At 44.7% G+C, this 72089-nt stretch overlaps 3 protein-coding genes across 4 annotated transcripts; 2 read left to right on the top strand and 1 right to left on the bottom strand.

Annotated features, from left to right (window-relative positions):
• The first annotated feature begins 29117 nt into the window (after positions 1-29117).
• LOC109746781 (4-hydroxy-3-methylbut-2-en-1-yl diphosphate synthase (ferredoxin), chloroplastic) lies at positions 29118-35120 on the top strand. The gene is made up of 20 exons (XM_045229924.2): positions 29118-29407; positions 29720-29993; positions 30116-30273; positions 30376-30482; positions 30569-30669; positions 30752-30828; positions 30922-31041; positions 31118-31348; positions 31802-31918; positions 32056-32130; positions 32207-32284; positions 32532-32591; positions 32682-32744; positions 32866-33010; positions 33102-33243; positions 33594-33671; positions 33747-33906; positions 34148-34246; positions 34328-34432; positions 34624-35120. Exons 2-20 carry the CDS (start codon positions 29777-29779, stop codon positions 34723-34725), a joined length of 2235 nt encoding a protein of 744 aa, XP_045085859.1. The 5' UTR covers positions 29118-29407; positions 29720-29776; the 3' UTR covers positions 34726-35120.
• Positions 35121-39001: 3881 nt separating this feature from the next.
• On the top strand, positions 39002-42260 carry LOC109746779 (lactoylglutathione lyase). Of its 2 annotated transcripts, none has more exons than XM_020305885.4 (9): positions 39002-39249; positions 39960-40099; positions 40189-40313; positions 40529-40593; positions 40674-40889; positions 41004-41051; positions 41133-41240; positions 41326-41478; positions 41982-42260. In XM_020305885.4, the coding sequence occupies exons 2-9, from the start codon at positions 39981-39983 to the stop codon at positions 42021-42023; spliced, it is 876 nt and encodes a 291-aa protein (XP_020161474.1). In that variant the 5' UTR covers positions 39002-39249; positions 39960-39980; the 3' UTR covers positions 42024-42260. The 2 variants fall into 2 exon arrangements, with proteins under 2 accessions (XP_020161474.1, XP_020161475.1); XM_020305886.4 differs by having other exon boundaries at positions 39037-39249; positions 39979-40099.
• A 297-nt stretch (positions 42261-42557) lies between these two features.
• Positions 42558-43278, bottom strand: LOC109746780 (18 kDa seed maturation protein). Its single transcript, XM_020305887.4, has one exon. It carries the CDS (start codon positions 43120-43122, stop codon positions 42835-42837), a length of 288 nt encoding a protein of 95 aa, XP_020161476.1. The 5' UTR covers positions 43123-43278; the 3' UTR covers positions 42558-42834.
• Between the last annotated feature and the right edge of the window lie 28811 nt (positions 43279-72089).

Raw genomic sequence — 72089 nt, 5'->3', positions numbered from 1 at the left:
TTCGTACAAATCTGGAACCAACTCTCAACATATAAGTGAATGTCTTCGCGCTATGAGGTCAATGTCTTCTAAACTAATTTATCTTCAAAATCTTCTGAGAATGCATATGACCTCTTCCCCTTCCCTCGCATCTCTAATGTTGTCACAGGTACATGTCCGTGGGGGAATCCCTTGGTTCTCATAGTCTGCATTCATTTGCAGAATTCTTAGAGCATCATATCAACTCTCCTGAAGCCAGTTCCTGTCTGACCAGCAGACGGAAGCCTTTGATAGTGTTGAAGCCATTCAGTCTGAACGTCATGGCAACAGATAAGTCTGCAAGGAAGGGTGGCAGACAGCGCCGTGGGAACACATCAAAGGATTTGCCACCAGACCTCTATGAGTTGTACAAGACAGATCCAGAGTAGGACTACAATCAGCGAAAAACCCGAATCCAATGGATTCGAAGATATTGGGCAGAACAATGGTACAAGTACAGGTTCGTGACCTAGGAATATGCTGAGAAGAACGCCATTAAGCGACCCTGGGGAGACATCTTGTACAAGAATCTTCCACCCAGGTCCAGAGCTGAAGCCATTGAACAAGGCTTCTACCCTTGCATGGTCCGTGGACCACAGCCTGCAGATACTGACCCATCTTCATTACTATGGTGTCATGACGACAATCTGTTCAAGCGCAACTTCCAGTTTGCCAAGAACTCGGCCAAAGAAAACAAGAAGTCGCGGGGATTAAACTTCAACCCCGGTCCCTCTGCTCCTCGTGCCGATGGCACACGCGAAGCTGAACCCAATCTTGTTGGGCCCTTCTACAACCTAGAAGGTCTCATCACTCATATTATGGTTCAAGGGACAGACGTGGATCAACCTGCAGATGACGCTGATTCTGACGAAGCGCCTGCACCATCGAAGCCTAAGAAGCTGAAGAAACCTAAAGGTTCGAAGCCTTCCCTTGCACCAAATGCTTCGCGAGCGAAGCCTCTGGCCACTGCTCCTCCTGCACCAAGTGTGCAGTCTGAAGATCTCTCACGCATCTCCAAGTCTAAGAAAAAGAAGAAGAAGCCCATGCACACTCCTGGTCCAGCTCTGACCCCTGCTGCCGTTCTGAGGAATGAGAATGACGCCATTGATCTGTCAAGTGACGACGATCTTGCTGATGACGCTCTTGAGCAGCTGATAAAGAGCAAGCAAGAGGCGGAAATCTTCAATGATTTGCCTCTCTTTGACGTGGAAGTATTGAACAACTTCATTGATGAGTGGTTTGACACCCCCAATCTCAGCTTTGACGATCTGCAACTTCCCATTGGCCTAAGCATCTCTTTCCATGGCGCCATTGCTCCTGAGCTGGCTCTTGCTCAGAAAATTGTTGAGCTGAAGCACAAGATCGATTATGAAAAGGCTCAGTTCAAGAAGCACATGGCCAAGGTCAGCGTGGCAGACGTCCAAAACTTCAAGGTCATGCTGCATGAGCTCAAGGAAGCGTTTCACAAGAAACGTGATGAAGCCAAAGGTTCTCGTGAGCGAATGAAGATTCTCGCTGCCAAGTGTGTTCAAGCTTACAATGAAGCTGAGAAGCGCAAGGCACTTGGGCGTCCTGGCATCGACCCCAAGTTGGCTGCCAAGAAAAAGAAGCCAACTGTGGACCAAGCTGAACCATCCAGGCGGGAAGAACCTCGCATTGTCTTCCCCGCAAGTATGACAGGCGTGAAGCCTAAGGTCCCCACAGTGGCTTCAGAGCTTCAGAAGACAAGGGCAGCTGAAGCCAAAGCTAGAAAGCGCAAGACCAAGAACACCACTGATGATGCTCCACCCACCAAGAAGCACAAGACCAAGAAGAGAGATCGGGCTGCTCCCACAGAGCCCCTTGTCGTCGAGCCAATTTATGTTGCTCGTCCTGAATTTGCACAACAAGAACGTCGAATGATAGTTCATGAGCCTGCTTCCACAGAGGCTCCTGAAGCTGAAGACATTCTAGCTGTTGACCCCACCGCAGCTGAAGACATTGGTCATCAAGACAATGTTGAACATGATGAAGTCCTTCCTCAGATCGAGCACAATGTGGTATCATCGCCTGTTCTTACGAAGAGCGAACTCATCAGCATTGGTCGTCCTTTGACGCCAATTGCTCAGGATGACTCATGGGCTGGTCACCCTCAAGACTCCCCCCGTCAAGCAGAAACACCAGTTACTCCCCCAACTCAAGTCACCACTCCGGTGCTTGAAGATGAAGACTTTGTGGCCCAACCAACTCCATCTCCACAAGCGTCGCCAGCGTTCCGCAGGCTTCGCAAAGGACCAAGGCCACAGGTCACTCTGTCAAGTGTTCCAGAAGGAGAAGAGCGCCAATCGGTTTCACGCCAAGTATTTCCTGAAGCCTCTCCAACTGTGAACAACCCTGAGTCTGAAGCCAACGCGGCTGAAGACATTCCGGCTGCATCAGCCGATGACCAAGAAGAACGTGTTGCTACACCCCCAACCAATCCTGAAGGTGTTCTCGAGGAGAAGGTGCCCGACCCTCCAGCTACTCGAGTGGAGGTTGATAACACTAAGGCGACCACCAACATCAACACTGAAGCCAATGACGTTGTCATGGATGACGCTAATGTGGCGCCTGAAGTCAATGTGGTACCCGAAGTGATAGCATCTGAAGCCAATGCTGCACCTGATGCAAATCTGCAGCCTGAAGTCACTGCCACTGCTCCTGTACCGCCTCCCAGGCCACATACTATTGAGCAAGCATACAACTATGGTCAGCTGGTCACTGTCAGATGGCCTATTCTGGTTCTCCACCTGCTGCTGGTCCGCAATTTGATTACCATGTCGAGCACAGGCCTCAGGTCCAGAAGCCAAAGCCAAGACTGCCCAGGTTTCCAGGTACTGCCACTTCACCAGGGTCCTTCAATGCAAATGGCTTCAAAGCGCACAACACTTTCTTTGATAGCGCCAAGAACCCCTATTCCAAGGAAGGATTTCATCTGATCGGTTCTGGAGCTATCAGCAGCGCAGCTACTACTCATGTGTTCTCTATGATCAAGGGCGCATCTTCCCTCATATGCGTCTTGACTGTGAAGCCATTGCTGGATTGCCATGCCTTGAAGAAGCCCTTGACTGCTTCTGTGATGCTGGATTGCTAAATTTTGTGACTAATAAGGAGCGTTGGAATGAAGAGCTTCTGTTGCAATTCTATGCCACCCTCCACATTCGCGGCTACAACAGGGATCCGAAGACATGGGTCCTTGAGTGGATGACAGGCAACGTACACCATGAAGCTAAAGCTTTTGATATTATTGAGCTCACTGGTCTGCCCACTCCAGGTGAACTGTATGAACCTGGTTGTCAGCTTCACCGCAATGCCTTGGAGAGCATCTTTCAGAAGCCAGAGCCCAACATGAGCCAAATGCTGAGCATGATGAAGCCTCTGCCACATGACGCTGATTACCCAAAGGAGTTCTTTGTCGAAGACCTCGAGTATCTGCCCCGCACTATTTATCATATTATCAGGCGAACTCTATGGCCAGTCAAAGGACATTCTTCAGCAGCGAAACTTGAAGGAGCAATGAAGACTTTGGTCTTTTATATCTTCAATGGCATCAGCTTCAATGCTCAAGACTTCTTTATCAGGCAGTTGACTGCATCAGTCTCTGATCTCTTTGGACTGAAATTCTACGCTCCATGGGTTATGTGTCTTATCAAGCTTCACTCTGCCGTCAACTATCAACCTTCTGCTCAAAACCATCTGATATTTTTGCCAGAGGTTGATATGTCAGTTGAAGCCATATACCCAGAGCCTGCCAAGGAGCCCACTTATCTTCACAACGCTGATCACCAAAGTTTCACTCAGCCCATTGAAGGAGTCCAGGCAGTCACCCATGTTTATCCGTTGACTGGAAATATACGCTTACCTCACCGTGCTCAAACTGAAGCCACTGAAAGCACTATTGCTCAAAGGCCTCGGAAGCGATCTTGTGTTCTCAATGACCGAGAGCTTCTCGTTGCTCTGCATCAGAAACGGGATAAGCATCACTACTGGCTGAAGCGGCAGATGCAAAGCCTCTTGGTGGACGTCAATCGCATTCGCAATCTTGCCACCAAGAATGCTTTTGTCACACATGAAACCTGTCGAAGGTCATTGGAAGAGTTTGACATTGCTGAGTGCTGAAGCAGATCTTCAAGACGATGGCTTCACTGAAAGATTCAAGTTTGACTCCACTCCTCCAAGGAATGTTGTCTTGCGTAGAACTCCCTCTCTTGAAGACTCTGACTATTCCTCCTCAGCTGCAATAGTGAATGCCAGAGTGATAGATGATCAAGATGATGCTACTTCACCACCTCCAACTTCAGCGCGTATTGACACTGCACCAAGTTCTTCTGCACCGCCAAACCCCGATGCTGACCCTGCATCTTCTCCTACTCCTTCTGGGAACGTGTAGAGGCCCTATGTCTTCAAACCTTTTTGGTCCTTACTGACAAAAGGGGGAGAAGCATATGAGTTGATAGTCTTCAAGCGGGTCCATATGGGCAGTTGCTTTATATTTTGCCTAGTGTTTACAACTCTTGCTTTTGATACATTTCGTTCTTTGAGTTGTAACACTTAAACTTGATGGTTGTCCGCTACTTGTTTGCTATTCTGTGATGCGATGATAAATTCCGCATGTGCGATGATAAATCCCGCACGAAGTCATATTGTAGACGTCCATTTTTCATTATGCATGTCATTATCTTCGTTATATCAAATCATGCATGATGAATTGTCTTCATAAGTTGAAGGGGATCTCCACAAGTACAACCTGCCATGTGCATTTGCATTCCAAAAGCAAATTACTTATATGCACATCTTCAGGGGGAGCCTTTTGCTACTTATGAAGATAATACCTAAATCCTTTACAATTTCACATACTTTTATCCCCGTTGAAAACTTCAACCAGTTTGTCATCAATCACCAAAAAGGGGGAGATTGTAAGTCATCTAGTGCCACCCCTAGTTGGTTTTGGAGTATTGACGACAAACCTGGTTGAGGGACTAATGTGTTTGTGAGAATTGCAGGATAACACAGGTAGTAGTCCCTCATTGATTCGGTTTACCTACCGGATATGACCCCTAAAAGTGTATGAAGACATTGATGACAAAGGTGGTATGTGAAGATATTCACATTGAAGACTATGACAAAAGAAGACATTGTGTGAAGACTATGGAGCGCGAAGGCTTAGTTGTTTCGTTGTTTCCTTTTCTTCTTTGTTTAGTCATAGGAACCACCATACTGTTAAGTGGGGTCCCAGTGAACAAAGTCAGAGTGACTGAAGTGATGCTCAACCAAATCCTATGTCTTCGAGCGAAGACAATGAGAGCAAATCTTATCCAGAGCTGGGTGAGTAAGCTTTACTTGTAGCCCAAGTCAAGCTGTCGCGTGTGTTTGAAATCTGACCGTTGGAACACGTGTCAGTTCCTTAGTGACTCGGGGTCATTTCGGACAAATCAGGTCGGGTTGCCTAGTGGCTATAAATAGCCCACCCCCTACACCTATAAATTGGTGGCTGCTCAGAGTTAGTGCACGGCTTTTGTCGTTTGAGAGCAACCCACCTCCGAAGCTTTTGAGAGAGAGAAATCCTTGCGAGGACAAAGCCCAAACACCCAGAGCCAAAGAGTGTTAGGCATCACTGAAGTCTTTCTATCCGCGTGACCTGAATACTTGTTACACTTGAGGACTGTGGATCCTCCAGCCGGTTAGGTGTCGTGTTCTGAGCATCCAAGAGTCGTTGTGGATCGCCGGTGAACGAAGTCTGTGAAGGTTTGGAAGTCTACCTTGAAGACTTGCCAGAGTGATTGGGCGAGGACTGGGTGTCCTTAGCTCAAGGGGAATAAGGTGAAGACGTGGTCTTCTGAGTTGAATCTCAGCCTCCCTAACCAGACGTACAGTTGTCACAGCAACTGGAACTGGTCCAACAAATCATGTGTCCTCACCAAGTGACTGGTTCTATCCTCTCCCCCTCTTTACTTACAGTTTGTCTTCGTGAAGTCATTGCCTGCTTGCACTACCTGTTTGACTTCACTGTGTGACTACTATCATTGTTTGGCTTCATACTATCTTCCATCCTGATCTTTACTACCTAGCTGCTATTACTCTTCATGCTTTCACTTCATTGCATACTTGACTATGGCTTGCGTAGTGTAGTCTACCTTCCGCTGCATATCAATAGGTTCATTTCTATTGTTTGTCTTCGAAACTCTCATGTTTTGAAGACTTTCATAAAAATCGCCTATTCACCCCCCCCTCTAGTCGATAACTAGCACTTTCAAGAGCGTTTCATGGCGACTTTCAAGTTCCTCGTACTTAACATGAAGATTTTTGATGTCTTTAATTAAGGACTGAGATCGGGTCATTTCCGCGTCCAACAGGTCATCGCTTTTGTCTAGCAATTTTTGAATATGTTCCATAGCTTTCTGTTGTTCAGTTGCAATTTTAGCAAGTGTTTTGTAGCTAGGTTTGGATTCACAATCAGAGTCATCTTCACTTGATGTTTGAAAGTAAGCATCGCGTGAGTTTACCTTGGCACCACGTGCCATGAAGCAGTAGGTGGGGGCAGAGTCGTCCTTGTCATTAGCATCAACGTTGGTGACGGAGCCATTGTCTTCAGTGTTGAAAATGGACTTGGCAACATAGGTTGTAGCTAGAGCCATACTTGCAACGCCAGAGTCGGACTCCTCCTCAGACTCCACCTCAGCCTCCGCACAAGCTGACTCCTCCTCTGAATCCATCTCCTTGCCAACAAAAGCATGAGCCTTGCCAGATGAACTTTTCTTGTGTGATGAACACTTGGATGAAGACTTGGAAGAAGACTTTGAGGATTTCTTCTTCTTGTCATCAGAATCATATTCCTTGCTCCTCTTCTTCTTCTTGTTCTCATTGTCCCACTGTGGACACTCAGAGATGTAATGACCAGGTTTCTTGCACTTGTGGCATGTTCTCTTCTTGTGGTCATGAGTAGAAGCTGTTGGGGAACGTAGTAATTTCAAAAAAATTCCTACGCACACATAAGATCATGGTGATGCATAGAAATGAGAGGGGAGAGTGTCGTCCATGTACCCTCGTAGACCGTAAGCGGAAGCGTTATGAGAACACGGTTGATGTAGTCGTACGTCTTCACGATCCGACCGATCCAAGTACCGAACGTACGGCACCTCCGAGTTCAGCACACGTTCAACTCGGTGACGTCCCACGACCTCCGATCCAGCAGAGCTTCGCGAGAGAGTTCCGTCAACATGACGGCATGATGACGGTGATGATGTTGCTACCGACGCAGGGCTTCGCCTAAGCACCGCTACGATATGACCGAGGTGGATTATGGTGGAGGGGGGCACCGCACACGGCTAAAAGATCAATGATCAACTTGTGTGTCTATGGGCTGCCCCCTGGCCACGTATATAAAGGAGTGGAGGAGGGGGGAGAAGGCCGGCCCCTATGGCGCACCCTGGAGGAGTCCTACTCCCACCGGGAGTAGGATTCCCCCCCCCCCCTTCCCTAGTTGGACTAGGAGAGAAGGAAGGGGGAGAGAGGGAGGAAGGAAAAGTGGGCGCCACCCCATCCTAGTCCAATTCGGAACAGAGGGGGGGCGCGCGGCCTGCCCTGGCCTCCTCTCTCTCTCCACTATGGCCCATTAAGGCCCATACAATTACTAGGGGGTTCCGGTAACCTCCCGGTACTCCGGTAAAATCCCGATTTCATCCGGAACCATTCCGATGTCCAAATATAGGCTTCCAATATATCGATCTTTACGTCTCGACCATTTCGAGACTCCTCGTCATGTCCGTGATCATATCCGGGACTCCAAACTACCTTTGGTACATCAAAACACAAAAACTCATAATACCGATCGTCACAGAACTTTAAGCGTGCGGACCCTACGGGTTTGAGAACTATGTAGACATGACCAAGACACGTCTCCGGTCAATAACCAATAGCGAACCTGGTTGCTCGTATTTGGCTCCTACATATTCTACGAAGATATTTATCGGTCAAACCGCATAACAACATACGTTGTTCCCTTTGTCATTGGTATGTTACTTGCCCGAGATTCGATCGTCGGTATCTCAATACCTAGTTCAATCTCGTTACCGGTAAGTCTCTTTACTCGTTCCGTAATACATCATCCCGCAACTAACTCATTAGTTGCATTGCTTCTTATAGTGATGTGCATTACCGAGAGGGTCCAGAGATACCTCTCCGACAATCGGAGTGACAAATCCTACTCTCGATCTATGCCAACCCAACAAGTACCTTCGGAGACACTTGTAGAGCACCTTTATAATCACCCAGTTACGTTGTGACGTTTGGTAGCACACAAAGTGTTCCTCCGGTATTCGGGAGTTGCATAATCTCATAGTCATAGGAACATGTATAAGTCATGAAGAAAGCAATAACAATATACTAAACGATCAAATGCTAAGCTAACGGAATGGGTCAAGTCAATAACATCATTCTCTAATGATGTGATCCCGTTAATCAAATGACAACTCATGTCTATGGCTAGGAAACTTAACCATCTTTGATTCAACGAGCTAGTCAAGTAGAGGCATACTAGTGACACTCTGTTTGTCTATGTATTCACACATGTACTAAGTTTCCGGTTAATACAATTCTAGCATGAATAATAAACATTTATCATGATATAAGGAAATATAAATAACAACTTTATTATTGCCTCTAGGGCATATTTCCTTCAGTCTCCCACTTGCACTAGAGTCAATAATCTAGTTCACATCGTTATGTGATTTAACACCAATAGTTCACATCTTTATGTGATTAGTTCACATCTCCATGTGACTAACACCCAAAGGGTTTAGTAGAGTCAATAATCTAGTTCACATCGCTATGTGATTAACACCCAAAGAGTGATCATGTTTTGCTTGTGAGAGAAATTTAGTCAACGGGTCTGCCACATTCAGAGCCGTATGTATTTTGCAAATTTTCTATGTCTACAATGCTTTGCATGGAGCTACTCTAGCTAATTGCTCCCACTTTCAATATGTATCTAGATCAAGACTTAGAGTCATCCAGATCGGTGTCAAAGCTTGCATCGACGTAACTCTTTACGATAAACTCTTTGTCACCTCCATAACCCAGAAACATTTTCTTATTCTACTAAGGATATTTTTTACCATTGTCCAGTGATCCACTCCTGGATCACTATTGTACCCTCTTGCCGAACTTATGGTGAGGTACACAATAGGTCTGGTACACAGCATGGCATACCTTATAGAACCTATGACTGAGGCATAGGGAATGACTTTTCATTCTCTTTCTATTTTCTGTCGTGGTCGGGTTTTGAGTCTTTACTCAACTTCACACCTTGTAACACAGGCAAGAACTTCTTTGACTTTTCCATTTTGAACTACTTCAAAATCTTATCAAGGTATGTACTCATTGAAAATATATCAAGCGTCTTGATCTATCTCTATAGATCTTGATGCTCAATATGTAAGTAGCTTCACCGAGGTCTTTCTTTGAAAAACTCCTTTCAAACACTCCTTTATGCTTTCCAGAAAATTCTACATTATTTCCGATTCAACAATATGTCATTCACATATACTTATCAGAAATGTTGTAGTGCTCCCACTCACTTTCTTGTAAATACAGGCTTCACCGCAAGTCTGTATAAAACCATATGCTTTGATCACTTTATCAAAGCATATATTCCAACTCCGAGATGCTTGCACCAGTCCATAGATGGATCGCTGGAGCTTGCTCACTTTGTTAGCACCTTTAGGATTGACAAAACCTTCTTGTTGTATCATATACAATTCTTCTTTAAGAAATCCATTAAGGAATGCAGTTTTGACATTCATTTGCCAGATTTCATCAAATGTCGCAATTGCTGACATGATTCAGACAGACTTAAGCATCACTATGAGTGAGAAAATCTCATCGTACTCAACACCTTGAACTTGTCGAAAACCTTTTTGCGACAATTCGAGCTTTGTAGATAGTTACACTACTATCAGCGTTTGTCTTCCTCTTGAAGATCCATTTATTTTCTAAGGCTGGCCGATCATCGGGCAAGTCAACCAAAGTCCACACTTTGTTCTCATACATGGATCCCATCTCAGATTTCATGGCCTCAAGCCATTTCGCGGAATCTGGGCTCATCATCGCTTCCTCATAGTTCGTAGGTTCGTCATGGTCAAGTAACATGACCTCCAGAACAGGATTACCGTACCACTCTGGTGCGGATCTCACTCTGGTTAACCTACGAGGTTCGGTAGTAACTTGATCGGAAGTTACATGATCATCATCATTAGCTTCCTCACTAATTGGTGTAGGAGTCACAGGAACAGATTTCTGTGATGGACTACTTTCCAATAAGGGAGCAGGTACAGTTACCTCATCAAGTTCTACTTTCCTCCACTCACTTCTTTCGAGAGAAACTCCTTCTCTAGAAAGGATCCATTCTTAGCAACGAATGTCTTGCCTTCGGATCTGTGATAGAAGGTGTACCCAACTGTGTCCTTTGGGTATCCTATGAAGACACATTTCTCCGATTTGGGTTTGAGCTTATCAGGATGAAACTTTTTCACATAAGCATCGCAACCCCAAACTTCAAGAAACTACAACTTTGGTTTCTTGCCAAACCACAGTTCATATGGTGTCGTCTCAACGGATTTAGATGGTGCCCTATTTAACGTGAATGCAGCTGTCTCTAATGCATAACCCCAAAACAATAGTGGTAAATCGGTAAGAGACATCATAGATTGCACCATGTCTAATAAAGTATGGTTACGATGTTCGGACACACCATTACGCTATGGTGTTCCAGGTGGTGTGAGTTGCGAAACTATTCCACATTGTTTCAAATGAAGACCAAACTCGTAACTCAAATATTCTCCTCCACGATCAGATCATAGAAACTTTCTTTTCTTGTTACGATGATTTTCCACTTCACTCTGAAATTCTTTGAACTTTTCAAATGTTTCAGACTTATGTTTCATCAAGTAGATATACCCATATCTGCTCAAATCATCTGTGAAGGTCAGAAAATAACGATACCCGCCGCGAGCCTCAACACTCATCGGACCGCATACATCAGTATGTATTATTTCCAATAAGTCAGTTGCTTGCTCCATTGTTTCGGAGAACGGAGTCTTAGTCATCTTGCCCATGAGGCATGGTTCGCAAGCATCAAGTGATTCATAATCAAGTGATTCCAAAAGCCCATCAGCATGGAGTTTCTTCATGCGCTTTACACCAATATGACTTAAACGACAGTGCCACAAATAAGTTGCACTATCATTATTAACTTTGCATCTTTTGGCTTCAATATTATGAATTTGTATATCACTATGATCGAGATCCAACAAACCATTTTCATTGGGTGTATGACCATAGAAGGTTTTATTCATGTAAACAGAACAACAATTATTCTCTAACTTAAATGAATAACCGTATTGCAATAAACATGATCAAATCATATTCATGCTCAACGCAAACACCAAATAACACTTATTTAGGTTCAACACTAATCCCGAAAGTATAGGGAGTGTGCGATGATGATCATATCAATCTTGGAACTACTTCCAACACACATCATCACCTCGCCCTTAACTAGTTTCTGTTCATTCTGCAACTCCCGTTTTGAGTTACTACTCTTAGCAACTGAACCAGTATCAAATGTCGAGGGGTTGCTATAAACACTAGTAAAGTACACATCAATAACATGTATATCCAATATACCTTTGTTCACTTTGCCATCCTTCTTATCCGCCAAGTATCTAGGGCAGTTCCACTTCTAGTGACCATTTCCTTTGCAGTAGAAGCACTCAGTTACAGGCTTGGGTCTAGCTTTGGGCTTCTTCATGGGAGTAGCAACTTGCTTGTCGTTCTTTTTGAAGTTCCCCTTCTTCCCTTTGCCCCTTTCTTGAAACTAGTGGTCTTGTCAACCATCAACACTTGATGCTTTTCTTGATTTCTACCTTCGTCGATTTCAGCATCACGAAGAGCTTGGGAATCGTTTCCGTTATCCCTTGCATATTATAGTTCATCACGAAGTTCTAGTAACTTGGTGACAGTGACTAGAGAACTCTGTCAATCACTATCTTATCTGGAAGATTAACTCCCACTTGATTCAAGTGATTGTAGTACTCAGACATTCTGAGCACATGCTCCCTAGCTGAGCTATTCTCCTCCATCTTGTAGGCAAAGTACTTGTCAAAGGTCTCATACCTTTTGACATGGGCATGAGTCTGAAATACTAATTTCAACTCTTGGAACATCTCATATGCTCCGTGGCATTTCAAAAAAACGTGTTTGAAGCCCCGATTCTAAGCCGTAAAGCATGGTGCACTAAACTATCAAGTAGTCATCATATCGAGCTTGCCAAACGTTCATAACGTCCGCATTTGCTCCTGCAATCGGTCTGTCACCTAGCGGTGCATCAAGGACATAATTCTTCTGTGCAGCAATGAGGATAATCCTCAGATCACGGATCCAATCCGCATCATTGCTACTAACATCTTTCAACTTAGTTTTCTCTAGGAACATATCAAAAATAAAACAGGGGAGCTAAACGCGAGCTATTGATCTACAACATAGATATGCTAATACTACCAGGACTAAGTTCATGATAAATTAAAGTTTAATTAATCATATTACTTAAGAACTCCCACTTAGATAGACATCCCTCTAATCATCTAAGTGATCACGTGATCCATATCAACTAAACCATGTCCGATCATCACGTGAGATGGAGTAGTTTTCAATGGTGAACATCACTATGTTGATCATATCTTCTATATGATTGACGCTCGACCTTTCGGTCTCCAGTGTTCCGAGGCCATATCTGCATATGCTAGGCTCGTCAAGTTTAACCCGAGTATTTTGCGTGTGCAAAACTGGCTTGCACCCGTTGTATGTGAACGTAGAGCTTATCACACCCGATCATCACGTGGTGTCTCGGCACGACGAACTTTCGCAATGGTGCATACTCAGGGAGAACACTTGTACCTTGAAATTTAGTGAGATCATCTTATAATGCTACCGTCGTTCTAAGCAAAATAAGATGCATAAAAGATAAACATCACACGCAATCAATATAAGTGATATGATATGGCCATCATCATCTTGTGCCTTTGATCTCCATCTCCAAAGCACCGTCATGATCACCATCGTCACCGGCGCGACACCTTGATCTCCATCGTAGCATCGTTGTCGTCTCACCAACTATTGCTTCTACGACTATCGCTACCACTCAGTGATAAAGTAAAGCAATTACATGACGATTGCATTTCATACAATAAAGTGACAACCATATGGCTCCTGCCAGTTGCCGATAACTCTGTTACAAAACATGATCATCTCATACAATAAAATTTAGCATCATATCTTGACCATATCACATCACAACATGCCCTACAAAAACAAGTTAGACGTCCTCTACTTTGTTGTTGCAAGTTTTACGTGGCTGCTACGGGCTGAGCAAGAACCGTTCTTACCTACACATCAAAACCACAACGATATTTCGTCAAGTATGTGCTGTTTTAACCTTCAACAAGGACCGGGCTTAGTCACACTCGATTCAGCTAAAGTTGGAGAAACTGACACCCGCCAGCCACCTGTGTGCGAAGCACGTCGGTAGAACCAGTCTCGCGTAAGCGTACGCGTAATGTCGGTCCGGGCCGCTTCATCCAACAATACCGCCGAATCAAAGTATGACATGCTGGTAAGCAGTATGACTTGCATCGCCCACAACTCACTTGTGTTCTACTCGTGCATATAACATCTACGCATAAACCTGGCTCGGATGCCACTGTTGGGGAACGTAGTAATTTCAAAAAAATTCCTACGCACACGCAAGATCATGGTGATGCATAGAAACGAGAGGGGAGAGTGTCGTCCACGTACCCTCGTAGACCGTAAGCGGAAGCGTTATGAGAACGCGGTTGATGTAGTCGTACGTCTTCACGATCCGACCGATCCAAGTACCGGACGTACGGCACCTCCGAGTTCAGCACACGTTCAGCTCAGTGACGTCCCACGACCTCCGATCCAGTAGAGCTTCGCGGGAGAGTTCCGTCAACATGACGGCGTGATAACGGTGATGATGTTGCTACCGACGCAGGGCTTCGCCTAAGCACCGCTACGATATGACCAAGGTGGATTATGGTGGGGGGCACCACACACGGCTAAAAGATCAATGATCAACTTGTGTGTCTATGGGGTGCCCCCTGGCCACGTATATAAAGGAGTGGAGGAGGGGGGAGAGGGTCGGCCCCTATGGCGCACCCTGGAGGAGTCCTACTCCCACCGGGAGTAGGACTCCCCCCTTCCCTAGTTGGACTAGGAGAGAAGGAAGGGGAGAGAGGGAGGAAGGAAAGGGGGGCCACCCCCCTCCTAGTCCAATTCAAACCAGAGGGGGAAGGGGCGCGCAGCCTGCCCTGACCTCCTCTCTCTCTCCACTATGGCCCATTAAGGCCCATACAATTACCGGGGGGTTCCGGTAACCTCCCGATACTCCGGTAAAATCCCGATTTCACCCGGAACCATTCCGATGTCCAAATATAGGCTTCCAATATATAGATCTTTACGTCTTGACCATTTCGAGACTCCTCGTCATGTCCGTGATCATATCTGGGACTCCGAACTACCTTCGGTACATCAAAACACAAAAACTCATAATACCGATCGTCACAGAACTTTAAGCGTGCGGACCCTATGGGTTCGAGAACTATGTAGACATGACCGAGACACGTCTCTGGTCAATAACCAATAGCGGAACCTGGATGCTCATATTGGCCCCTACATATTCTACGAAGATCTTTATCGGTCAAACCGCATAACAACATAAGTTGTTCCCTTTGTCATTGGTATGTTACTTGCCCGGGATTCGATCGTCGGTATCTCAATACCTAGTTCAATCTCGTTACCGGCAAGTATCTTTACTCGTTCCGTAATACATCATCCCACAACTAACTCATTAGTTGCATTGCTTGCAACCGGCAAGTATCTTTACTCGTTCCGTAATACATCATCCCGCAACTAAATCATTAGTTGCATTGCTTGCAAGGCTTATAGTGATGTGCATTACCGAGAGGGTCCAGAGATACCTCTTCGACAATCAGAGTGACAAATCCTAATCTCGATCTATGCCAACCCAAGAAGTACCTTCGGAGACACCTGTAGAGCACCTTTATAATCACCCAGTTACGTTGTGACGTTTGGTAGCACACAAAGTGTTCCTCCGGTATTCGGGAGTTGCATAATCTCATAGTCATAGGAACATGTATAAGTCATGAAGAAAGCAATAGCAATATACTAAACGATCAAATCTAAGCTAACGGAATGGGTCAAGTCAATCACATCATTCTCTAATGATGTGATCCCGTTAATTAAATGACAACTCATGCCTATGGCTAGGAAACCTAACCATCTTTGATTCAACGAGCTAGTCAAGTAGAGGCATACTAGTGACACTCTGTTTGTCTATGTATTCACACATGTACTAAGTTTCCGGTTAATACAATTCTAGCATGAATAATAAACATTTATCATGATATAAGGAAATATAAATAACAACTTTATTATTGCCTCTAGGGCATATTTCCTTCAGAAGCTTCATCATTTCTTGAGCTGGATCTTGAAGCCTTTCTTCTTAGTGAATTTCTGGAACTTCTTCACAAGCATAGCAAGCTCCTTTCCAATGTCTTCAGGATCCCCAGAACTGTAGTCAGATTCTTCTTCAGATGAGGAAACAGCCTTTGCCTTCAAAGCGCAAGTACGACCATAGCTGGGACCATAAATATCTCTTTTCTCAGATAACTGGAACTCATGTGTCTTGAGCCTCTCAAGTATGTCAGACGGATCGAGAGTCTTGTAGTCAGGGCGTTCTTGAATCATCGGGGTTAGGGTGTCAAACGAGCTGTCAAGTGATCTCAGGAGTGTCTTGACGATTTCATGCTTGGTGATCTCAGTAGCGCCAAGTGCATGAAGCTCATTTGTGATATCAGTGAGGCGATCAAACGTGAGCTGGACATTCTCATTGTCATTTCTCTTGAAGCGGTTGAAGAGTTTGCGAAGAACACTGATCCTTGAGTCTCTCTGGGTTGAGACGCCTTCGTTGACCTTGGAGAGCCAGTCCCAGACTAGCTTCGAAGTTTCCAGAGCACTCACACGGCCGTACTGTCCTTTGGTCAGATGACCACGGATGATGTTCTTGGCAGTAGAATCCAGTTGAATGAACTTCTTGACATCAGCAGGGGTGACACCTTCACCGGCCTTGGGAACGTCGTTCTTGACGACATACCAGAGGTCGACATCAATGGCTTCAAGATGCAAGCGCATCTTATTCTTCCAGTAGGGGTAATCAGTGCCATCGAAGACAGGGCACGCAGCGGAGACTTTGATTATCCCTGCAATCGACATAGCTAAAACTCCAGGTGGTTAAACCGAATCACACAGAACAAGGGAGCACCTTGCTCTGATACCAATTGAAAGTGCTAGTTATCGACTAGAGGGGTGGTGAATAGGCGATTTTTATGAGAGTCTTCAAAACATGAGAGTTTCGAAGACAAACAATAGAAATGAACCTATTGACATGCAGCGGAAGGTAGACTACACTAGACAAGCCATAGTCAAGTAAGCAATGAAGTGAAAGCACGAAGACTATTAGCAGCTTGGTAGTATGGATCAGGGTGGAAGATGGTATGAAGCCAGACAACAATAGTCGTCACACAGTGAAGTCAAACAGATCAGGCAAGCAGGCAAAGACTTCACGAAGACAAACTGTAAGTAAAGAGAGGGAGGAGATAGAACCAGTTGCTTGGTGAGGACAGAGATTTGTTGGACCAGTTCCAGTTGCTGTGACAACTGTACGTCTGGTTAGGGAGGCTGAGATTCAACTCAGAAGACCGCGTCTTCACCTTGTTCCCCTTGAGATAAGGACACCTAGTCCTCGCCCAATCACTCTGGTAAGTCTTCAAGGTAGACTTCCAAACCTTCACAGACTTCGTTCACTGGCAATCCACAATGACTCTTGGATGCTCAGAACGCGATGCCTAACCGGCTGGAGGATTCACAGTCCTCAAGTGTAATAAGTCTTCAGATCATGCGGACAGAAAGACTTCAGTGATGCCTAACACTCTTTGGCTCTGGGTGTTTTGGGCTTTGTCCTCGCAAGGATCTCTCTCTCAAATGCTTCGGAGGTGGGTTGCTCTCAAACGACAAAAGCCGTGTACTAACTCTGAGCAGCCACCAATTTATGGTGTAGGGGGTGGGCTATTTATAGCCAGGAGGCAACCCGACCTGATTGGTCCGAAATGACCCTGGGTCACTAAGGAACTGACACGTGTCTAACGGTCAGATTTCAAACACACGCGGCAACTTGACTTGGGCTACAAGTAAAGCTGACTCATCCAGCTCTGGATAAGATTTGCTCCCATTGTCTTCGCTCGAAGACATAGGATTTGGTTGAGCTTCACTTCAGTCACTCTGACTTTGTTCACTTGGACCCCACTTAACAGGGCGGTGATTCCTATGACTCAACAAAGAAGAAAAGGAAACTACGAAGCAACTATGTCTTCGCACTCCATAGTCTTCATGCGATGTCTTCTCATGTCATAGTCTTCATTGTGAATATCTTCACAGACCACCATTGTCTTCAATGTCTTCACACATTTTTAGGGGTCATCTTCGATAGGTAAACCGTATCAATGAGGGACTACTACCTGTGTTATCCTGCAATTCTCACAAACACATTAGTTCCTCAACCAAGTTTGTCGTCAATACTCCAAAACCAACTAGGGGTGGCACTAGATGCACTTACAGGTAGCCTGCATGAGGCCCGGCCTGACTCGCGCGGGACGAAAACGGGCCGATTGGTTGCCTGCTTTCACTGTTCGGCCCGCATGGCACGAACCTTAAAGCACTCTTGGGCCTGGCTCCCTGGGAACGCACGAATCGGCAGTTTCTCCAGGGCCAGGCCCGAGCGGTGCACGTGGGCGGCGGCGGCTGCACGCGCGCGGCCACACTCGAGAAGCCGCGTTGCTTCCCAAAGCGCCGGTAGTTATTAGCCTCACCGCCCCACACCGCTCCCTCTCCCCCACTCTCCCAACTCTCACCGGCGACGGCGGCGGATCCGAGCAGAGCAAGAAGACCACCAGACTCCATCACCGGCTAGCAGATCATCACTTGGCCCGCGGCAATGGCGGTAAGCACTTCTCTCTGTTCGACATGCAGAACTTTTTCCCGTTTGATCCGGCGATAGATTCGATCCACGGCGGAGGGGAATGGGGAATAGAGGTAGATAAGCATGTAGAGGTAGTTCATACTAGATCATACGAATTCATAGTACTTCAAATTAGTTCGTGCAAGATTGGAATAGAGGTAGATGCGGATGCAGAAGGGGGATTGGGGGATAGGGGGTACACAACAGACACCGGTTCACCGCGGCGGCCATCACCGGCGTGCGGAGCGGCTGGTCGAGCCACTGGCCTTCATCTTCTTCTCATCGCTATGCGGGCCGCGGGTCTCATTGTCGTCCTCGGTGGAGTCGAGGTCGATCTGCTAGGTACGACGGCTTGGCTCCGGAGCCCTCGCTGGCATCTGCACCGCTTCTTCCTCCTCCTTAGGCTCCCCACCGATGACCGCCGGCGGAGCAACAGACGTCTCCCAGTACACTGCGGCACGACGGTCATTAGGAGCCCAGTAGTTCTTGTACTTGCACCACTTCTTCCTCTGTTTAGCGTCGTCAGAGACGGCCTGATTCATGGCCCAGCGAATGATGTCAACTGCCATCGCGCCCTTCGCTGGGTCAGGAATCAGCGTCTTCAGCTCTTCTGTAGTGGCCTTCATGAGCACTGCATTAGATTCGTTCTGCATTTCAGGCATGGAGCCGAAGTTCGAGCACACCTCCATGGTGTTCTCGAACTTGGTGCGGTGCTACCTCTTGAGCACTGCGTTGGTTTTCCCTTGAAGAGGAAAGGGTAATGCAGCAAAGTAGCGTAAGTATTTCCCTCAGTTTTTGAGAACCAAGGTATCAATCCAGTAGGAGGCCAAGCACGAGTCCCTTGCACCTACACAAACAAATAAATCCTTGCAACCAACGCAATAAAGGGGTTGTCAATCCCTTCACGGTCACTTACAAGAGTGAGATCTGATAGATATGATAGGATAATATTTTTGGTATTTTTATGATAAAGATGCAAAGTAAAATAAAAGGTAATAAAAATAGCTAAGTGTTGGAAGATTAATATGATAGAAAATAGACCCGGGGGCCATAGGTTTCACTAGAGGCTTCTCTCGAGAGCATAATTATTACGGTGGGTGAACAAATTACTGTTGAGCAATTGACAGAATTGAGCATAGTTATGAGAATATCTAGGTATGATCATCTATATAGGCATCACGTCTGAGACAAGTAGACCGACTCCTGCCTGCATCTACTACTATTACTCCACACATCGACCGCTATCCAGCATGCATCTAGAGTATTAAGTTCATAAGGACATAGTAACGCTTTAAGCAAGATGACATGATGTAGAGGGATAAACTCATGCAATATGATATAAACCCCATCTTGTTATCCTCGATGGCAACAATACAATACGTGCCTTGCTGCCCCTACTGTCACTGGGAAAGGACACCGCAAGATTGAACCCAAAGCTAAGCACTTCTCCCATTGCAAGAACGATCAATCTAGTAGGCCAAACCAAACTGATAATTCGAAGAGACTTGCAAAGATAACCAATCATACATAAAAGAATTCAGAGAAGATTCAAATATTGTTCATAGATAAACTTGATCATAAACCCACAATTCATCGGTCTCAACAAACACACCACAAAAGAAGATTACATCGAATAGATCTCCACAAGAGAGGGGGAGAACATTGTATTGAGATCCAAAAAGAGAGAAGAAGCCATCTAGCTAATAACTATGGACCCGAAGGTCTGAGGTAAACTACTCACACATCATCGGAGAGGCTATGGTGTTGATGTAGAAGCCCTCCGTGATCGATGCCCCCTCCGGCGGAGCTCCGAAAAAGGCCCCAAGACGAGATCTCATGGGTACAGAAGGTTGCGATGGTGGAATTAGGTTTTTGGCTCCGTATCTGGTAGTTTGGGGGTACGTAGGTATATATAGGAGGAAGAAGTACGTCGGTGGAGCAACGTGGGGCCAACGTGGGTGGAGGGCGCGCCCAGGGGGGTAGGCGCGCCCCCTACCTCATGCCCTCCTGGTTGATGTCTTGACGTAGGGTCCAAGTCCTCTGGATCACGTTCATTCCGAAAATCACGTTCCCAAAGGTTTCATTCCGTTTGGACTCCGTTTGATATTCTTTTTCTGCGAAACTCTGAAATAGGCAAAAAACAACAATTCTGGGCTGGGCCTCCGGTTAATAGGTTAGTCCCAAAAATAATATAAAAGTGTATAATAAAGCCCATTAATGTCCAAAACAGAATATAATATAGCATGGAACAATCAAAAATTATAGATACGTTGGAGACGTATCAAGCATCCCCTAGCTTAATTCCTGCTCGTCCTCGAGTAGGTAAATGATAAAAACAGAATTTTTTATGTGGAATGCTACTTGGCATAATTTCAATGTAATTCTCTTAATTGTGGTATGAATATTCAGATCCGAAAGATTCAAGACAAAAGTTTAATATTGACATAAAAATAATAATGCTTCAAGCATACTAACTAAGCAATTATGTCTTCTCAACATAACATGGCCAAAGAAAGTTATCCCTACAAAATCATATAGTCTGGCTATGCTCTATCTTCACCACACAAAATTTTTAAATCATGCACAACCCCGATGACAAGCCAAGCAATTGTTTCATACTTTTGACGTTCTCAAACTTTTTCAACTTTCACGCAATACATGAGCGTGAGCCATGGACATAGCACTATATGTGGAATAGAATGGTGGTTGTGGAGAAGACAAAAAAGGGAGAAGATAGTCTCACATCAACTAGGCGTATCAACGAGCTATGGAGATGCCCATTAATAGATATCAATGTGAGTGAGTAGGGATTGCCATGCAACGAATGCACTAGAGCTATAAGTCTATGAAAGCTCAACAAAAGAAACTAAGTGGGTGTGCATCCAACTCGCTTGCTCACGAAGACCTAGGGCATTTTAAGGAAGCCCATCATTGGAATATACAAGCCAAGTTCTATAATGAAAAATTTCCCACTAGTATATGAAAGTGATATCATAAGAGACTCTCTATCATGAAGATCATGGTGCTACTTTGAAGCACAAGTGTGGTAAAAGGATAGTAACATTGTCCCTTCTCTCTTTTTCTCTCATTTTTTTATTTGGGCCTTTTTTATGGCCTCTTTTTTTTCGTCCGGAGTCTCATCCCGACTTGTGGGGGAATCATAGTCTCCATCATCCTTTCCTCACTTGGGACAATGCTCTAAAAATGATGATCATCACACTTTTATTTACTTACAACTCAACAATTACAACTCAATACTTAGAACAAAATATGACTCTATGTGAATGCCTCCGGCGGTATACCGGGATATGCAATGAATCAAGAGTGACATGTATGAAAGAATTATGAACGGTGGCTTTGCCACAAATACAATGTCAACTACATGATCATGCAAGGCAATATGACAATGATGGAGCGTGTCATAGTAAACGAAATGGTGGTAAGTTGCATGGCAATATATCTCGGAATGGCTATGGAAATGCCATGATAGGTAGGTATGGTGGCTGTTTTGAGGAAGGTATATGGTGGGTGTATGATACCGGCGAAAAGTGCGCGGTATTAGAGAGGCTAGCAATGGTGGGAGAAAGAAAAGTGCGTATAATCCATGGACTCAACATTAGTCATAAAGAACTCATATACTTATTGCAAAAATCTACAAGTTATCAAAGCAAATTATTACGCACATGCTCCTAGGGGGATAGATTGGTAGGAAAAGACCATCGCTCGTCCCCGACCGCCACTCATAAGGAAGACAATCAATAAATAAATCATGCTCCGACTTCATCACATAACGGTTCACCATACGTGCATGCTACGAGAATCACAAACTTTAACACAAGTATTTCTCAAATTCAAAACTGCTCAACTAGCATGACTCTAATATCACCATCTTCATATCTCAAAACAATTATCAAGCATCAAACTTCTCATAGTATTCAACACACCCATAAGAATTTTTTTTACTAATCTTGAATGCCTATCATTGTTAAAGCAAACTACCATGCTGTTTTGTAGGACTCTCAAAGTAATCTAAGTGAAGCATGAGAGAACAATATTTTCTATAAAACAAATCCACCACCGTGCTCTAAAAAATATAAGTGAAGCACTAGAGCAAAAACTATATAACTCAAAAGATATAAGTGAAGCACATAGAGTATTCTAACAATTTCCGAACCAAGTGTGTCGCTCTCAAAAGGTGTGTACAGCAAGGATGATTGTGGTAAACTAAAAAGCAAAGACTCAAATAATACAAGACGCTCCAAGCAAAACACATATCATGTGGTGAATAAAAATATAGCTCCAAGTAAAGTTACCGATGGAAGTAGACGAAAGAGGGGATGCCTTCCGGGGCATCCCCAAGCTTTGGCTTCTAGGTGTCCTCAGATTATCTTGGGGTGCCATGGGCATCCCCAAGCTTAGGCTCTTGCCGCACCTTGTTCCATAATCCATCAAATCTTTCACCCAAAACTTGAAAACTTCACAACACAAAACTTAACAGAAAATCTCGTGAGCTCCGTTAGCGAAAGAAAACAAAACACCACTTCAAGGTACTGTAATGAACTCATTCTTTATTTATATTAGTGTTAAACCTACTGTATTCCAACTTCTCTATGGTTTATAAACTATTTTATTAGCCATAGATTCATCAAAATAAGCAAACAACACACGAAAAACAGAATCTGTCAAAAACAGAACAGTCTGTAGTAATCTGTAACTAACGCAAACTTCTGGAACTCCAAAAATTCAGCCAAAATAGGAAGACCTATACAATTTTTTTATTGATCATCAGCAATTGGAATCAATATTTATCACGTTCTGGTGATTTTTAACAATTATTTTCGTGAACAAAAAAGTTTCTGCAATTTTCAGCAAGATCAAATAACTATCATCCAAGAAGATCCTATAGGTTTAACTTGGCACAAACACTAATTAAAACATAAAAACACATCTAACCAGAGGCTAGATCAAATATTTATTCCTAAGCAGAAGCAAAAATCAAAAAAACAAATAAAATTGGGTTGCCTCCCAACAAGCGCTATCGTTTAATGCCCCTAGCTAGGCATAAAAGCAAGGATAGATCTAGGTATTGCCATCTTTGGTAGGCAATCCATAAGTGGCTCTCATAATAGATTCATAGGGTAATTTTATTTTCTTTCTAGGGAAGTGTTCCATGCCTTTCCTTAACGGAAATTGGAATCTAATATTCCCTTCCTTCATATCAATAATTGCACCGATCGTTTTAAGGAAAGGTCTACCAAGAATAATAGGACATGAAGGATTGCAATCTATATCAAGAACAATAAAATCTACGGGCACATAATTCCTATTTGCAATAATAATAACATCATTAATTCTTCCCATAGGTTTCTTAATGGTGGAATCCGCAAGGTGCAAGTTTAAAGAGCAATCATCAAAATCACAGAAACCTAGCAAATCGCACAAAGTCTTTGGAATCGTGGAAACACTAGCACCCAAATCACACAAAGCATAGCATTCATGATCTTTAATTTTAATTTTAATAGTAGGTTCCCACTCATCATAAAGTTTTCTAGGGATAGAAACTTCCAACTCAAGTTTTTCTTCATAAGATTGTATCAAAGCATCAACGATATGTTTAGTAAAAGCTTTATTTTGGCTATAAGCATGAGGAGAATTTAGCACGGATTGCAACAAGGAAATACAATCTATCAAAGAGCAATTATCATAATTAAATTCCTTGAAATCCAAAATAGTGGGTTCATTAATATCTAAAGTTTTGATCTCTTCAATCCCACTTTTACCAATTTTTGCATCAAGATCTAAAAACTCCGAATTTTTGGAACGCCTTCTAGGTAAAGGTGGATCATATTCAGTCCCATAATTATCAAGATTCATATTGCAAAACAAAGATTTAATAGGGGACACATCAATAACTTTTAGATCTTCATCTTTATTTTCATATAAACTAGAAGAACACGCTTTCACAAAGCAATCTTTCTTAGCACGCATCCTAGCGGTTCTTTCTTTGCACTCATCAATGGAAATTATCATGGATTTGAGAGACTCATTGATATCATGCTTAGGTGGAATAGATCTAAGTCTTAAAGAATCAACATCAAGAGAAATTCTATCAACGTTCCTAGCCAATTCATCAACTTTAAGCAATTTTTCTTCAAGCAAAGCATTGAAATTCTTTTGCGAATTCATAAATTCCTTAACACTAGTCTCAAATTCAGAAGGCATCTTATTAAAGTTCCCATAAGAATTGTTGTAGGAATTACCATAATTATTAGAGGAATTACTAGGATAAGGCCTAGGATTAAAGTTTCCTCTATACGCGTTGTTACCAAAATTATTCCTACCAACAAAATTCACATCCATAGATTCATTACTATTCTCAATCAAAGTAGACAAAGGCATATCATTAGGATCAGAAGAAACACTCTTAGTAGCAAATAATTTCATAAGTTCATCCATCTTTCCACTCAAAACATTAATTTCTTCTATCGCATGCACTTTTTTACTAGTAGATCTTTCAGTGTGCCATTGAGAATAATTAACCATAATATTATCTAGGAGTTTAGTAGCTTCTCCTAAAGCGATTTCCATAAAAGTGCCTCCTGCGGCCGAATCTAAAAGATTTCTAGAAGCAAAATTCAATCCGGCATAAATTTTTTATATGATCATCCATAAATTCAAACCATGTCTAGGACAATTACGTGTCATTAATTTCATCCTCTCCCAAGCTTGTGCAACATGTTCATGATCAAGTCGCTTAAAATTCATAATATTGTTTCTAAGAGAGATGATCTTAGCGGGAGGAAAATATTTAGAGATAAAAGCATCTTTGCACTTATTCCAAGAATCAATACTATTTTTAGGCAAAGATGAAAACCAAGCTTTAGCACGATCTCTAAGCGAAAAAGGAAATAGCTTCAATTTAACAATATCATTATCCACATCTTTCTTCTTTTGCATATCACACAAACCAACGAAGCTATTTAGATGGGTAGCGGCATCTTCACTAGGTAGGCCGGCGAATTGATTTTTCATGACAAGATTCAACAAAGCAGCATTGATTTCACAAGATTCAGTATCGGTAAGAGGAGCAATCGGAGTGCTAAAAAATCATTGTTGTTGGTATTGGTGAAGTCACACAATTTAGTATTATCTTGAGCCATCGTGACAAGCAAGCAATCCAACACACGAGCAAACAAGAAGCAAGCGAAAAAGAGGCGAAGGAAAAGAGAGGGCGAATAAAATGGCAAGGGTGAAGTGGGGGAGAGGAAAATGAGAGGCAAATGACAAATAATGTAATGCGGGAGATAAGGGTTTGTGATGGGTACTTGGTATGTTGACTTTTGCGTAGACTCCCCGGCAACGGCACCAGAAATCCTTCTTGCTACCTCTTGAGCACTGCGTTGGTTTTCCCTTGAAGAGGAAAGGGTGATGCAGCAAAGTAGTGTAAGTATTTCCCCTCAGTTTTTGAGAACCAAGGTATCAATCCAGTAGGAGGCCACACACGAGTCCCTTGCACCTACACAAACAAATAAATCCTCGCAACCAACGCAATAAAGGGGTTGTCAATCCCTTCACGGTCACTTACGAGAGTGAGATCTGATAGATATGATAGGATAATATTTTTGGTATAATAAAAATAGCTAAGTGTTGGAAGATTAATATGATAGAAAATAGAGTCGGGGGCCATAGGTTTCACTAAAGGCTTCTCTCGAGGGCATAAGTATTACGGTGGGTGAACAAATTACTGTTGAGCAATTGACAGAATTGAGCATAGTTATGAGAATATCTAGGTATGATCATCTATATAGGCATCACGTCTGAGACAAGTAGACCGACTCCTGCCTGCATCTACTACTATTACTCCACACATCGACCGCTATCCAGCATGCATCTAGAGTATTAAGTTCATAAGGACATAGTAACGCTTTAAGCAAGATGACATGATGTAGAGGGATAAACTCATGCAATATGATATAAACCCCATCTTGTTATCCTCGATGGCAACAATACAATACGTGCCTTGCTGCCCCTACTGTCACTAGGAAAGGACACCGCAAGATTGAACCCAAAGCTAAGCACTTCTCCCATTGCAAGAACGATCAATCTAGTAGGCCAAACCAAACTGATAATTCGAAGAGACTTGCAAAGATAACCAATCATACATAAAAGAATTCAGAGAAGATTCAAATATTGTTCATAGATAAACTTGATCATAAACCCACAATTCATCGGTCTCAACAAACACACCACAAAAGAAGATTACATCGAATAGATCTCCACAAGAGAGGGGGAGAACATTGTATTGAGATCCAAAAAGAGAGAAGAAGCCATCTAGCTAATAACTATGGACCCGAAGGTCTGAGGTAAACTACTCACACATCATCGGAGAGGCTATGGTGTTGATGTAGAAGCCCTCCGTGATCGATGCCCCCTCCGGCGAAGCTTCGGAAAAGGCCCCAAAATGGGATCTCACGGGTACAGAAGGTTGCGGCGGTGGAATTAGGTTTTTGGCTCCGTGTCTGGTGGTTTGGGGGTACGTAGGTATATATAGGAGGAAGAAGTACGTCGGTGGAGCAACGTGGGGCCAACGTGGGTGGAGGGCGCGCCCAGGGGGGTAGGCGCGCCCCCTACCTCGTGCCCTCCTGGTTGATGTCTTGACGTAGGGTCCAAGTCCTCTGGATCACGTTCGTTCCAAAAATACGTTCCCGAAGGTTTCATTCCGTTTGGACTCCGTTTGATATTCTTTGTCTGCGAAACTCTGAAATAGGCAAAAACAGCAATTCTGGGTTGGGCCTCCGGTTAATAGGTTAGTCCCAAAAATAATATAAAAATGTATAATAAATCTCATTAATGTCCAAAACAGAATATAATATAGCATGGAACAATCAAAAATTATAAATACGTTGGAGACGTATCATGCGGTCACCGGCGGACCACCCGAGGAAGAAGGCCCTCCAGCCAATACCCCAAGGGAAGGGGTTGGCGTTGGAGCTGGAGCTAGAGCTCATGGCGATGGTGAGGAGGAAGGTTGACAGCGAGAGAAGAGAGGGGGTGGGTAAGTAGTGGTGGGCAGGGTGAGTAAATATAGGGGGATGGAGAGGAGGAGAAGAGTGACAGTCATGCCGTTTTAACTACACGCTCTTCAATAAGCCATGAACTCTGTGCTGTGCTTGACTCCATGAATTGTGTGCAGACCGAGGAGAGCAATGAGATGGGCACGGAGGTGCTCCCGGCCGTTGGCAACAAGGGCAAGCAGCCCCTTCACCCAATGCCCGACGAGGTTGTGCTACCGCCCACCGCCGAGGAAGACCGGAAGACGCCTGAGGGTGGCGACGACGAGGGCACGGAGGAGCCCCCCAGCAACAAGCGCCGCAACTACGGCCACTACCATCAGGAGGATGGCCCAACTCACTTCTGCAAGGTCATCCTTGCACCGAAGCTTGAGTGCATCCCCATGCCTCTGGACTTCACCAAGCACTTCGTCACGGTGCCGACGGAGTTCAAGCTCAGGAACAACACCGACTGCTCCTGGAAGGTGACGGTGAAGCTGATGAACGGCAGGGTGACCCTGGATCAGGGTTGGGCCACCTACACAGCCGTTCATCAGATGAAGATCGGCTACATGGTGACGTTCAAGCTCCTCATTCCCGACACCCTCAAGGTCATCATCTTCGACGACGATGGCATTGAGGTCGTTAACAAATGCGGGAAGCACGACGAAGCCTTCGCCGCCAAGGAGTAGGGTCGGGGCCTTACTAAGTACTATCGAGTCTGCTTTGAACTGTTTATGTTTATGGTTTATGCGTAGAACTGTTATGAAGTGTGGTACTGCTTATCTGAAATATGCTCTTAAGTAGTTGATCCTCTGTTTATACTCTGCTCTGCTTATGATGTGTGCTACATGGTTGTGCCGAAGTGTGTCGGTAACCTCACCAACTAGCCAAAGAGGTTACCACACACCAGACGTTGCATACAACCAAACACCATGCCTTGGGTTTGTCCACTAACATGCAGGCAACCAAACACCAGGCAGTGTGGTTCAGCCCATGGAGGCAAGAGGGCATGCAGGCAACCAAACAACATGCAGATGATGCATTTGAGGCGGCATTTGTATAGTCAGGTTGAGTGGAGAAGTGTATGCAATGCGAGTACTGTAACGCACGGCAACCAAACACGCCATAAGTTGCAGCCTACTACTCTACCACGGTACAACTAGTGTTCTCAAAACCTAAATGTAAGATTGCGAAACAGAAGTTTGGAATGTGGTCAGAGGCCCCCAAACTGAAAGTCGCAGGTGCCAGTCATGCATGCTGCTTTCTTCTCCCCACATGGGGCGGATGCCATGGACCGAGTGACCAGCACAACTGAAATGTGTTCCGTGCTGTGTTTCAAGTCAAAACATGAGCTGCGACCTCTCCACATGCCGATTTCCACATGAAAAACAGATGGATGATAAGGCGACCTAGCACGCACGTGCTCTTCGCCTTGAACATGCGGTTTGCCCACTAACACTTTTTTTTACCACTAACACGGGCCCCTGTTCTGTTCATGATACAGTCCGGGTTTGCTATAGTAGTACTCCAGCACGTATAGTAGCTAAACAAACGAAGCATCCTCAATGGTAGATTCGTAACTCGGAAAGATTGCGCAGGGCTCGCGAACATTCTCCTCCGCAGCAACGACGACAATCACATGATTTTTCTGGTCCATGCACTTTCACCAGTAAACAAACGGAAACTCGAACCGTGAAAATCAAATAGTACCGTAAAACGAACAGGAGACGGGAGGCGCACCGGAAAACGACAGAGTGGCACGATGAAATCATGGCGGGGAGCGCCCGGAACTCCACTTCCACACTCGCAGCCTCCGCAGCGCTTGGCGCACCGAGTCCAGCAAGACCACTGGCTCGGGCGGCACGCCCCGACACAACGGAGCATGAAACGCCCGGTCCACGCAGCGGCCTCCGCGAGCGCAGAGATAAAAGGAAGGCAAGGCTATCCGGTACGCCGGCACAAACCGCACCACTCGCGCACCACACTTCCACCAGCCATCTCCAGTCCTCGCTGTCGCTGCCTACAGGAAGGAGCACACGCGCTCGCTCGCAGCCCCCCGCTCCTGCTCGCTTCCCGCGTCGCTGCCGTCGGCTGAGCGGCCCCCGACGAGGGACGAGGGTGGAGGAGAGGCGTCGCCGGACGGAGCTGCGAGGTTCGGTGCTTTTCCTTCTCGCTCTGTGCGATTCCGATCGCGGTTTCAACTCGAGGAATCAATTTGAACAAAAGCTGTCCCCGATTGGTTGCAGAATTGCAGTTCCATCGAATTGAGCCGGAATTCCCATTTCCTAATTTTGTTTCCGGTTCATTTTTAAAAGAGTATGCTGTCACTTAGAAAACAAAACACCAGCCTTGTCCTGTTGCTGCACACCAAGCAATGAGCGAATATACCATTTCGTGCCGATTACTACTATAAACCACACAGAAGATGAGCTACACCTCACCTCTAACCTTGGTTGCCCCGCAGGTGTTTGTAGGATTGCGTGCGTAGGCGAGCTTTCGAAGCTTGGGCATAGCCATCGCCATGGCCACCGGGGTGGCACCGGCTCCGCTCCCGCACGTCAAGGTCCGCGGCGGGGGCATCGGCTTCACCAAGAGCGTCGACTTCGCCAAGGTCCTCTCCGTTCCCGGTGCGCTGAGGACGGCGTCCTCGAGAGGCAGGGCGCTCGTGGTGTGGAGCTCAAGTACAGAGTCTGATACCATGGAGCTCGAGCCGGCCTCCGAAGGAAGCCCACTTCTTGGTATACATCCCGTGCTCTGGTCTCCTTGCATATCTATAGGGTTTGTTTTGGAGTTATTTTGTGCCTTTGTACTATCTATCATCTGAAATACTGAATGATTTTCCCCATTTGTTCTTCTTTAGTTCCCAGGCAGAAGTACTGCGAATCTATCCACCAAACAAGGAGGAGAAAAACACGGACTGTGATGGTCGGGAACGTGGCACTTGGCAGTGATCACCCCATGAGGATTCAGACTATGACTACCTCAGATACCAAGGATGTTGCCAAGACCGTGGAAGAGGTGCACTCCCTATCTGTGGATGGCAGCCCTGCATAATCCTCTTATTATTAAGATGTTTTCTGTTTAGTCGACTGATGAAGTATATCGATCACACTATTGCAGGTGATGAGGATAGCAGATAAAGGCGCTGATTTTGTTAGAATAACCGTCCAGGGTAAAAAGGAAGCTGATGCCTGCTTTGAGATTAAGAACACTCTTGTCCAGAAGAAGTAAGTACTTGCTGGGTTAATAAATCGCCACAGATTCTGTTAGTTCTCATGAATGAGTCCCTCACTTTCCTTTTGTGTTTCAACAGTTACAACATCCCTCTAGTGGCCGATATTCACTTTGCGCCTACAGTAGCTTTAAGAGTGGCCGAATGCTTTGACAAAATCCGTGTTAACCCAGGAAACTTCGGTAAGTGATACCATGATGTCTCACATTTGCGTTGGCTAAATTCTTAACCATGTATTATGAGTGCTGAGAACATTACTTTCAGCCGATCGCCGTGCCCAATTTGAGAAGCTGGAATATACTGAAGACGATTATGAAAAGGAGCTTGAACATATTGAGAAGGTCAAAACTTTATTCATTCTCTTGCTGCTACTTCAATCCGCACGAACATATCATGTGTCATCTTACTTGCACGCCGCTGTAATATCATTTCAGGTCTTTTCTCCATTGGTTGAGAAATGCAAGAAGTATGGAAGAGCAATGCGTATTGGAACAAATCATGGTAGTCTTTCTGACCGGATAATGAGCTACTATGGTGATTCTCCAAGGGGAATGGTAATTATTTCTTTTCTGACGATATATTTAACCATCATTTGATAGATGCATAATATTTTCTGCATACTAATTTCAGGTTGAGTCTGCTTTGGAATTTGCTAGGATCTGCCGGAATTTGGACTTCCATAACTTTGTATTTTCAATGAAAGCAAGTAACCCTGTTGTCATGGTCCAAGCATATCGCCTGCTTGTAGCGGAAATGTATAACCTTGGATGGGATTATCCTTTGCACTTGGGAGTTACCGAAGCTGGTGAGGGTGAAGATGGGAGGATGAAGTCTGCTATTGGCATCGGAACACTTTTGATGGTAAATACGTTGTTACTTCCTAGTGTTGTGTGAATGAGTTCCTTCCGTACAAGTGTTCTTAAAGTGAGTTGAATTACATGGGAATCTTGATTGCTTTCTTATGAATAAATAATACTTTGCTTTTCAAAGCTTATGGCTGGAAGCTGAGGTTGCTTATTTGACTCAATAAACTTGGTATTCAGGACCCTAGCTCACTTCAGATAGCTGATTCCAAAACAGTTTTAGAGTACTGAATAATAGTTTTCCAGTGAGCTGATTGAGGTGTACAAGACTAGATTTGCTTGATCACTTTCCAGTGCCGTGCTTGTATGTTACTTTGTTGTATCTCGAGACCTTTGCCATGCTATTGTCTGACACATGTCACACATGTGACTTGGTAGTCTCTTGTAAGGCTATATATATGTGTATTTTTTTTTGTCTTAAGGCCTATATCTTCTGTTTGTTGTCTTGTAGGATGGCTTGGGTGATACAATCCGTGTATCCCTCACAGAACCACCAGAGGAAGAAATTGATCCTTGCAGGAGACTCGCAAATCTTGGAACTCAGGCTGCAAACCTTCAAATAGGAGTGGTAATGAACTTTTCCTTTCCCTAGCATTTCATTTTCCTCTTGTTTAGTTGCTATAGTGCAATGTTAATTTTTTTCAGGAGTGTTTTGCCTTATCTGATTGTTTGAGCACTCTTAAAACGTTTATCTTGTGCTCTTAGGTCCCATTTGAAGAAAAACATAGGCGCTATTTTGATTTCCAGCGTAGAAGTGGCCAGTTGCCTTTACAGAAGGAGGTAAGTAGAAAACAATCATTTACTAGATCATTAAAACGAATGGTACCATATTTCTTACAAATTGCTCTTACAACAGGGTGAGGCAGTAGATTACAGAGGTGTCCTTCATCGTGATGGCTCTGTTCTGATGTCAGTGTCCTTAGATCAGTTGAAGGTAACCTGCATCTTCCTTGCCCTTTTTTGTGGACTATATTGATATTTTCCTTGTGTGACCCCACCAAAAGATATCTCTATGCAGCTATGTAAACCAGGATGACTTTCAACAGTCTCTTAGTTTCCATGCATTTAGCAAGAAGGCTACTTTGTTATTTGGATTGAGAAAATAGCTACAGCAAATATATATAGATTTCGTGTCCGAATCAATGTGTTCTGTAATGATGAAAGCCTCCTTTATTTGCCAGGCTCCTGAGCTCCTTTATAGGTCTCTTGCTGCAAAGCTTATAGTTGGCATGCCTTTCAAGGTCTGATCTTCTATAACTGTATCTTCTAGTACACAATTATTTTTAGAGGGACTTCAGTTTAAACTGACTGATTTCTTGTATGAACATTAGGATTTGGCAACTGTAGATTCTATTCTTTTGAGAGAACTCCCCCCTGTAGAAGATGCTGAAGCAGTGAGTTTCATACATTTCTTTTGCGCCCCCCCCCCCCCCCCCCTTCAAGTGACAGGCATTTGTCTATTATGTTCTATTCCTTTATGAAAGATTGCCAGCTATACTTTGTATTTCTGTACAGAGACTTGCACTCAAAAGATTAGTTGACATTAGCATGGGCGTGTTGACTCCCTTATCAGAGCAATTGACAAAGCCACTCCCACATGCAATTGTGCTTGTCACCCTTGATGAACTATCAAGTGATGCAAACAAGCTTTTGCCAGAAGGTAGCAAATTGTTTCCAACTTTTCTAAATTTCAAATTCTGTGTGTAAAGATATTGATTTGCCTGTTATATGACTTACTCTTTTTCTTGTAGGCACTAGATTTGCTGTCACTCTTCGTGGAGATGAATCATATGAGCAGCTAGATGTTCTTAAGAGTGTTGATAATATAACGATGCTGTTACATAACATTCCATATGGTGAAGAGAAGACTGGTAGAGTACATGCTGCTAGGAGGTATGTGCACACAGTGGGCAAATTGGAAAGCTCTGTTCAGTATTCACTGCAGTATGTTCCACATAATGAAATGTTGATATGGTGAACTAAATGGTCAAGTATATACTACTCCCTCCGTGTAAGACCATTTTTGACAAATATAAGACCTTTTTGACATTAAATGGTCTTACATTTTGGGACGGAGGGAGTACGATTTAAGCAAGAAAAAGTCTTTGACTCTATAGAAGACCATCAGTTGTGAAACAATTAATGTTTTTTAAGGATTATACTTAACAGATCATAATGAACACTATGGTGCTTCTGATTTGTTGTGCCTACCTAACACATATATTTTTGTTCTTGTTTTACAGGCTGTTTGAGTACTTAGAGACCAATGGTTTGAACTTCCCTGTGATCCATCACATTGATTTCCCTAAAAGCATCGATAGGTGACTCAAATATTCTTCCCATTGGAATTCCTGAGTGTTTGTTATGTTGTATTTACACTATTCAAATAAATGCAGAGATGGTCTTGTTATTGGTGCTGGGAGCAATGTTGGTGCTCTTCTAGTTGATGGTCTGGGTGATGGTGTACTTCTTGAAGCTGCTAGCCAGGAGTTTGAATTCTTGAGGGATACATCCTTCAACTTGCTACAGGGTTGCCGGATGCGCAACACAAAAACTGTACGTTCATGCATTGTTTTCTTAATAGATAGGGCATGCTCTGTCTCTAGATCTCCTAAGTGAGATCCATCTCCAGTTGAACTGTTTTTGCTTCACACTCTCCCTGTCACAACGAAAATTTGAGGGTAACCTCCCCATATCAGCCAACCAGGGGGGGGGGGATGTTTGGTTATTATATCTTCCGATTTTTTTTAAAAAGAATATCATTGGAGCCATTTCTGACTGTTAACGAATTCTGCAGGAATATGTCTCTTGTCCTTCTTGTGGACGAACGCTCTTCGACCTCCAAGAAATCAGTGCTCAGATTAGAGAGAAGACCTCTCATCTGCCTGGTGTCTCTGTAATCTCTCGAACACTTGATTGTTTTCATTCATTTTAGGTAAAACATTGGCCTGATTCACTATATTTGTGTTCGTGGCAGATTGCTATTATGGGTTGCATTGTTAATGGGCCAGGAGAGATGGCTGATGCCGACTTTGGATACGTTGGAGGTGCCCCTGGAAAGATCGACCTTTATGTTGGGAAGGTAACAGTCCAACACGTACATATTGAATCATACCAGATGGATATTTTGCTATAATTGTGATAAATTCAAATTTGTTCATGAATCTGTTGAGCACAACTTTTAATTGTGCGGTGATGGCGTGAATAAATATATGAAACCAGTCTTACTGCCATCGTTTCCTTCCATTGACACCATGTATCTTTTTGCTGTAGACCGTTGTGCAACGGGGAATTGCAATGGAGGGTGCCACTGAAGCCTTAATTCAGCTAATCAAGGACCATGGCCGTTGGGTGGATCCTCCTACAGACGAGTAGGCTCATGCTGTTTCGGGTAGTTCATGTGTAGCCCGTAAACGATCCGCTAGCGGAAAATACAGTGTATCCACAGAGGTCATCCCCGCACATATTATATGTTAGTTGGGAAATAAAATAGTAACAATGTCGGCTGCGATTCTGCGACATCTTGATGAAGCATAAGCAGCATAGAAGCCTCTTGAAATCACATCACGGTATATCTTAAGCATGTAGGAGTACATTTGTAGATGACATGCAGAAAATCATAGTGGTTTTACTGTATCTAGAACTAGATGATGCCCGGCTCGTTGCTGCTACATTGTATTCACAAAGGACATCCCAACACATATTGTATATCAATTGGGAAAGAAAAAAGTCCATTTTACTACCCTGAATAAAGTGGGTGGTTCACTTTACCCCCTGATCTATTTTTCTGCTCCTTTACACCCCTCAACTATCCTATACCAGTCAAAAACATCCCTGAGTGGTTTGCTCCAATCAGACGCTGATGTGGAGATGGTCAATGGCGGTATTTGACCTATGGTGGGTCCCTCTCTCCTAGCCACTCTCATTGACTGATGGGTCTGGTCAACGCTGACTGGTTGCACAGAAACTAGCAGGGGGTTTATTTAGACCTAACTACATCATTAACAGTGGGGGACCCACATGTCACTATCTCCAACTAACCTTAATCAACCTAAACTAATGACGCCGCGTGTCAGGCACGGCCGGGGTTAACTGCCGGCGACCTCAAATCACGGCAGGGTTCTGCCGGAGGCCACGACGGCGGCGTTGGAGGCTACCAGGGCGTAGCTTGCGCTCGCGCGCATCCATAGGTGGTCGTAGGAGGCCGTGCGATGGCCGGAAGCAGGCTACCAACGGAGCTGAGCGGTGGCAGAGGCACGGCTCTGACGACGTCGGTGTTACAATGTTACAACACGAAGCCAACCGAACTAGAAAGCAGGGTGGAATCTACGGACCTATTGGGGCATGACAGGTAGCATAACGACGCAAGGGGAGCTCGGGAACGAGGAGCACCGCGACCATGGCGGACGGCGGCGCTGAGCTCGCTTGGACGACGACTACAACACAAGTGTGATCTCTAAAGGAGAGGGAAAATTGAGAGAGGCTTCCTGCGAGTCTAACGGTGGCGAAGGCTAGGCCGGGGCTCTTCTATGCACGTCAAATCATTCGTCGGCGTCCGGCGGCCGCAGTCGGAGAAGACAGCCCGATTGCGTCGACTCCGGGCATATGGGCTTGAATCCTTCGGCGCAGAGGACCGGCGTGAGATTTTGGAGGCTCTGGACATGGTGGTTTGGCGAGGGGTGGCCGGTGGCTACGTCGACGACCGGCGGCGCTCTGTAGTGCTCGATGCGTGCTCCAGTCTGAGAGAGACAAGGAAAGATTGAGCCACGATGCTCCTAGTTCAACCCCAGCCTGACATACTGGTTGCCGCTGGCGACCCCCGGCTCCCCGCACCTGTCGCCGCCGGTGGCCAGGCCATGTGCGTCGCCGGCCGGCCGAAGATGCCTGAGGCTACACAGGGAAGGAGGAGGAGACCACACGGTCAGCAAAACAGCGTTGACCGAGTCCAACTCAGCAAAACCACCTGACCAAGTCCACTTTGTGTGAGTATTGAACGGTATTGGCTTTATTAAGGGGTTAAGCGAACCATTTTGGACTTCAGGGGGTTATGTGAACCATCGATTTTGTTCAGGGTAGTAAAATGGATTTTTTTCATTGGGAAATAAAGTAGAAACAGGGTTGGACACGATACTGCAACTCTTGATGAAGCATAAGTAGCTTAGAAGCTTCTTGAAATCACGTCACTATATATCTTAAAGAAGGTTATGCTATCATGCAAGTACATTTGTATATTTTGAATTGTTCCAAGCTGTGCGTCTGGACATGGTTTTTGAAAAACACGTAGAAATCAAGGGGAAAAAAATCCCGTTGTTCAACTTCTTCTAGAACCACCCCAATCCAATTATGTGTGCGCAGTTTGTTGGAGTTTTTTCTTCTTCTTTGGTTTAAGAGAACCTCTTGTTGTGTTTGTTGTATCTTTTGCCCACTATGTCTGAATCTTGGCTTCGCCCTCTAGGAGGTGGTTGATACTAGGGACGATCAACATGCACTATAGGGAGGAGCGCAAGAGGAGGCTCAACTCATTTGAGTTGAAGAAGTATAAGAAGTAGTAGTGAGACTTCTGTTGTGTCAATTTTTGTTTCATATCATGTCATTTTTTGTGTCACTAAAACAAGTTTATCGAGCCATGGATTATGTTTAGTGCATGTTAACCTTGTGAGTGTCATGGCATTTGAAATAAAGTTCAACTTGTGTTTGAAATGAAGTTTAAATGGTGTATCTATGTAAAAGAGGACAATTTAGCAAAAGAAGAACTCCTTTGGGAGTTGACATTTTCGCATGGCTAGACCTCACCCTCTTAGCACTAAGGAATTATTGAGTATTACCTTTTGAGAATGGGTTTTAGGGAGTAAGATTTAAAGATATGTTGGAGTTACTTTAAGGGGATGATCCACACCTCTCCTATGGCCCAATTCTTTTTGCGCAGGATTATGCAGAACCAAGATTCTGGAAAATTATCCCAGAATCTACTTCCCACACAATTTGCCGTCGAGTCCTTTTCTAAGATTGTGGATTGAGTTGTGTGCTGAAATGTCTATATTACCCTTAGACAGAAACTATTTGATGAATTGTTAACACCTTGTTGTTTCGAACCATATCTTTTTTATATGAGCACAAAAGTGATTTATGAATATCATAAAGTGCTAAATATTACAATTAGAATGGTTTAAAATTTGTTCGTTACAAAAGTGGGTCAAACTAAAAATAGAAAAGATAATCTTAAGGTACGAGACCGGCAGCAATAGCTTCACGTGTTGTAGTCATACTACCATCATCTTCTGGTGGTAGAGCGTTGGCACCTGTAAACATCAATGGAGGTTGCACATACACATCATTGTCAAACTTGTCAAAATGCTCATCACATAACTTGCTATCACGAATCCAGTTGTGGAGACACATGGATACAATGATGATCATCTTTTGGGTCTCTTGTTTGTTCCGAGTTATGGAGACACATGGATACAATGATGATCATCTTTTGGGTCTCCTGTTTGTATCGAGATATGCCCGCAAGAATTCACCATTTCATCTTGAGAACACCAAAATTCTCTTTCGATGTAATTTCGCAAACAAAGCGATGGTTGAATGTCTGATACCTCCCCACCGGACGGGTTTTGTTGGAAGTCTGGTACATGATATCGTTGCCCTTTGTATGGTGCTAGATATCCAACCTTGTTTGGATATCCGGAGTCTGCAAAGTAATATTTTTCTACAGTAGGACCTCGAAAGACATTAGAAATTTACAACATATCATCTTTTGTATAACAATGGATACATACAAGAGATTACCTATGGGGGGTTGTGGAAAATGATCATGACGAACTATAACATCGCTCCATACACGTGTGTGTCGGGTGCGGAGGGCCCCCGCCGGGGGTAGAGGGTGGAGGAAGAAGTGGAGGAGGGGGGAGGCTGGCGGCGGCACGACAACCCTAGCGCTCGCCACGCGTGGGCGAGTTTTTTCGCTCGATGTGTGGGTTGGTCGACTGCGAGTGCCCACTCGTTTTTCTGTACATGAGGAGTGGATGGGTCGGTGGCATTCTGACCGTAATTACGTGCTATAATAGAGATATATTTTTTTATTCAAATATTTTTCTTTTGAGGGGCTCTCCAAAATCTTGAGATTCTGGGAAAATTTAGCTTTTTTTAGATTTTTGATTGCACTGGGATTCTAGAGAATCTTCTCAAGACTTGGGAAGCAAAATCAAGTTCTTTTTGCTCAATATTTTGCAGGCCGAGATTCTTTATAATCTACTCAAAAGAACTGGGCCTATGTTAAGGTTATAAAAAATGCCCACAACTCAATGATGTATGACCTCGACTGAAGCTCAGTACTATGTGATCACTTTGATGTGCCACGTTTTGAGAATTTGTAATGTAACTTTTATAATCTATACCGATATAAAAAGATTCAAATTGACAGATTCAATTAATCTCAGCCATCAAACCAGGTCAATCTAACGGATCTGGATTGCTTGATGGTGAGCGCTTATCCTATCTAATATCAACGTGCATTTAATTTTCTTCATAATATTAACATGCATTGCGCATATACATTTACTAGTAAAGTAAAAGTAGTTGTAGCAAAACCTTTCTGCTAAAATTTGTTGTAGATGTGGCACTCTCTTCACTATAGCATTTGTAGTTGTTTCTCGTGGCCGTAGAGTTGTCTGGGCCCATGAACATCGCAGTAATTGTTGTGATGTTTATCACCTCAGCAAAACACGATTTTGGAGTAGGTGATGTTTGTGATTAGCATGCTGCCAAACTGACAGAACCTGGACGCCTCTCTGTTTCAGTTGAACTGCCCACATTAGTGGAGAAGCCTCTAGAGCCTCCTCAGCGTGGGACCAAACCAAACCGAATCAAGCCGATTATCTGCCGGATCAAATTTCCGAGGTGAGCATCCCCAAATCCATCTCATTCTTCACCCCCGCTTGCTCCCGTTACCCGCCGGTGTGTAGTTTCCGGTTCCGCATTCCTTTCTTTCTGCTCAGATTTCTTAGGTTTCTGATACAAGCTGGCTAGCATCCTCCCCTTTCTGCTTGGTATTCTTATCTGTATAATTTGATTTGTTCCAAGCACCGCGGCTGGACAGGATTTTTCGAAAATACTGTAGAAATCATGGGGGAAATCCCCGATCCGACCTTTTATAGAACCACCCCAATCTAACTACATGTGTGCAGTTTGCTGGAGTTTTTTCCAAAAAGAAAAAATAAAGTTCAGTTTAGGAGGAGAACCACACTTAGGTTGGAATCTATATTGGTGGTAAGAGGATGAGACGCTTTCAGATCTTGAGCTGGGTTGGGAAAACGCTACTTTTATTTTGTACGAGTGAGTAACGTTTCTGTTATGTGAAGTGGCTGTTTTGGTAGTCTTTACTTCTCAAAACGATTACATATTTTGATGGTGGATGGAGAGCAAGACATGCTCCCTCGACTGATATTATGCTTTTGAGGCATTCTGATTTTGTGGCATGATTCTAACTGTGTGAGTAGCTTCACGTTCATGTCAGGGACTCCTGGTATATGATTTCTGTCCGTTCACTGTTTTTTCTCATGATTAGCCTGTTACCTCTTCCCTTGCTCTAATCATGAAATGCATAACAGCTCTGACAAGTGACAACAGGGATGGCAACCGGTAGCGAAGCTGGAAAGCCCGCGGAGGTCGTGCTGGAGTGGCCTAAGCAGGACAAAAAGAGGATGCTGCATGCTGTTTACCGTGTGGGAGATCTGGACCGCACCATTAAGTATGTTGGCTCTACTTCTGGTAGATGGTGATATTTGCACTATCAATATTGGTATGTTTGTGCTGATGCGAGTGATTTAATTCTCATAGGTGTTACACAGAATGCTTTGGGATGAAGCTGTTGAGGAAAAGAGATGTTCCTGAAGAGAAGTACACCAATGCGTTTCTTGGGTTTGGACCTGAGGACAGTAATTTTGCACTTGAGCTGACTTACAGTATGTTCATTGGTCCGCAATTGTTTCTAATGCAACCAGTTTGATATCCTTGTTAATAATTGGTCGACGTGTGTGTCTGCCTCAGTGATAATACTGGCAAACTGATGGGGTCTTATTCTTCTCTCTGCATACGAGCCAATAAATTCTTTTGTGGGTTAATAGTGTCATTCTTTTCCACCTCCTGTTGTGCTAATATGTCCGTTCTGGTTTGATAGATTATGGTGTCGACAAGTATGACATTGGAGCGGGCTTTGGACATTTTGCCATCGCACATGAGGATGTGTGTATTGCTTACCTGCAACATCTTACCCTTCATGTTACAGACCCCCGGGCTTATACGATGTCGTGGATGCAACGCAGGTGTACAAGCTGGCTGAGACAATTAAATCATCTTCATGTTGTAAGATCACTCGTGAACCTGGTCCTGTCAAGGGAGGGTCCACTGTGATTGCTTTTGCACCAGACCCAGATGGTTACATGTTCGAGCTTATCCAGAGGGGTCCGACGCCTGAGCCTCTCTGTCAAGTTATGCTTCGTGTTGGTGAACTTGATCGGTCTATCATGTTCTACGAGAAGGTATTGTTTTGTAAAAGGAGAGGCTGTTTGAAACGTTAGAGACACTATCCTTTCTGAATATTCTCTAGGACAATAGTTATATGTGTGATATTCTCACATTTGTCTTTTATGCAGGCCCTTGGGATGAAGCTTCTGAGGAAGAAGGATGTGCCTCAGTACAAGGTATATCACATGCCAATTGTTGTTTTGATGCCATTTTTCCTTTTAATTTTGATAGACTGAGCATGTTTATGATTTGTGCAGTACACTATTGCCATGATGGGCTATGCTGAGGAGGATAAGACCACTGTTCTGGAGTTGACATACAACTATGGTGTCACAGAATATAACAAGGGCAATGCATATGCTCAGGTTTTGACAAGGTTTTTTTTGCATTATTTCCTCTTTAGGTTTTGGCATTTCCTTTCTTAATGGTTGTTGTGTTGCCTAAGTGCAGGTTGCTATTGGCACTGATGATGTGTACAAGAGTGCTGAAGCAGTTGAGCTGGTTACCAAAGAACTAGGTGGAAAGATCCTACGTCAGCCTGGGCCACTACCGGGGCTGAACACGAAGATCACCTCTTTCCTTGACCCCGATGGCTGGAAAGTGGTATGTCTTCTGGCTGTCTTGTGCATCACACTGCTTTATTTGAATCGAGCGGGTGAATTAATTACAAGATGTGCTTGCTGTAGTCAATGCTTGATTTAAAATTTGAAGAGCTTATTGTAGTCAATGTACTTTGGCAGTTAAATGAATTAATTCGAAACGAAATGAAGAATAATTGAATTGGCTTACACAAACTGACCGATAATTGCTAGTTTGTCTGTAAAAACGAATTATTTCCAGTTTGTACATAGTTTCAGAGTCTACTCTTGGATTGGCACCTTCAAGGACAAGCTGTTGCTTGTAAATGCAAAATAGTAGAAAATTGGAAAACAACATCATTGTAAGAAAGTAGGCATCCTAGGTGTAGCGAGCAAATTAATAAGAATTTTTGCGTGCAGCATGTTTGTCATACTGAACATGATTTCTTATGTTGTTCTTCGGTATCCTTGGCAACCAGCCGGCTAAAGTATCTGTGGCTAATGTTACTCTTGGGGTTGGGGTTGTAGGTTCTGGTGGATCATGCGGACTTCCTCAAGGAACTCCACTGAAGATCAGCAGGCCCCGGGGCCAGGGGTTGTTGAGGAGGCAAACCTTATGCAGCAATGGCCTTTGATGTAATAAAATGGCAGCCTCTACCGCTCCGCCAACAAAAATAAAAGCTACTGTAGCACCGAATACCTATGCCGTGATTGGCCTAGTTAGAGAAGAGTGCTTGGGACTTGCTGTGTACAGTATGTGCTATGATCGCTGAACATGGATACTACTGAGATGGATCTGTTTGCGTAGTCGGAGTGTGGTTTTCTATGATCTTTTTTTTTGAGGTAATGGTTTTCTATGATCTGGTATGTTTTACTACCTCTGTTTTTGAACTGCAAAAATGTCTTATACTCCGTATTTAGGAACTTGAAATGAAACAACGTGTTGTATTTAGGATTTAGGAACAGAGGGTGTACTGTTGAGACGAATTGGCCATGCTCACGGCATGAGCTATGCATTCCCGGGTTTTATCTTTTATTAACCATTTCACCCGAAAGTCAGGAATCTTGAAACCGGCATCGTCATGATCAAGCACGCTTAGCTCAGTCTCGTAAACACCATTCCTTCTGCTGACAATTGTACCGTACTAACAATTGTATACACACATCTCGTTCGATTACAGATCACAAGCAGCAGCGGAAAACATCATCAATGCCCGAGTTACGGAAAACGCACACGACACGGTTAACACCATAAGAATACGTATAACTGCTTTTCCGCAAAAAAAAAAGAAAAAGAAAAAAGAATACGTATAACTGCTGGATCACACTGCGCCGGTCGCTCGGGTCACGCGCCGCCGTGCCTCGGCGAGACGCGCACTCCTCATTCCTCACCGTGGCTGCCGTGGCGGTCCTCCGTCTCTGCGCCGCTGGCGCGCTCCTTGGCGGCGGCGTTATCCCGCACGGCGCGCTGCTTCTCCTCCTCGGCGGCGTAAATCCGCTGCTGCTTCTTCACCTCGGCCGCCTCCTTGTTCACCACCGCCGCCTCCCTGTGCCCCGTCGTGTACGCCGCGGCCTTGTCCACCTGCCCCTGCACGGCGGCTCTCGTCTTCTCCATGCCGGCGCGCGCTGACGCGCCGGCGTTCGCCGCGGCCTCCTTGCCCGACTCCATGCCGCACGACCTCCCTTGCTTCAGTTTGGACTAGCCGACGATGCTGCTGGAATCTCTAGACAAGCTGCCGTACTTTCGCAAGCAGGGTCGAGGCGAGACTTATAGCGCGGCGCCATGAATCCGCGGAAGGAGGATTTGTTGCCTCGGGCCATGACGCGTGTCAGAGTGTACGTGGAGACACGTGGAGAACGGTGTGGTGGCTGGGGTGAGGTGTGCGGACACGAGGCATCCCCGCCATTTGATTATCTAAGTTTGAGCCGTCTCGATATCATTGGCCGGACGAAAGATGAGTCACTGCTTCCAAACAAACCAGTCAGGTGAGCTGAACGTACCACTCTCCCTCCTACCAGTCAAACACCTCCTAGCAAAGAGTAATAAAGCAAAACGGAAAAAATGTAAACTAGCAACTCTACCTTCAGAAACTCCTCTCAATTCCCCCACAGTTACTACAGATATGAAATCCGCGACATCCCTAGGATGTGGCTCTAGAGGGCTGGCCTCATTGGGAATCATGCAATCTTGGCAAAATCTCTCAAGTGTCATCTCCTTAGGAATATCATGGAGGTGAAATGACACATAGATATATCTCTCCTAGCATGAAAGTGAAAGTTTTGCATGAAAGTATTAGTGAGAAGGAGGTATTGATCACACTTATCTTCGAGGAACGGGATGAGGCCTGCATTGTTCGCCAAATAATAAAAATCGTCATGAATGCCCGCATCCCTTAAGAATGTGTTGCATGGACATTCGCACGGCCGCACCTCGGCCGCACGAGGAAGGTTGTACTTGGGCTTCGTAGTTTTCTTAGGACTCCGGCTTGAAGAACCTCTCAACTTCCACTTAAGCATTTTTTCTTTGTCTGAAAATTTCTGAATTTTTTGTCCCTCAAAATAAAAGTGAACAAAACTTAACATAAGTGATAGCAATTACTCCCACAAGTGTCTCGAGGCTATATCATGCATCAAAACTACTTTGAACCATATAAGTTAAACATGCAAGCTCAAATACAAGGTCACCAACAATAGCAAAATATGCAAAATATAAAGCACTATAACCAAAACTAATTAGACCATTGGAGGAGTCACATACCAAGGAGCAGTCCCTCAAAATAGTTTCTAAAATGAAGTTTCGAGCAAGGAGACCGAAAATCGCACAGGAATTGAGGAATAACATGAGCTATGAGGCAAGTTTGATATTTTCTGGAGGTAGGAGAAGGCAATGGGCGGCTGGAATAAGTGAGGGGGCCCCCTGTGGGACCCACAACCTCACTAGACACGCCCGGGGGTAGGTGATAACCCACAAGTATAGGGGATCGCAACAGTTTTCGAGGGTAGAGTATTCAACCTAAATTTATTGATTCGACATAAGGGGAGCCAAAGAATATTCCCAAGTATTAGCAGCTGAGTTGTCAATTCAACCACACCTGAAAGACTTAATATCTGCAGCAAAGTGTTTAGTAGCAAAGTAGTATGGAAGTAACGGTAACAGTGGTAAAAGTAACAGTAGCAGTTTTGTAACAATTGTAACAACGGCAACAGAAAAGTAACGTAGCAAAGATCAACATGTGAAAAGCTCGTAGGCAATGGATCAATGATGGATAATTATGTCGAATGGCATTCATCATGCAACAGTTATAACCTAGGGTGACACAGAACTAGCTCCAATTCATCAATATAATATAAGCATGTATTCCGTATATAGTCATACGTGCTTATGGAAAAGAACTTGCATGACATCTTTTGTCCTACCCTCCCGTGGCAGTGGGGTCCTAATGGAAACTAAGGGGTATTAAGGCCTCCTTTTAATGAAGAACCGGACCAAAGCATTAGCACTTAGTGAGTACATGAACTCCTCAAACTACGGTAATCACCGGAAAGAATCCCAATAATTGTCACCTTGGGGTATGCGGATCATAACTCGTAATAGGTGTCTACAACTTGCAAGATCGGATCAAGAACACAAATATATTCATGAAAACATAATAGGTTCACATCTGAAATCATGGCACTCGGGCCCTAGTGACAAGCATTAAGCATAGCAAAGTCATAGCAACATCAATCTCATAACATAGTGGACACAAGGGATCAAACCCTAACAAAACTAACTCGATTACATGATAAATCTCATCTAACCCAGCACCGTCCAGCAAGCCTATGATTGAATTACTCACGCACGGCGATGAGCATCATGAAATTGGTGATGGAGGAAGGTTGATGATGATGATGGCGACAAATCCCCCTCTCCGGAGCCCCGAACGGACTCCAGATCAGCCCTCCCGATGAATCACAGGACGAGGCGGCGGCTCCGTATCATAAAACGCGATGAATCCTTCTCTCTAATTTTTTCTCTCCGGATGTGAATATATAGAGTTGGAGTTAGGGTCGGAGGAGGTCCAGGGGACCCACAAGCCAGGGGGTAGGGTGCGCCCCCATCCTTGTGGTCTCCTGGTGGGTCCCCTCTGGTTGATTCTTTCACCAGTATTTTTTATATATTCTAAAAATATTCTCCGTAAATTTTCAGGTCAATCCGAGAACTTTTATTTCTGCACAAAATAAACACCATGGCAATTCTGCTGAAAACAACATCAGTCCGGGTTATTTTCATTCAAATCATGCAAATTAGAGTCCAAAACAAGGGCAAAAGAGTTTGGAAAAGTAGATACGATGGAGAGGTATCAACTCCCCCAAGCTTAACCAATTGCTTGTCCTCAAGCAATTCAGTTGATAAACTGAAAGTCACAACGAAAAACTTTTACAAACTCTATTTGATCTTATTGTTGCAAATATGTATAGCCAGCATTCAGGTTTTCAGCAAAGATTGAACTAACCATATTCACAATAACATTTAGGTCTCACATTTACTCATATCAATGGCATAATCAACTAGCGAGCAATAATAATAAATCTCGGATGACACTGGTACCGTATCGTGCTATACAAACGGTTTTAACCCCTTTCCGTGACGACATTTGAAACCGTCGGCTAGTGAGTGACTGCGATAGGGGGTCCTTCCCACACGACCCAGAAACCGTCAGGGATAGGTGAGCGACTACTGATGATCGCCATAGAATAAACGTATGAGAAGCTGCCCCAGTCCCACACGTTACATCTCGACGTTACGTTTCTGATCAGAGAGATATCCCAAATGATTACGCCGCTATAGTCGTGTGAAAAAGGTGGACATCAACATTTAATCTACCGATATGTTTGTGATAGGCACGTTATCGCACACTGTCGTGGAATTGTCACGGCAGATGTCCTAGTGAAAGGACTTAGTTGTGGAGCCATGTCGACGAGGTTAGCTTAAAGGGGTTAAATGGGACAAAAGACACGAGGAGTTTATACTAGTTCAACCCCTTGCGGTGAAGGTAAAAGCCTAATCCAGTTTGAGGTGGTATTGCTAGGGTTTCGATTACCAGGGAGCGAATACGCTTTGTCTGGTTTTTGATCTGTTGTTTCTTTCCCTAAGCCGCTGCCGGGTCATCCCCTTATATACATGGGTTGACGCCCTGCGGCCTACAGAGTCCCGGCCGGCTCATACAAACGTGTCCGGCTCGGTGACTTATTTTACATGCCTTACAATACAAGTTTACATATTCATGGCGGTTTACACTTACGGGCCTTAAGCTGCCTTCGGGTTTGGGCCCTTTAACAAGCCTATCTTATGAACCGTCATCTTCAATATACTCTTGGGCTTCATTTAGATGAACCGCCATTGGTTTGACCCGGCCCCTCCTGTGCGGGTCATATCCAATAGTCATATCCCCAACATTAGGCCCCAGGTTGATTTGAATTTGTTCATGTCAATCTTCAACACTTAAAAAAATCCCTCTTCATCTTCCTGTGTTATTTGTAATCCGCCATGACATCATCTCCTGAAATTGCGGTGACCCACCGTCACCTGTCATTAATGCTATATATGGCCCAAATCTTAATAAATCTTTTCCTTTACTGAACCTCCGAAAATCGAGGCGTCTGCGCCGTCACATATCCATTTTCTTGTCTCCTCGATTCCCGCGCCTGCCACTTATCCTTCCAGCCTTATAAATAGGGGCCACGGGTCCTCTTTTCACTCTCCCCCTTTCTCCTTCTCGTTTTCCTCTTTCTCCTCGCAACGCCCCAGCGCGCCCGAGCTCCGCCGTCGTCGAACTTCATCCACTGCCTCAACTCCGGCCGCTGCATCGCCCTGAACGAACCAGAACGTGACGGCGCTCCTCCGCTGTCAACCAGCGTCGGTAAGTCTTCCCCTTTCCTCTCCCTAGATCTGTGTTACGGTTTCTCTGTTCGTCGGTGTTCATCACCGTTCTTCCCTTTCTTTCTTAGATTGCATAATTTTGATCTGAAGACGATACAAACCTTGCGCGGTAGCAGTTTTAGCACTTGTTTTGCAATATTAGAATATATCCTCATAGCAACAGATCTCATCTAGGCATCCCCACTTCTCTGCTGCCGCCACCTTAGGTTTAGATTTTATTCCATTTTTCTGAATAGCTGCAGATCCAATCTTATAGCTTCAATCTGTTAAACCTATTTGTCCCGATACTTAGCAAAATTTTGCTCTTGTCAGATCTTGAATGCCAGTACTTGTCATGGCGGCTTATATCACCGGCTTATAATTACTCATATATCATTAGTCCTAATTTAAGCCGCCATTCTGAATATATACTGTAACTGTTAACTTGTGATTTCACAAACTAATTTGAACCGGCAAAATTTTCCTTTCCTTTAGGTTTTCTTTCTTCACAATGCCGCCAAAGACTGTCTATACATGTAATTGATTTCCCTCCGTCGTCACTGAAGGCTCACTCAAAGACTTTGTCAAAATCGGGTACTTGCCCGCAAAGAGTGTTATGCATTATCGTGCCCCTGAACCAGGCGAAGAAATACCTCAGCCAAAGGATGGCGAAGTCATTGTATTCACTAATCACATGAACCGGGGCTTCTCACCACCCGGCTCTAAGTTTTTCCGAGATGTTCTGCACTTCTTCCAACTCCATCCTCAAGACATCGGACCCAATTCCGTGTCATATCTGCAACTTTCAAGTCTTCTGCGAAGTATACCTTCAAGAGGAGCCCAACGTCGAACTCTTTAGGGAATATTTTTATTTAAACCGCCAGAACGAGGTTACGAACGGACCCAGCTTGGAACTTGGCGGAATCTCAATTCAACGCAGAAGAGATGCCATCTTCCCTTATGCGTGCCTGCCGAGTCACCCCAAGGATTGGAACCAGACATGGTTTTACTGCAAGGATACCTCTCCGGCTGACGAGAATCCACTGCCGGGTTACCGTGCTGAACGTCTTGACCCGAAGCACCCTCTTCCTAAAAAACTCACCGCTGCTGAACGTAAGAAGCTTGCCCCCACTATTGCGAAGGTCAAGGCCCTACTGGGGAATGGGCTAACTGGCATTGATTTGGTCCGGTGCTGGGTCTCGTGGCGGATCATACCCTTGAGCCGACGACCCGGCTTAATGTGTACATATACATGCGGTACAAAGGATCCATTACGCTACAGCCCTTTGCGTTTGACTGATGGTGCAATTACTGAGATGACAAAAACTCTTCTGAATGAAGATTCCGAAGACTGCAGCAAAGTAGGTCTAAACCCTTTCTGCAAACTTAACTCGCCGCCAGATGTGAGTCTTTAACTTATCTTAGTTTTATCTCTTTATTCAAATATTGTATTACCTCAACTTTGCTAACTTCCACAGGCTAAATCTGATTTCTGGAAGGCAAAATACGACTATGAAGTCGCCAAGAAGGCCTGGGCTGCCAAGAAAGCCGCCAAGAAGGCCACCAAGAAGCATAAAAAGAATACATGTTTGATCTAGATGACACCTCTGAGTCGGAGGTAGCCCTTGACTCTCTTGGCTCCTTTTTCAATTATCTTATTGACATTGATTACTCTCAGGATGACACGGGGGCCAGCCAAGCAGTTGAAGAAGAGGTAACTATTATTTCCTCCGACTCAGAGCCTTTGCCAAGACAGAAATTTTGACGAGTAACCCGGGAAGTAAGGTTTTCACACCCCTTAGCTCATTTGGATCCTCACTTTCTTTTGAAGCAACAACAGCACGAGAGCCAGTGCCAGACTCGGAACAACGGAGGTGAAGAATTGTCCTCCTTCTTACCAAATACTCCAGTTCCACGGAAACGCCAAAATGAGGTCCTTCTAAATTTAACTTCTTTTTACCCGCTGGTGGGTTGCTTTCGCCAGCCACTCAATTCCTCTGACTCAAACTACCAGGAGGTTTCTCGTTCTTACTCTGACGATTCATCACAGACCCAGCTGCCGGCTTTCAAGACTGCCCCTGGGTAACAATAATTAATTTTATTTTGTACCTCTTTATATTCTTATAACTATACTGACTTGTCACAACCCATGCAGTGGACAAGCAAAGCCTAGCAAGAAGGCCAAGGTGACCAAGCCAACTAAGGCTCCTAAAGTTGTTGAAACGGAGCAGCAAGTCTCTGCACCTGAAGCTTCTGAAAAACAGCCAGAAGAACCTGCCTCTGATGCTCCACCTGAAATTCCTGACCTCTCTGTTGATCACACCAATACTGACTCTTTGAATACTGAACCATCAAGCTCGCTTAGGCCATCAGAGACTCATGCCGATGACGTTCTGATCACTGGCACCGGTTTTACAGAATCGGGAAATCCAACTGTCTTGGCCAAACACTCCGCCAAGCAAGAGGTTATTGAGAGACGGAAAGTGAGGTTTGATGTCTCCCACTATGCACAATTGAGCAGCAGTGAAATTCTGTCTGGATACCTCAACCAAGTACACTCCAGCCGCGATCTTGAAATTGATATGGTGAAGCAGATGCATCAAAAGTATGAGGTATGACTTCTGGCTTTAAATAAACTATGTACATCCTGCCAGCCCCCAAGTCTACTGGGTATGATAAAATTGAATATGATGTAGACATAGAATAATCCATAAGCATCTATAGTAGAATCCTTCCAAGGCCGACTGTCATAGTTAGAATTAAACCGGATGTTTAAACAATTTAGCATTGCATCCGTAGTCCCCAAGGGCCGGTTTAATCAGCATGAACGAGCCGGTCCTATTTACCATTGTTTAAAAATGAAAGCTTATCTGTGTAGCCCCCATGAACCGGCTATGATTGTTTACAGCACAACCGGGTCATCATAAAGTAGTAGGAAGATACAAGCGGTATGCATTAGCCCCCAAGTGCCAAGTAGTCTTTCTTGCAAAGTGCTTGGGACTTATATTCTTGTAATCCTGATATGAATGTGTTGACAACTCTGTGCTGCATACAGGCTGCTACTGCTGAACTTGAGTCACAGTTAAATGATGCAAAGACCCGGCTGGCGAATCAGGAGTCTGAGACCCGGAAAGCCGAGTCAAAATTCTAGTTTAGCATAGTTGAATCAGAAAAGCTGAAGACCAGTTTTGAGCCGGAGAAAAGCACTTGGGCTGAAGAAAAGACTGCTTTAACGCAGCGAGTTGAAAAAGCAGAGGCAACTCTTCAAGAGGTGACCACTGAGCTCATCGGCTTAAAACACCGTGTATCTCAGATGGTTTCTACTATCTTTGGTGAGTTGCCTTGCTAGTCATCAAAAGTGAATCCTTGTCGTGATAATATAAACCGCCATTAACCAATCTATGATGTATTCAGGTCCCAGGAGCAGCAACCTTAACCAGGACATGCTTGTGAAGCTCAAGGCTGTCTACACACTTGTCGAACAACTGTACGCTGGAGCTCAGTGTGCACTGGCTACTATTTGTCCAACCAATCAAGCACCTACTCTTTTGATAGATGTCTTGAAAAAACTTTCTGTGCTGCCTGCTAGGATGGATGAAATGAAACGTTCATCTGCGAGAGCCGGTGCCGTGACGACTTTGAGCCGGGCCAAGGCATGATTACCAGAGCTAGACCCGTCTGAAGTAGCTACTGGATACCCAAACTTAAAGGAATACGGCAGTGCATTTGATCAAAAGGACTTTGCTGCCTGTGTCAAAGAAATACGCCCTCTGGCCAGTCTTATTGCGAATGAAATAGATCTGTCGAAATATCATCCGGCTTACAACATGGAGAATCAGAAGATGCCTACGCCGGCTTATAAAGTGATGGGTTTAATCCCTCCAATCTGTAAGCATACTTTTGCCCCTGAAGTTGACCCGTCTGGACTTATAGATGATGAGGCTGAATTTCAAGCTTTATGTGGCATTGATTGGTCATCACCGAATCTCCAGACAGCGGCAGAGGACAAAGACCCGGAGAAGGATAATCCAGAAGCCTCAAGTCAGCAAGGCCAAGAAGATTGAACCGCTGGGCGGTTTATATTTGATCTGTATGAAAAAACACTTGATCTATTTGACTCATGGAGTCATGTAATAGGGTAGTAAAACTCAAATCTGCCGTGCCATCATGCATGTTTCTATTTTTGCACAATACTGCTGAGCCGCCAATGTGAGAAACTATCATTTTATGCTTATGATAGTATTGACTTATGCAGATCAGATTTGATGATTATCCTGCACATAAGCAAATCACAGGTGCCTTGGCGGTTTACCGCCGGGCGGGTCATGATACCCAATTGAAACCACTGGGGACGAATAGTCCATAACCAGGGTCGTGCTGACCATAATGCTGACATAAGAAAATAACGTACCTGTGGTGTGTGTTTATACTGCCAATTTAGCAGCTTGATGCAGTCAGAGTTTGTAGAGTTTATAACTCCGAACATAAGAGTATGATACTCTGGCGACTTAGAGTCTGCCATCCTGGCGTGTTGTAGAGACCCAAAAATGCTTCAAATATGAGCCATAAATAGGGCAGCTGGGCCCGATTTATAAAAACCAGATGACAAAGAAGAGATCAAATAAAAAATCAAAAGAAATTCGAGGCTTTTGTAGGCCGCCAAGCCAAAGTGTCTTCTTCGATGAAACTAGCCTGAGGCACTGGAAGGTACGTGCTTTCCGTGAGCCGGCACTCGCAGTACCCAATTGTCATTTGAACCCAGATAAAGTCAGGTCTTGTATAAAGATAGACTTATCAGGAGTACGCGGGGTCAGAGTAGCAGCATGCATCATGGGCCATTTATCCAAGTTTCAAGGAAGGCGGCTTATGAAGCCTGGATCTATCCTGACTATCTATAAGCCGTGCTCTCACATGAAAAACCGCCATTTGAACCTTAGCGAGCTCAGGATCTTTGGTCGAATACGCTGTAAAAGATTGATCGTTAAGAGTTCAGCGGGTCAATCGGGATTACCCGATGGAGTTGAAGCAGCTGGTTACAGGTAGGATGACCCGGAAAGGTTATGTTCTCTTTGGTCGAATACGCCTATGTTTGAACAAGATAACCTGGTCAAGAGGGTAGTAACGCTATGTTATCTTTGGTCAAATACGCCTATGTTTGAACAGGAAGCCCCCAAGTGACATACTTACGAATTGTGCTCATCGGGGACCTATGTTTGAGCTGTGCTGTGCATCCAACTCTCTTTGGTCCCTGTAGTTTGGGCATCAAGCCTCTTATCAGGGATGCCGGCTTTATTATACTGTTTATAATATATACATCACCAAACTATGTACATCACGAGAGCCGGTGGCTCAAGTATAGTAGGGCCGAAGATGAGCAATATTCCACGGCCGACGGGTTACCTCTTCCGACTTACGTGAGTCCTTGTGGTCTCGAACATCGATAAGATAGTATGACCCATTATGCAGATTCTTGCTGACCACAAAGGGTCCTTCCCAAGGCAGTTATAGCTTATGCATATCTGTCTGATCCTGGATGAGCCGGAGCACTAAGTCACCTTCTTGAAAGGTTCCGGTTTTGACCCGACGGCTGTGATAACGACGTAGGTCTTGCTGATAAATCGCCGAACGAGCCGCCGCAAGGTCACGCTCCTCATCTAACAGGTCAAGTGCATCTTGACGGGCCTTTTCATTATCAGCTTCAACGTAAGCCGCCACCCGGGGTGAATCGTGACGGATGTCACTAGGGAGAACCGCCTTTGCTCCATAAACCATGAAGAAAGGTGTGTAACCCATAGATCTGTTGGGGGTTGTATTGATACTCCATAATACTTGAAGGAAATATGCCCTAGAGGCAATAATAAAGTTATTATTTATTTCCTTATTTCATGATAAATGTTTATTATTCATGCTAGAATTGTATTAACCGGAAACTTAGTACATGTGTGAATACATAGACAAAACAAAGTGTCCCTAGTATGCCTCTACTTGACTAGCTCATTTATCAAAGATGGTTATGTTTCCTAACCATAGACATGTGTTGTCATTGGATGATGTGATGGACAAGACCCATTCATTAGCTTAGCATTATGATCGTTACAGTTTCATTGCTACTGCTTTCTTCATGACTTATACATGTTCCTCAGACTATGAGATTATGCAACCCCCGAATACCGGAGGAACACCTTGTGTGCTATCAAATGTCACAACATAAATGTGTGATTATAAAGATGCTCTATAGGTGTCTCCGATGGTGTTTGTTGAGTTGGCATAGATCGAGATTAGGATTTGTCACTCCGTGTATCGGAGAGGTATCTCTGGGCCCTCTCGATAATGCACATCACTATAAGCCTTGCAAGCATTGTGACTAATGAGTTAGTTGCGGGATGATGCATTACGGAACGAGTAAAGAGACTTGCCGGTAACGAGATTGAACTAGGTATGAGGATACCGACGATCGAATCTCGGGCAAGTAACATACCGATGACAAAGGGAACAACATATGTTGTTATGCGGTTTGACCGATAAAGATCTTCATAGAATATGTAGGAGCCAATATGAGCATCCAGGTTCGCTATTGGTTATTGACCGGACATGTGTCCCATCATGTCTACATAGTTCTCGAACCCGTAGGGTCCGCACGCTTAACCTTCGAGGACGATTTGTATTATGAGTTATGTGATTTGATGACCGAAGTTTGTTCAGAGTCCCGGGTGAGATCAGGGACATGACGAGGAGTCTCGAAATGGTTGAGAGATAAAGATCGATATATTGAAAGGCTATATTCGGACATCGGAAAGGTTCCGAGTGATTCGGGTATTTTTCGGAGTACCGGAGAATTACGGGAATTCGCCGGGAGAAGTATTGGGCCTTATTGGGGCATACGGTAATAGAGGAGGCAGGCCAAAGGGAAGGAGGCACACGCCCCCCATGGGTCCGAATTGGACTAGGGGAAAGGGGGCGGCGCCCCCTTGCCCTTCCCTCTCCCTCTCTCTTTCCCTCTTTCTTCTCTCCTACTCCGGAAAGGAAAAAGGGAATCCTACTAGGACTTGGGAGTCCTAGTAGGACTCCCCACACTTGGCGCGCCGCCTCTAGGGCCAGCCTCCTCCTCCTCCCTCCTTTATATATGTGGGCAGGGGACACCCCAAAGGAACAACAGACAATCTCTTAGCCGTGTGCGGTGCCCCCCTCCACAGTTACACACCTCGGTCATATCGTCGTAGTGCTTAGGCGAAGCCCTGCACCGGTAACTTCATCATCACCGTCGCCACGCCGTCGTGCTGACGGAACTCTCCCTCGGCCTCAACTGGATCAAGAGTACGAGGGACGTCATCGAGCTGAACGTGTGTTGAACACGGAGGTGTCGTACGTTCGGTACTAGGATCGGTCGGATCGTGAAGACATATGACTACATCAACTGCGTTGATAAAACGCTTCCGCTTTCGGTCTACGAGGGTACGTGGACACACTCTCCTGCTCGTTGCTATGCATCACCTAGATGGATCTTGCGTGTGCGTAGGATTGTTTTTTTAAATTACTGCATTCCCCAACAGTGGCATCCGAGCCAGGTCTATGCGTAGATGTTATATGCACGAGTAGAACACAAATGAGTTGTGGGCGATAATAGTCATACTACTTACCAGCATGTCATACATTGATTCGGCGGTATTGTTGGATCAAGCGGCCCGGACCGACATTACGCATACGCTTACGCGAGACTGGTTCTACTGACGTGCTTTGCACACAGGTGGCTGGCGGGTGTCAGTTTCTCCAACTTTAGTTGAATCGAGTGTGGCTACGCCCGGTCCTTGTTGAAGGTTAAAACAACACACTTAACGAAAAATCATTGTGGTTTTGATGCGTAGGTAAGAACGGTTCTTGCTCAGCCCGTAGCAGCCACGTAAAACTTGCAACAACAAAGTAGAGGACGTCTAACTTATTTTTGCAGGGCATGTTGTGATATGATATGGTCAAGACGTGATGAGATATAAATTGTTGTATGAGATGATCATGTTTTTGAAATTATCGGCAACTGGCATGAGCCTTGTCTTTTTATTGCATAAGATGCAAGTGCCATGTAATTGCTTTACTTTATCGCTATGCGATAGCAATAGTTGCAAAAGCAATAGTTGGCGAGACGACCATACGACGACACGTTGATAGAGATCAAGATGATAGAGATCATGGTGTCATGCCAGTGACGATATAAATCATGACGGTACTTTGGAGATGGAGATCAAAGGCACAAGATGATGATGGCCATATCATGTCACATATTTTGATTGCATGTGATGTTTATCGTTTATGCATCTTATTTCGCTTAGTTCGGTGGTAGCATTATAAGATGATCTCTCACTAAATTTCAAGGTATAAGTGTTCTCCCTGAGTATGCACTGTTGCAACAGTTCGTCGTGCCGAGACACCGCGTGATGATCGGGTGTGATAAGCTCTACGTTAACATACAACGGGTGCAAGCCAGTTTTGCACACGCGGAATACTCGGGTTAAACTTGATGAGCCTAGCATATGCAGATATGGCCTCGGAGCACTGGAGACCGAAAGATCGAGCGTGAATCATATAGTAGATATGATCAACATAGTGATGTTCACCATTGAAAACTACTCCATCTCACGTGATGGTCGGACATGGTTTAGTTGATATGGATCACGTGATCATTTAGATGACTCGAGGGATGTCTATCTAAGTGGGAGTTCTTAAGTAATATGATTAATTGAACTTAAATTTATCATGAACTTAGTCCTGATAGTATTTGCATATCTATGTTGTAGATCAATAGCTCGCAAATAGCTTCCCCGTTTTATTTATGATATGTTCCTAGAGAAAACTAAGTTGAAAGATGATAGTAGCAATGATGCGGACTTGGTCCGTGATCTGAGGATTATCCTCATTGCTACACAGAAGAATTATGTCCTTGATGCACCGTTAGATGACAGACCTATTGCAGGAGCAGATACAGACGTTATGAACGTTTGACAAAGCTCGGTATGATGACTACTTGATAGTTTAGTGCACCATGCTTTACGGCTTAGAACCGGGACTTCAAAAATGTTTTGAACGCCATGGAGCATATAAGATGTTCCAAGAGTTGAAATTGGTATTTCATACTCATGCCCGTGTCGAGAGGTATGAGACCTCTGACAGTACTTTGCCTACAAAATGGAGGAGAATGGCTCAACCAGTGAGCATGTGCTCATATTGTCTGGGTACTACAATTGCTTGAATCAAGTGGGAGTTAATCTTCCAGATAAGATAGTAATTGACAAAGTTCTCTAGTCACTAGCACCAAGTTACTAGAACTTCGTGATGAACTATAATATGCAAGGGATGACGAAAGTAATTCCCGAGTTCTTCGCGATGTTGAAATTGGCGAAGGTAGAAATCAAGAAAGAGCATCAAGTGTTGATGGTTTACAAGACCACTAGTTTCAAGAAAAAGGGCAACATAATAGAAAGGGAACTTCAAGAAGAATGACAAACAAGTTGTCACTCCCGTAAAGAAACCCAAAGCTAGACTCAAGCCTGAAACTGAGTGCTTCTACTACAAAGGAAATGGTCACTGGAAGTGGAACTGCCCGTAGATACTTGGCGGATAAGAAGGATGGAAAAATGAACAAAGGTATATTTGATATACATGTTATTCATGTGTACTTTACTAGTGTTTATAGCAACCCCTCGGTATTTGATACTAGTTCAGTTGCTAAGAGTGGTATCTCGAAACGGGAGTTGCAAAATAAACAAAGACTAGTTAAGGGCGAGGTGACGATGTGTGTTGGAAATGATTCCAAGGTTGATAATATCACCATCACACACTCCTTTTACCTTCGGGATTAGTGTTGAACCTAAAATAAATGTTATTTGGTGTTTGCCTTAAGCATGAATATGATTGGATCATGTTTATCGCAATACGGTTATTCATTTAAGTCAAAGAATAATTGTTGTTCTATTTACATGAATAAAAACCTTTTATGGTCATACACTCAATGTAAATGGTTTTTTGAATCTCGATCGTAGTGATACACATATTCATAAATATTGAAGCCAAAAAATGCAAAGTTAATAATGATAGTGCAACCTATTTGTGGCACTGTCGTTTAAGTCATATTGGTGTAAAGCGCATGAAGAAACTCCATGCTGATGGGCTTTTGGAATCACTTGATTATGAATCACTTGATGCTTGAGAACCATGCCTCATGGGCAAGATGACTAAGACTCCGTTCTCCGAAACAATGGAGCGAGCAACTGACTTATTGGAAATAATACATACTGATGTATGCGGTCCGATGAGTGTTGAGGCTCGCGGCGGGTATCGTTATTTTCTGACCTTCACAGATGATTTGAGCAGATATGGGTATATCTACTTGATGAAACATAAGTCTGAAACATTTGAAAAGTTCAAAGAATTTCAGAGTGAAGTGGAAAATCATCGTAACAAGAAAAGAAAAGTTTCTACGATCTGATCGCGGAGACAAATATTTGAGTTACGAGTTTGGTCTTCAATTAAAACAATGTGAAATAGTTTCACAAACTCATGCCACCTTGAACACCACATCATAATGGTGTGTCCGAACGTCATAACCATACTTTATTGGATATAGTGCAATCTATGATGTCTCTTACCGATTTACCACTATCGTTTTGGGGTTATGCATTAGAGACAGCTACATTCACGTTAAATAGGGCACCGTCTAATCCGTTGAGAAGACACCGTATGAACTATGGTTTCGCTAAAAACCTAAGCTGTCGTTTCATAAAGTTTGGGGTTGCGATGCTTATGTAAAAAAGTTTCAACCTGATAAGCTCGAACCCAAATCGGAGAAGTTCATCTTCATAGGATACCCAAAAGAAAATGTTGGGTACACCTTCTATCACAGATCCGAAGGCAAGATCTTTGTTGCTAAGAATGGATTCTTTCTAGAGAAGAAGTTTCTCTCGAAAGAAGTGAGTGGGAGGAAGGTAGAACTTGATGAGGTAATTGTACATTCTCCTGATTTGGAAAGTATTTCTTCACTGAAATCAGTTCAAGTGATGCTTACACCAATTAGTGAGGAAGTTAATGATGATGATCATGAAGCTTCGGACCAAGTTACTACCGAACCTCGTAGGTCAACCAGAGTACGTTCCGCACGAGAGTGGTACGGTAATCCTATTTTGGAGTTCATGTTACTTGACCATGACAAGCCTACGAACTACGAGGAAGCGATGATGAGCCCAGATTCCGTGAAATGGCTTGAGGCCATGAAATCTGAGATGGGATCCATGTATGAGAACAAAGTGTGGACTTTGGTTGACTTGCCCGATGATCGGCAAGCAATAGAAAAATAAATGGATCTTCAAGAGGAAGATGGACGCTGATAGTAGTGTTACTATCTACAAAGCTAGACTTGTCGAAAAACCTTTTTGACAAAGTTCAAGGTGTTGACTACGATGACATTTTCTCACTCGTAGCGATGCTTAAGTCTGCCCGAATCATGTTAGCAAATTGCCACATTTTATGAAATCTGGCAAATGGATGTCAAAACTACATTCCTTAATGGATTTCTTAAAGAAGAGTTGTATATGATGCAACCAGAAGGTTTTGTCGATCCTAAAGGTGCTAACAAAATGTGCAAGCTCCAGCGATCCATCCATGGAGTGGTGCAAAGCATCTCAGAGTTGGAATATACGCTTTGATGAGTTGATCAAAGCATATAGTTTTATACAGACTTGCGATGAAGCCTGTATTTACAAGAAAGTGAGTGGGAGCACTACAACCTTTCTGATAAGTATATGTGAATGACATATTGTTGATCGGAAATGATGTAGAATTTTCTGGAAAGCATAAAAGGAGCGTTTGAAAGGAGTTTTTCAAAGAAAGACCTCGATGAAGCTGCTTACATATTGAGCATCAAGATCTATAGAAATAGATCAAGACACTTGATAAGTTTTTTCAATGAGTACATACCTTGACAAATTTTTGAAGTAGTTCAAAATGGAACAGTCAAAGAAGGAGTTCTTGCCTGTATTGCAAGGTGTGAAATTGAGTAAGACTCAATGCCCGACCACGACAGAAGATAGAAGAGAATGAAAGTCATTCCCTATGCCTCAGCCATAGGTTCTATAAAGTATGCCATGCTGTGTACCAGATCTATTGTATACCCTACACTGAGTTTGGCAAGGGAGTACAATAGTGATCTAGGAGTAGATCACTGGACAACGGTCAAAATTATCCTTAGTGGAATATGGATATGTTTCTCGATTATGGAGGTGACAAAAGGTTCGTCATAAAGGGTTACGTCGATGCAAGTTTTGACACTGATCTAGATGACTCTAAATCTCAATCTGGATACATATTGAAAGTGGGAGCAAATAGCTAGAGTAGCTCCGTGCAGAGCATTGTTGACATAGAAATTTGCAAAATACATACAGATCTGAATATGGCAGACCCGTTGACTAAACTTATCTCACAAGCAAAACATGATCACACCTTAGTACTCTTTGGGTGTTAATCACATGGCGATGTGAATTAATATTTTTGACTCTAGTAAACCCTTTGAGTGTTGGTCACATGGCGATGTGAACTATGGGTGTTAATCACATGGTGATGTGAACTATTGGTGTTAAATCACATGGCGATGTGAACTAGATTATTGACTCTAGTGCAAGTGGGAGACTGAAGGAAATATGCCCTAGAGGCAGTAATAAAGTTATTATTTATTTCCTTATTTCATGATAAATGTTTATTATTCATGCTAGAATTGTATTAACCGGAAACTTAGTACATGTGTGAATACATAGACAAAACAAAGTGTCCTTAGTATGCCTCTACTTGACTAGCTCGTTTATCAAAGATGGTTATGTTTCCTAACCATAGACATGTGTTGTCATTTGATGAACGGGATCACATCATTAGGAGAATGATGTGATGGACAAGACCCACTCGTTAGCTTAGCATTATGATCGTTACAGTTTCATTGCTACTGCTTTCTTCATGACTTATACATGTTCCTCAGACTATGAGATTATGCAACTCCCGAATACCGGAGGAACATCTTGTGTGCTATCAAACGTGACAACGTAACTGTGTGATTATAAAGATGCTCTACAGGTGTCTTCGATGGTGTTTATTGAGTTGGCATAGATCGAGATTAGGATTTGTCACTCCGTGTATCGGAGAGGTATCTCTGGGCCCTCTCGGTAACGCACATCACTATAAGCCTTGCAAGCAATGTGACTAATGAGTTAGTTGTGGGATGATGCATTACGGAACGAGTAAAGAGACTTGCTGGTAATGGGATTGAACTAGGTATGAGGATACCAACGATCGAATCTCGGGCAAGTAACATACCGATGACAAAGGGAACAACGTATGTCGTTATGCGGTTTGACCGATAAAGATCTTCGTAGAATATGTAGGAGCCAATATGAGCATCCTGGTTCCGCTATTGGTTATTGACCGGAGATGTGTCTCGGTCATGTCTACATAGTTCTCGAACCCATAGGGTCCGCACACTTAACGTTCGATGACGATTTGTATTACGAGTTATGTGATTTGATGACCGAAGTTTGTTTGGAGTCCCGGATGAGATCAGGGACATGACGAGGAGTCTCGAAATGGTTGAGAGGTAAATATCGATATATTGGAAGGCTATATTCGGACATCGGAAAGGTTCCGAGTAATTCGGGTATTTTTCGGAGTACCGGAGAATTACGGGAATTCGCCGAGAGAAGTATTGGGCCTTATTGGGCCATACGGGAATAGAGGAGGCAGGCCAAAGGGAAGGAGGCGTGCGCCCCCCCATGGGTCCGAATTGGACTAGGGGAAAGGGGCGGTGCCCCCGCTTGCCTTTCCTACTCCCTCTCTCTTTCCTTCTTTCTTCTCTCCTACTCCGGAAAGGAAAAAGGGAATCCTACTAGGACTTGGGAGTCCTAGTAGGACTCCCCACACTTGGTGCGCCGCCTCTAGGGCCGGCCTCCTCCTCCCTCCTTTATATACGTGGGCAGGGGATACCCCAAAGGAACAACAGACAATCTCTTAGCCGTGTACGGTGCCCCCCTCCACAGTTACACACCTCAGTCATATCGTCGTAGTGCTTAGGCGAAGCCCTGCGCCGCTAACTTCATCATCACCGTCGCCACGCCATCGTGCTGACAGAACTCTCCCTCGGCCTCAACTGGATCAAGAGTACGAGGGACGTCATCAAGCTGAACGTGTGCTGAACACGGAGGTGCCGTATGTTCGGTACTAGGATCGGTCAGATCATGAAGACGTACGACTACATCAACTGCGTTGATAAAACGCTTCCGCTTTCGGTCTACGAGGGTACGTGGACACACTCTCCCGCTCGTTGCTATGCATCACCTAGATGGATCTTGCGTGTGCGTAGGAATTTTTTTTAAATTACTGCATTCCCCAACAATACTGAGGGTAACTCCTCCACCCAGCAACCTGGCATTCTTTGCATAGGAACCATAAGCCGGGGCTTGATACCTCGCAGAATCTCTTGATTTGCTCGTTCTGCTTGACCATTGGACTGAGGGTGAGCCACGGAGGAAATGTCAAGCCAGATATGCTCCCGTTGACAAAATTCTTTCATAGTGCCTTTAGAGAGATTAGTACCATTATATGTTATAATGTTGTGTGGAAATCCTAAACGGAAGATCACCTTCTTCATGAATTGAACCGCCGTTGCTGCATCACACTTACTAACCGGCTCTGCTTCAACCCACTTAGTAAACTTATAAAGTGCCACCAAAAGGTGGGTCTTCTGATCCTTGGACCTCTTAAAAGGCCCAACCATATCAAGCCCCCAAGTTGCAAACGTCCAAGTAATTGGAATCATCCTCAATTCTTGAGCCGGCACATGAGCTCGTCGTGAAAATTTCTGACAACCGTCACATTTGCTGACCAAATCCTCAGCATCAACATGAGCCGTCAACCAATAGAACCCATGATGAAAAGCCTTGGCTACAAGAGATTTAGAGCCGGCATGATGACCACAATCTCCTTCGTGAATCTCCCGTAGAATCTCACAGCCTTCTTCAGGAGAGATGCAATGCTGAAACACCCCTATGACACTGCGATGGTGCAATTCCCCATTGACAATTGACATTGACTTAGACCGCCGGGTTATCTGTCTGGCCAAGATTTCATCCTCTGGCAACTCGCCCCAGGTCATGTAAGCCAAATACGGAACTGTCCAATCAGGAATGGCATGAAGAGCCGCCACCAACTGTACCTCCGGGTCAGGGATAGCAAGATCCTCCTCTGTAGGTAATTTGACAGAAGGGTTATGCAAAATATCCAAGAACGTGTTAGGTGGCGCCGGCTTACGCTGAGACCCTAACCGGCTTAAGGTATCAGCCGCCTCATTCTTCCTGCAATCAATATGTTCAACTTGATAACCCTTGAAATGACCCGCAATAGCATTAACCTCTCGGCGATAAGCCGCCTGTGGATCCTTAGAATCCCAGGTGCCAGAGACTTGTTGAGCTACCAGATCTGAATCACCGAAGCACGTCACCCGGCTTAAGTTCATCTCTTTCACCATCCGAAGACCGTGGAGCAAGGCCTCATACTCAGCTGCATTGTTAGTACAAGGGAACATTAACCGGAGAACATAAGAAAACTTGTCACCTCGTGGGGAAGTCAAGACAACTCCAACCCCCGAGCCTTCCAACTGCCTGGACCCATCAAAGTGAATAGTCCAATATGTGTTGTCCAGCTTTTCCTCAGGCGTCTGCAACTCTGTCCAACCATTGATAAAATCCACAAGTGCTTGAGACTTGACGGCCGTACTAGGCACACACTTCAAACCATGGGGTCCAAGCTCAATGGCCCACTTGGCAACCCGGCCTGTGGCTTCTCTGTTTTGGATGATGTCCCCCAAAGGAGCAGAGCTAACCATAGTAATGGGATGACCCAGAAAATATTGCTTAAGCTTCGGGCTTGCCATGAAGACCCCATACACAAGCTTCTGCCAGTGCGGATACCTCTGCTTGGACTCAATAAGTACCTCACTAATGTAGTACACCGGCCGTTGAACCGGATACTCCTTGCCTGCCTCTTTCCTTTCCACCATGATAGCTACACTGACAGCCCGGCCATTGGCAGCCACATATAACAACAGAGGCTCCTTATCAATGGGAGCAGCAAGAACCGGCGGCTCAGCCAACTGGTTCTTAAGCGCCTCAAATGCCTCATTAGCAGCATCACTCCAGACGAAATTATCTGCCTTCTTCATCATCTGATATAGAGGGATAGCCTTCTCTCCCAACCGGCTTATAAACCGGCTTAAAGCTGCAATGTGACCCGCCAGACGCTGAACATCATTAACACACGCCGGTTTAGCCAAAGAAGTAATGGCTTTGATCTTCTTCGGGTTAGCTTCAATGCCTCTGTTAGAAACCAAAAACCCCAAGAGCTTGCCTGCTAGTACACCAAAAACACATTTGGCCGGGTTAAGCATCATCTTGTAGACCCGGAGATTGTCAAACGTCTCCTTCAAATCATCAATCAAGGTCTCCTTCTTCCTGGATTTCACCACAATGTCATCTACATAAGCATGAACATTACGCCCGATCTGATTGTGAAGGCAATTTTGCACACACCGCTAGTAAGTCGCCTGGGCACTCTTGAGCCCAAAAGGCATAGACACATAGCAGAAGGCCCCAAACGGAGTAATGAAAGCCGTCTTCTCCTAGTCCTTAACTGCCATCTTGATATGATGATAACCAGAATAAGCATCCAAAAAACTCAAACGCTCACAACCCGCCGTAGCATCAATGATTTGATCAATACGGGGGAGAGCAAACAGATCAGCTGGACAAGCCTTATTTAAGTCCGTGTAATCCACACACATTCGCCAAGTGCCATTCTTCTTGAGCACCAACACCAGGTTAGCCAACCACTCAGGATGAAAAACTTCAACGATAAACCCGGCCGTTAAGAGCCGGGCCACTTCTTCACCAATGGCCTTCTGCCTCTCCTCGTCAAAACGATGAAGGAATTGCTTGACCAGCTTAAACTTAGGATCAATATTAAGAGTGTGCTTAGCGAGTTCCCTCGTTACACCTGGCATGTCTGAAGGCTTCCATGCAAAGAAGTCCCGGTTCTCACGGATGAACTCGATGAGCGCGCTTTCCTATTTCGGATCCAAATTAGCACTGATGCTGAACTGCTTAGATGAGTCGCCAGGAACAAAATCAACCATTTTAGTGTCATCTGCCGACTTAAATTTTAGCAAAGGATCATGCTCTGTGGTTGGCTTTTTCAAGGATGTCATGTCCGCCGGGTCAACATTGTCTTTGTAAAATTTCAGCTCCTCTGCCGCACAAACTGATTCAGCATAGGCAGCATCACCTTCTTCACACTCCAAGGCCACCTTGCGACTCCCATGCACTGTGATGGTGCCCTTGTAACTCGGCATCTTAAGCTGCAAGTAAACATAACACGACCTCGCCATGAACTTAGCATAAGCCGGCCGCCCAAACAGAGCATGATAAGGGCTCTTGATCTTGGCCACTTCGAAGGTTAGAGTCTCAGACTTGGAATCATGCTCATCTCCAAAGGCAACTTCTGAATATATCTTACCCACTGGACAGGCTGACTTACCCGGCACCACACCATGGAAAACAGTGTTTGACGGCTTAAGATTTTTGTCAGCCAATCCCATGCGATGGAAGGTTTCATAATAAAGTATATTAATGCTACTGCCTCCATCCATGAGCACCTTAGTAAATTTATAGCCCCCAACCTGAGGCGCCACCGCCAGAGCCAGGTGACCCGGATTATCAACCCGGGGCGGATGATCCTCACGACTCCACACAATAGGCTGTTCTGACCACCGTAAATAATGCGGCACCGCCGGCTCAACAGCATTCACTGCCCTCTTATGAAGCTTCTGATCCCGCTTACAAAAGCTTGTGGTGAAGACGTGATACTGTCCACTATTCAATTGCTTCGGGATGCTCTGATAACCAGACTGCTGCTGCTGTTGCTGTTGATTTCCCTGATTATTCTGCTTGTTGTAGCCATCCTGGTTGCCGTGGCCTTGAAACCCGGAATTTGAACCGCCACCTCCATGACCCGGACCATGAGAGCTGGATCCTGAACCGCCGTTCGGGCCATGGTTGTGCTGGATAGACTCCCTGAAGTGTCTCATGATGCTGCAATCTCCCCACAGGTGGGTAGCTGGCCTCTCCTCTACTCCGTGCTTCGGACATGGCTGGTTCAATATTGCTTCAAGGTCAAATTTTGTCCCTTGAGTCGGCCTCCCCTTACGATGCTGGTTATAACTCCGCGCACCGGTGTTAGCCACAAAATCATCAGCCTTGCGCTTACCGTTGCCGCCCTGATTGGCTGGGTTGTTCTGCTGTCCCTTCATGCCGCTACTCTTCTTTCCCTTTCCCGATCTTTCATCCTCAGAGTTGGGGTCGTTGGTACCATTAGAGTCGGCATACTTAACAAGAGCCGCCATAAGCTCCCCCATGTCGTTGCAATGACGCTTAAGCCGCCCAAGCTTCTGCTTAAGTGGAATGAAACGTCATTTTTTCTCCAACATTAGAACTGCTGAGCTGACGTTAATGTTATCTGAAGAATGTATGATAGTCGAGACTCGGGCACCCAGCTGGTCGTTGATTCACCCTCAGCTTGAACACAAGAAACTAAATCCACGATCGACATAGGCTGCTTGCATGTATCCTTAAAATTCTGGATAAAACGGGCCTTCAACTCCGCCCATGACCCGATGGATTGGCTGGCAGCCCCTTCAACCAAGTACGAGCCGTCCCTTCCAGCATCATGGTGAAATACTTAACGTATGCAGCCTCGCTGACATCCAGCATCTCCATGGCCATCTCATAACTCTCCACCCAAGCCTCAGGGGCTGATCTGCTGTGTAATTAGGCACCTTACGAGGGCCTTTGAAGTCCTTGGGCAGACGTTCGTTTCGCAGAGCCGCCATTAAGCACGGCACACCCAAAGCTCTAGAAGTTACCCCTGCCTCAATTGAAGCCGTCGGGTAAACCGACGCATGCTGATCAGCTACCAGTTGAGCCGCTAGCTCTGGCTCTTGACGCGCTCTGCCCTGGTCCACCAAATCCTGTGCATTGGCACCATTACGCGTCGGGTCATACCCATGAGGTTGATTACGACGCTGCTCAGTACTTGAAACTACTGGCGAGTCAATGTGCCTACTGTAGCTCCGGCTTGGACGAGGGGTCGAATGAATCCGGTCACGACTATAGGAATAAGCTTCCTGCTGTACCAAAGCTGTTTGAAGAAGTTCCCTGGCCCTTCGGGTTTCAACCGCCGTTGGTGTCTCACCCTCGACCGGCAGAGCCGCCAATCGCGTAGCTGCAGCAATCATATTGTCTAAAGGGGTGGAGTAATGACCCGGCGGCGTCACCATGTGCTGAGGCGGGGTGTTTCTTCATATGCGGAGAACCTGTCACGCACGGCTGACCCGGCGTTCCACCCCCTCGTGCCTCAGCCATCTGATTTATCACCGGCGGGTTACTGGCCCCTGCTCCAGGTGTGTTGAAGAGGTTCCTCGACTCATAAACCAAGGGCAGACGACTCCTGTGCTTTCTCCTCAAGACCTCGTTGGCAGCATTCTGATCCACCGAGAGACGGTATGAATCCGCTCGAATCCGCTGTGCTTGTGCGTTTAAAACGGCCCGCTCTGCATTCATCCTAGCGTTCTCCGCCGCCAGATCTTCCTTGGCCTGTGCTATCTCATCACACAGCTTAGCCACATCCGCCTTATGCTGTTCCTGATTGTTTAGGGTTACCTCCACTCCCATCAGAGTCGCCAGATCATCCAACAGATCTGTTAAAACTTGAGCCGGCGGGCGTATTGACCCACCAACACTCGCGGCCGTTACCGCCGCTGCGTTGGAAGTGATGGCTGCGGTGGCTGTCGAGCCGAGAACCGGTGGGGTGCCAGCCATGAAGACCGCCACCCTGTTTGGCGGCTCATGGGGGTCCGGAATACTGTTGCCATCAGAACAGCCCCTAGGCCGTCCATCTTGTAGTTGATACATTGAGTTTGTCTCGCCCGTGGACGACTCACCATCGGAGTAGATGTCCGTCTCACCGCCAGATACAAAACCTTCCAATTCAGCCCCGTGGATAAATCCAACAAAGACACGCTTCACGGCGGGTTGAACCTGGGCGGGTCGTGCACACTGAGCCGTCTCGATGATGTCGGCGCAGATGTCCGGCTCAGGGCCCAGTTCGCCGATCTTGCCAATGAAGACGTGGATTCCGCCGAAGGGGACCCGGTACCTGTACTCAATTGAGCCAGCCTCGGGGCCCCAGCCTGCATCGTCGATGTAGAGCTTGCCGCGATGACTCTTGGTCATCTGGCCCATAGCGTATCCCTTGATCCCTTCGAAGCTGCCCTTCAAGAACTCAAAACCACCATGCGCAAGCCCCACGGTGGGCGCCAACTGTCGTGGAATTGTCACGGCGGATGTCCTAGTGAAAGGACTTAGTTGTGGAGCCATGGCGACAAGGTTAGCTTAAAGGGGTTAAACGGGACACAGGACACGAGGAGTTTATACTGGTTCAGCCCCTTGTGATGAAGGTAAAATCCTAATCCAGTTTGAGGTGGTATTGCTAGGGTTTCGATTACCAGGGAGCGAATACATTTTGTCTGGTTTTCGATCTGTTGTTTCTTGCCCTAAGCCGCTGCCGGGTCGTCCCCTTATATACATGGGTTGACGCCCTGCGGCCTACAAAGTCCTGGCCGGCTCATACAAACGTGTCCGGCTCAGTGACTTATCTTACATGCCTTACAATACAAGTTTACATATACATGGCGGTTTACACTTATGGGCCTTAAGCCGCCTTCGGGTTTGGGCCCTTTAACAAGCCTGTCTTATGAACCGTCATATTCAATATACTCTTGGGCTTCATTTAGATGAACTGCCATTGGGATGACCCGGCCCCTCCTGGGCGGGTCATATCCAATAGTCATATCCCCAACACACACGGTTCAAGAATGTAAAATGTGTGCGGTGCCTCTACTAACGTCAATGTGTCCATTTTTATAATTGTGTGCGATTGGTATTCCTATCACACACGCACACTGGTTTGAAACATTTGCCGTATTACCATGAATCGCACACGCATATGAGACGAAACCGTGTGTGCGTCCGTCGGACATCGCAAACGTTTCACGTCAAAGAACCGTTTGTTCTCTATTTTTCATCGCACACTTTGTTTTCTTTCTAACCGTGTGCACATTATTTTATTCACTCTTGTATAATTTTATTTTTCCTATAATTTATTATTCGAATTGGAAATTTTGAAATATGAAACGTGCAATTCAAATTCTCTGGTTCAACAACGAATCCATAAATAAAATTGTCAGTATAATATGTTTAGTAATTACAGGATTAGATAGCAATTAACTATGATGAACCACAATATTTAGAGGCGATAAAGGTGAAGAGACAAGTGTAAATCATTTTGACTACAGATGGTGTTGAAGAAGCGGAATGCCCATAATGTGACTTCCTGCATGCCATAGGCCGAACAACTTTTGTCCAACCCCTTGTGACGATCGCCCGCCCATCCTTCACCGCCTTCAGGAAGACTTATAGAGCATTACCATGGTAGCATGAATTATATACTTTAACCTTAGTTGCCTCCACTTCGGTCATGTAGTTTGTAAGGTAATCATCAGTAAATAGCTTCGGAAACCACTGAAAAGAGAAAATATCAGATACTGAGGTCTAATAGAGTAACTTGTTGTGGGCAGGGGGAAAAGGCAACACATTACTTACCATCCTAAAGTTCACTATTGTCTTGGACAAAGTGTAAATAAAGAGCTTAATTCCCATCACGCGTTTCTTTCGCCTAACAATCTATCTTAGTTTCCTCACTTGATGCTTGTTCATGAATATCTCATTGCCCCATACGCAAAAGGGTCGAAGCGTGGATCAGTACCGCTCATATATTTACCTACAAGCAACCAGTAAATGTTAGAAGATAAACTGAGATTGTACAAATGATGTAAAATACAACTACCTACGTTCCTAAGTACAAGTATTTTTAGAGATTTCAATATGAACTACATATATATAGAATTATAGATATAGTTTAGATTAGAATCTAGATTCACTCATTTTGCTCCTTATGTAGTCTATATTGGAATATCTAAAAATACTTATATTTAGGAACAGATGGTGTATAAGACATGGGATGCAGCTAACCTCGACGATAAACAACATCATCGCCCATTGTAGCCCTGTGTAAGTACATGGAAAGCCAATGTTAACTACAACAGGGTTAACATCCAACAAAAATAGCAAATGGTAATAAAATGGCAACATCTGTAGTGATATCTTCGTTGCGAAACAGTAGCACGGTAGCAAAGGGACGGATTAACAAATGGATACAACTGTTAATTGTAACAGGCTTAACAGCATCCTAAGTCATGTTTTGTAAGTTTGTAGCCATTGAAATACAACTGTTTAAAAATGGATACATCTGTTAATTGCAACAGGCTTAATAGCCATTGAAACCGGTACTGATAAAAATGCAATTAGCAGAGTTAAACATTACAAGGCAGGTGATGCCAGAGTAGAGAATGACCCAGTTGTCTATAAAAAGGTAGGGAAAATAGCTAAAAAGTGTTAGGCATGTTTACTACAACATGCTTAATACATCGATCGTACAAAACATAGCCATTAATTGCAACGGGTATTGGTAAGATTGAACTGGTGAGTTCATACTTGGTAAGTCCCGAGAGGTAGTTGCCAGGGCACTTCATCTTGGCCAGAGCCTGCCCAAAGTCAGCGGCGGTGGAGGCGAGCTCTTCCTCCGGGTCGAAGCGTGGATCAGTGCCGCCGACATGTGTACCTACAAGAAGCAAGTAAATGTTAGAAGCCAAACTGCAATTGCACAAATGATGTAAAATACTGTAAGACATGGGATGTAGCTAACCTTGACGGCAAACAACAACATCGCCCGTTATCTTGCAAATGGGCAGCATATCTAGTATATCTTCATTGCGGAGAGTAGCACGGTAGCAAAGGGACATATTAAAAAATGGATACAACTGTTACTTGCAACAGGCTTAATAGCATCCTAAGTCATGTTTTGTAAGTTTGTAGCCATTGGAATACAAATGTTTAAAAATGGATACAACTGTTAATTGCAACAAGCTTAATAGCCATTGAAACCGGTACTAATAAAAATGCAATTAGCAGAGTTAAACATCACAAGGTAGGTGCTGCCAGAGCAGAGAATGGCCCATTTGTCTATAAAAAGGTAGGGAAAGTAGCTAAAACGTGTTAGGCATGTTTACTACAACATGCTTAATACATCGACCGTACAAAACATATCCATTAATTGCAACTGGTATTGGTAAGATTGAACTGGTGAGTACATACTTGGTAAGTCCTGAGAGGTAGTTGCCGGGGCACTTCATCTTGGCCAGAGCCCACCCAAAGTCAGCGGCGGCGGAGGCGAGCTGTTCCTCCGGGTCAAAGCGTGGATCAGTGCCACTGATATGTGTACCTACATGCAACCAGTAAATGGTAGAAGTGACTGCAATTGCGCAAATGATGTGAAATACTGTAAGACATGGGATGCAACTAACCTCGACGGCAAACAACAACATCGGCCGTTATGACCTTACGTAAGTACATGGATAGGCATGTTAAGTACAACAGGGTTAGCATCCACCAAAAATAGCAAATGGGTAGCATCTCTAGTGATATCCCGAGTCATGTATTGTAAGTTTGTTGCTGGTATTGGTGAAATTGAGCTGGACAGTTAATACTTGAACATCACATAGTGTGCAGTACTTAAATAAACAAGGCACGAACATGCTTAATACATCAACCGTACAAAACATAGCCATTGCAAATGGTATTGGTAAGATTTAGCTGGTCAGATCATACCTGTTAAGTCCTGGGGTGGGGGAGGGGTAGTCGCTGGGGCACTTCATCTGGGCCACAGCCCGTACCATGTCAGCGGCGGCGGAGGCGAGGTGTTCCTCCGGGTCAACACGCACAGCGGCAATTGCGCCATGGACCGCTGATACGTCTCCAACGTATCTATAATTTTTGATTGTTCCATGCTATTATATTATCTGTTTTGGATGTTTTATATGCATTATTATGCTATTTTATATTATTTTTGGGACTAACCTATTAACCTAGAGCCCAGTGCCAGTTCCTGTTTTTTCCTTGTTTTAGAGTTTCACAGAATAGGAATACCAAACGGAGTCCAAATGGAATGAAACTTTCGCAATGATTTTTCTTGGACCAGAAGACATCCAGAGGACTTAGATTACATGTCAGGAAAGCCATGAGGCGGCCACAAGGTCAGAGGGCGCGCCCAGGGGGGTAGGGTGCGCCCCCCACCCTTGTGGGCCCCTCGTGACTCCACCGACCTATTTCTTCAGCCTATATATTGTCATATATCCCAAAACATTCCAGGAGAGCCACGAAAACACTTTTCCACCGCCGCAACCTTCTGTACCCATGAGATCCCATCTAGGGGCCTTTTCTGGCGTCCTGCCGGGGGGGGGGGGATTCGATCACGGAGGGCTTCTACATCAACACCATTGCCTCTCCGATGAAGCGTGAGTAGTTTACCACAGACCTACGCGTCCATAGGTAGTAGCTAGATGGCTTCTTCTCTCTCTTTGATTCTCAATACCATGTTCTCCTTGATGTTCTTGGAGATCTATTTGATATAATACTCTTTTTGCGGTGTGT

This window comes from Aegilops tauschii, chromosome 6 (genome assembly GCF_002575655.3).
Source record: "Aegilops tauschii subsp. strangulata cultivar AL8/78 chromosome 6, Aet v6.0, whole genome shotgun sequence".
NCBI lineage: Eukaryota > Viridiplantae > Streptophyta > Magnoliopsida > Poales > Poaceae > Aegilops > Aegilops tauschii.
Note: the sequence above shows the minus strand (reverse complement) of the source record. Positions and strands in the feature narration are given on the sequence as shown.

What these genes read in the sequence shown, in the direction of transcription:
- LOC109746780 (XM_020305887.4), bottom strand. Translation starts at nt 43,122, where the DNA reads ATGGAGTCGGGCAAGGAGGCCGCGGCGAACGCCGGCGCGTCAGCGCGC.
- LOC109746781 (XM_045229924.2), top strand. Translation starts at nt 29,777, where the DNA reads ATGGCCACCGGGGTGGCACCGGCTCCGCTCCCGCACGTCAAGGTCCGC. An exon ending in GCATCGGAACACTTTTGATG is followed by an intron (nt 31,349 to 31,801) that starts GTAAATACGTTG and finishes GTTGTCTTGTAG; the next exon opens with GATGGCTTGGGTGATACAAT. An exon ending in CAAACCTTCAAATAGGAGTG is followed by an intron (nt 31,919 to 32,055) that starts GTAATGAACTTT and finishes TTGTGCTCTTAG; the next exon opens with GTCCCATTTGAAGAAAAACA.
- LOC109746779 (XM_020305885.4), top strand. Translation starts at nt 39,981, where the DNA reads ATGGCAACCGGTAGCGAAGCTGGAAAGCCCGCGGAGGTCGTGCTGGAG. An exon ending in TGCACTTGAGCTGACTTACA is followed by an intron (nt 40,314 to 40,528) that starts GTATGTTCATTG and finishes CTGGTTTGATAG; the next exon opens with ATTATGGTGTCGACAAGTAT. An exon ending in TTGCCATCGCACATGAGGAT is followed by an intron (nt 40,594 to 40,673) that starts GTGTGTATTGCT and finishes GATGCAACGCAG; the next exon opens with GTGTACAAGCTGGCTGAGAC.